This window comes from Halichoerus grypus, chromosome 6 (genome assembly GCF_964656455.1).
Source record: "Halichoerus grypus chromosome 6, mHalGry1.hap1.1, whole genome shotgun sequence".
Taxonomy (NCBI): domain Eukaryota; kingdom Metazoa; phylum Chordata; class Mammalia; order Carnivora; family Phocidae; genus Halichoerus; species Halichoerus grypus.
In genome coordinates this window covers 42,857,705-42,929,793 of record NC_135717.1, presented here as the reverse complement: position 1 = coordinate 42,929,793, position 72,089 = coordinate 42,857,705, and positions in this window count along the sequence as shown.

Here is a 72,089-nt window from a genome sequence, read left to right as displayed (position 1 = left end):
TATTTAAAATACAATCACCTTTAAAAATACGGGGAAGGGGTGGTGCCTGGGTGGCTCAGTCAGTTAAGCGTCTGCCTTTGGATCAAGTCCTGATCCCAGCGTCCTGGGATCTAGTCCCGTGTCGGGCTCCTGCTCAGCGGGAACCCTGCTTCTCCCTCTCCCTGTGCCTCTCCCCCCATTCGTGCTCTCTCTCTCTGTCAAATAAATAAAATTTTTTAAAAAATTAAAAGATAATAAGAATAAAAAGGGGGAAAAGTCACCATGCAAATTATAGGACGCTCGGCTCTGGGCAGAAGTTCGGCACATCCAAGCGTGAGAATATAATCTGTCTTCCCTGCCTCTCCGCAGACAGCAGAACGGCCTCGGACTGCTGAGACCCCTTCTAAAGAGCACTTCCCTAACCTTCCTCGGTAAAGAGTGTTTTGGCAGGTCTGCGTTTCCGGCTGAGTGGTTCTGCTGTTGTGGGTCCCCTTCAGCATTTGTTATCAAGTTCTACTGTCTTGCTCGTCAGAACCAGGATATTTTATGAGACTTGTATTTGTCACTTCATGTTTTAGAAAGGGTAGCAGACGAATAAATCTTTTTCTAAAAGGCAAAGAATATTCGATTTTTTTTTTTTTTTGGTCTCACCACTGATAAGAGAAACTACTTCCATGCTTTTTCTTTTTTTAAAGGAGTTAAAAGTCGATTTCTCCTGCCGTTTACCTAAAATACCATATAGGGTTACATGATAACAAAGTGTCCAAATGCAGCGCATATGTAAATAATACGAGAAAGCGGGGGTTTGAGGTGTACCTGCTTGGAGTTTCCTCAGAATGTCTGGCCCTTGTGCTCGGCATCCAGCTGAACGCCCGCTGCTTGATTCCATTTGAGCCACATCCGCATCACGGCCTCTCCTAGGTCCTCACACTGCTGAGAAATAAAATTGCATCTCACGTTCGCAGCATCCATCACTCCATCAAGTAAAGCAAATACCGTGGCCTTTATAAGAACTTAATGCACAGACTTTTATGGACCTGGGTCACATCGTGTTTCCTACAACCTCCCACCAGTGACCTGGTCTCCGGCGATTAGGCTGTGACATGTATTTAATCTTGCTCCTGGTGCTGGTGACATAGGTATTTCAGCTTCCTCAAGGAGAGCACGAGCATTTAGAACAACAAGGGAAACCATTCACATTATTTAGAAAAAAGCTACTTCAGGGCTAGTCACAGAATTACATGACTGTTAAAAAGTAATAAACATTCGAGACTTCATACAAAGGCACGGTAATGGAGACAGTGAGGTATTAGTGGTGAAAGAACAGACATTATACTATACATTGACTAATCTTTTTTTTTAAGATTTTTTAATTTATTTATTTCAGAGAGGGAGAGAGAGAGAGAGAGAGAGTCAGCAAGCATGATTGGGGGAAGGAGGAGAGGGAGAAGCAGACTCTCTGCTGAGCAGGGAGCTGGACTCGGGGCTCGATCCGAGGACCCTGGGATCATGACCTGAGCCGAAGGCAGACGCTAACCGACTGAGCCACCCAGGTGTCCCACATTGACTCATCTTGGATGAGAAGGTAGTCTTTTTAACCAATGGTGTTGGAACAACTGGACACCCACATGCAAAAAAATGAGTCTAGACCAGAGACTGTCCAGCCGTCACGAAAATGAACTCAAAATGGATCACAGACCCAAGTGGAAAATGCAAAATTATAAAGCTCCTAGAATATAGGAGGAAATCTAGGTGATGTCAGGTAGGACGATGACTTTTTAAATACAACCACCAAAGGCACTATTCATGAAAGAAAGGATAGGCTGGACTGCATTAAAATTAGAGTCTTCTGCTCTGCAAAGGACCCTGTCAAGAGAATGAGACAACAAGCCACAGACTGGGAGAAAATATTTGCAAAAGACACATCTGATAAAGAACTATTAGCCAAAACACACACACACACACACACACACGCACACACACATACATTCTTACAACTCAACCGTAAGAACACAAACAGATTAACAGATGTGTCAAAGACCCTAACGGGTACCTCACCAAAGAAGATATTCATATGGCAAATAAGCATATGAGAAGATGCTCTCCATCATATGTCATCAGGGAAATGCAAATAAAACAACACTATGATACCACCATACTTAGGATGGCGGCCAAAATCTGGGATGCTAACATCCCCACGTGCTGGCGAGGACGTGAAGCAACAGGGACGCTCTGTCATTGCTGGTGGGAATGCAAAAGGGTGCAGCCACTCACGTTGGAACCATTTGGTGGTTTCTCACAGAACTAAACATTCTCTCACCACACAATCAGGCAATCATGCCCCTCAGTATTCACAAAAGGAGCTACAAACTTATCTTCACGCAAAAATCTGCACAGGGGTGTTTCCAGCAGCTTTACTCATAACCGCCAAAACTTGGAAGCAACCGAGATGTCCTTCAGTAGGTGATGGATGAGTAAAATGTGGTCCATCCAGACAATGGAATATTATTCAGTGTTGAAACGAAACGAGCTATGGAGCCATGAAAAGACATGGAAGAACTTTAAATGCATATTACTAAGTGAAAGAGGACAATCTGAAAAGGCCCCATACTGTATGATTCCAAGTCTAGGATATTCTGGAAAACGCACGACTCTGGAGATGGTAAAAAGTCAAAAGATCAGTGGTTGTCAGAGGCCAGGGTGAGGAGGGGTGACTAGGTGGAGCACAGGGGATTTGGGGGGCAGTGGAACTACGATGTATAACACCACAATGGGGGACACGTGTCATTATGTCCAAACCCAGGGAATGTACACCAAGAGTGAACTCCAGTGATGGACGTTGGGTGATAAGGACGTGACCATGTAGGTTCATGGACTGTAACAAATGCACCGTCAGGTGGGAGACGTTGATCAGGGGTAGGCTGTGTGCATGGGGGCAGGGGTTACGTGGAAAAGTCTTTGGATCTTTGCCTCAATTTTCCTGTGAACCTAAAACTGCTCCAAAAAAATTTTTTTAGAGTAATAGACACAGGTTAATTATTTTTCAATTGCCAATTATTTAAGGTCCTGGTCTAGACTTCCACAGCACAGGGCATCTCCATCCCATGTAGCCGGTGTTTCCCTTGAACAGGTGTTTACAATCTGGAGACCTTGGTTTTCCCTCCCAGGTGAGGCTCATGTGAGGAGTCAGACTTTGGAACTGCACTGCACATAATAGCGGGGAAAAAACTGGAGATAAACAATGGACTGGCAGAACTTATCTTTGAAGAATCATGTCTTTCAGGTTGTCCTCAATGGTCAAACTACATCAGGGCTGCTAGCAGGGGAAAGGTGCCGCAGAGACCTTGCTGAGTTTCTCCGAGGCACTTTAGCTGGAGCTCAGGTGTAGTGTAGATGTGTTTGGGGGGTGGGGAGGTGGGCTGGGGTGTGGTCTCAAACCCTGCTTCCATCAGCTCAACCACTGATGTGATGAGACACGAGGCTTATCACCCTGGACATTTGCATGTTGATGCATTACCCCAAAGAGCAGATGGTTGTATTTCCTGACTTTACACCCACTGTCCCGTGATGGCACTGAGATGGCACGGCAGGCAAAGACTTAGCAGGTATGTGAGTGCGTGGTTCCCCACAATTTAGAAAAACAAGAATTTTTATAGAAGTTGTTACTATAATAAAAGTTTGTAAATTTATTTGAGAAGAAAAATCAGATTGAAATATAGGTATGTGGAGATTGTAGGTGATTTTAGATTTACATTTCTACTTTTATATTTGGTATGTATATATATTTTTAATATTTTACTTCCTAAAATGACTACGTTTTATTATCAAGAAAAAATCATTCATATATATATAAATGATCTTGATATACAGTGTTGTTACATATAATATTCTTTAAATATAAAATTTTTATTTTGGTAAAATGTACAAATACATGTTATAAACAGCACATAGGTACAAAGACACAGGAAGGAGCAAATATGCTGATAGAAAGTACTTATAATACAGAAATTGTTGGTATAAGTTGATCAAAAGCTGCTAGTGTACTTCATTTCTCTGAATATAATTATCCTAACATGTACATGAATCCAGTATAATTAAGATTAGAATTTTAATAAATTATATTAATAAACTGTCAAAATATTACTTATAATAGGTTCATTTCTTATACACATCTTCCTTTGGCTTTATATTAATTTTTTACTGGAAATATTTTCTAAAGTATTTAGAAAGTCAGGTTGGTTTTATAATTTTGGGACTCTGGGTATAAAATGATAAGTTGGGATTATAAGCGTGGATATAGTTCTTCTTACCTGCCTGCACTTATTACTAGAATCTGACATCAGATCAGCACGGAAGCAGCCTCTCTATGCCAGAGATCTAGGTTGGAAAAGTCATGATTGAGGAAAATCAAAATGACCTCCAGGTCACATGTAGTCTTCAGCAGAATGAGATCTTAGGGTACACAGGACGTGACCTCTAGGACTGACACAGAAGACAGTAGGGGCACAAGACCAGGGGAGTCAGGAAGGAGGCTTGAAACCCAAGTAACAGCCCGGCTCGCTCTGAAGAATCTCCCTCCTAGGGAAAGCTCAGGAAAGATGGGGTGACATCAGTCTGATCATCAGGAAATAACAGACCCCATGTAAATATTATCACCCATGCATCTTTTCTTTTTTTAAAAGATTTTATTTATTCATGAGAGACAGAGAGCGAGGCAGAGGCAGTGGGAGAAGCAGACTGCCCGCTGAGCCAGGAGTGGGATGTGGGGCTCGATCCCAGGACTCTGGGATCGAGACCTGAGCCGAAGGCAGACGCTTAACGACTGAGCCCCCCCAGGCGCCCCATCAGCAGCCAGAATTATTTGAACTCCTATACAAATTGTCACGGGCGGTAGAGCGCTGCCGTGGGAGAAGCCCGAGGCACAGGGCGTGGTGGAAGCCGGGGTGTAAGGCACCCGTTTACGGTCCGGGTTGCACAGTGGCAAAAGCGTCCGGCGGGTCTGCACAACCGGAGGCTTGGCGAGGCCCAAAACTCTCAGGAACAGGCTGGAAAACAGAACCTTATTAGTGCATGCTCGTTGGTGCCGGCTGCATTTAGCCTGGATCAGAAAGCTGAAATGAATTTAGACATGAATCAGCAGCTTTCAATCAAGAGTGGACACAGGGAGACCAAACATTGAGGGCCTCGCAGGGTTAGAAACGGTGGTTGCTTTGAGGCCCCAAGTTAACGTGAGAAAGGTTTTCAGCGACCCCTCGAGGGCTAGGCCAGGCAGCGGATCTCAGAAGGCGTAGGCTGCCTTCACCTCCCAGTCTCCTTTGCAGGAGGGGCGGCCGGGTGATGTAGTTTCTTCAGGGGCAGGTAGGCAGGTGGATGCCGACACCCCAGCCTGGGGCCACCAGGCTTTCACCCCACACCCAGTGGTCTGAGAAAGTGGACCTGGGTCCCTGAGTGTCTGTGTGGAGCGCGGACCCACCCCCTTCAAACCGACGTCCATCTAGTTGACGTTTTGACTCTGGGTTCAGCCAGGAGATCATCAACTGATAGTAACATTAATACACAGAAATTCATAAGACTAATGGCATGGATTTCTTTTACAAAGTATCTTATGTTATAAAAATGGATGACACAGGACATGCAGTTCACCCATGTGCTGTTTAAATATGCGTCTGTCCAGGAGATTGCTGAAAGCAACATGCTAGCGTGGTTATGCCATTTATTTACAATTGTTGGGACTAATTTGTTTTCTTTGTGCTCTTCTCTACTTTCTAGATGTTTTTAATAAAGATGTTTCAGAGTAATTTCAACAAAGACAACTTGCATTCAGTAAAGAAAACACTACTTGTTATTTAGAATAAAAATCTCCCTGGAAAAAACACAATGTTGCACACACAGGCTTCTTCCTTTGGTCTTTATTCATTCAGCCACGAAGGAACCACTGTCTCCTGCAAGTCAGGTTAAGCCAATCAGCAAAGCAAAAACTAGGAAACCACAAAGACCCAGGTCATTTTGTTTCTTCTCTTGCTTTTCATGCCTTGGTTTCTTCAGATCCTCGTATTACCACTATTATATATTTTTAAAGACTTATTTTAGAGAGGGAGCACCCACACATGCACACGAGTGGGAGAGAATATCTCAAGCAAACTCCCCGCTGAGTGTGGAGCCCGACGTGGGGCTCAAGCTCACAACCCTGAGATCATGACCAGAGCCAAAACCAAGAGTTGGATGCTCAACTGACTGTGCCACCCAGGTGCCCCTTTAATATTTTATTTTTCCATCATGATAAGTGCACTCCTTAACCCCCATCTCTATTTCCCCAAAACCCCCTCCCCTCTGGTGACCAGCAGTTTGTTCTCTACAGTTAAGAGTCTGTGCCTCGGTTTGCCTTTTTTTTTTTCCCTTTGCTCATTTGTTTCTTAAATTCCACACTTAAGAAGGGATCATATGGTATTTTTCTTTGACTTAGTTCACTTAGCATTATACCCTCTAGTTCCATGTCATTGCAAATGGCAAGATTTCGTTCTTTTGTGGCTGAGTAATAGTCCATTGTATATAAATACCATATCTTCTTTATCTGTTCATCCATCCATGGACACTTGGGCTGCTTCCAAAGCTTGGCTATTGTAAATAATGCTGTATTGTAATACACTCTATTGTAAATAATGCTGCTATAAACATAGGTGTGCATGTATCTCTTTGAATTAGTTTTATTCTTTGGGTAAATTCCTAGTAGTGCAATTGCTGGATAGTAGGGTAGTTCTATTTTTAACTTCTTGAGGAACCTCCATACTGTTCTCCAGAGTGGCTGCACCAGTTTGCATCCCCACCAACACTGTAAGAGGGTTCCCCTTTCTCCGCATCCTCACCAACACCTGTTGTTTCTTGTGTTGTTGATTTTAGCCATTCTGACAGGGGTGAGGTGATCTCTCATTGTTGTTTTGATTTGCGTTTCCCTGATGATAAATGACATTAAGCAACTTTTCATGTGGCTGTTGGCCACCTATAGGTCTTCTTTGGAGAAATGTCTGCTCATGGATTCTGCCCATTTTTTAATTGGGTTGGTTTTTGGGTATTGAGGTGTATCAGTTCTTTATATATTTTGGACACTAGCCCTTTATCACATATGTGATTTGCAGATATCTTCTCCCATTCAGTAGGTTGCCTTTTAGTTCATAATATTTCAATAGATATTTTGGGGTCCGTACTCCATGCAAGGTGAAGAACAGAAAGATGGACATGACCAAGGCATGCTGTGAAGACACCTAGGTGAAGAGAAGAGATCCTCTGGGATTTGCATGGCTGGGCTCCCACGCTTCCCATAGGAGGTGCTTCCCGCATCACATTAGAGATGCTGAGGTAGCCGCCTCCCCTCCCACCTTCTGATGTGGGCTGAGCTGGGCTTTATTTAAACCTCCTGATGCTCTGACTCCTTCCCTGATGTATTACATTCAGATCAGCCCATTCGTTGGCTGTTCACCCCCAATGAATGACATGCCTACAGGGGCGGACACGTTTCCTTTGCCTTTCTAACCACCGCATTTTCAGCACCTAAAACAACGTCTGGCAAATGGTATGTTGTTTGTCCAAAACTCAGAAGACATGGCTATTCTTGAGAACTTCCAAGGATTTAGAAAGGATAGTGAATTTTTTTTTTTTTTTATATAAAGTACTTAATACAGTTGCTGGCCAAGGGAACGGCAAGTGCCACACGTGAATTATATCAACAGGTGGAAACAAAGTCCCTTCAACAGGACTCATCTTCAAAACATCCAGGAAGGGCAGACGTGTCTCAGGATTATTCCGGGACTCAGAGCAGCCCGCAAGATTAGGCTCCGCTCAACACCACGGACTCTGGCCTCGCTAAGGCAGATCGGCGCTGTGAAGTAATTAAAAGGCAGCGTGTTAATGCCGAAATACAGCGATGTTCTGGATGCTTTCAGAGTGGCAGACAAAATGACTAATTCGGTATTTCAAAGGTTAGCGAAGGCTAATCCTGCTCACAGGCATCAGAGACTCGCTGGAAAAGGTGTGGCTGATAACCGGCCTCAGGGACGGCTCCCGGCCGCGGGGGAAGGGGCGCGGGGCTCGGGCAGGGAGAGGCTAAGGCTCTGCTCCCCTGGACCGAAGCGGCCTGTGGCTCCACGGCGCGCCCAGAGCAAGGGAAGGGAGGCTCACACGGGAAAGGAGTGAGGAGTGGCTTCAGAGGGCGTCTTAGTCGGCTGGGACAGCCCCAACAGGATGCCACAGGCCCCAGGCCTAAACCACAGGTGGATTCTGGTGGCTCTGGAGGCTGGGAGCCCGAGGCCAGGTGGCGCCTTCTCGCACATGCTCTTCGGAGGAGAGGCTCTGGTCGCTCTCCCTCTTCTTCACGGGACACTAATTATGGGATCCGTTTCCCCCATGACCTCTGACCTGTATCCGGCACATGGGGACACACACTCCGTCTGTAACAGGCGTGTGGCCCCCACACGATGCTGAGAAGGGTCTCCGGAGAGGGAGAGACACGCAGGGGAATGGAAAGCCCCAGCCAGAACCCGTAGGAAAGGTTACGGACTCCAGTCGCTCATGCAGACAGCAGGAAGGCCTGCACCCCACCCCGAGCTGGGGTCGCTCGTCAGCAACCACAACTCCAGTTGTGGTGTGTGTGCATGAAAGAGAGGACTGAGCGCTTACCTATCCTCCCACTGTGACCAGGAGGCTAGAAAAAGTCTCTACACACCCCCTTCCTTCTCTTGCTTTTCCGTTTTATTGTCTCCCGATGTCCTTCTAGGCCTTTCCTTCTACCACGTCTGTCTCCAGTCCCCACTCGCACCCTCTCTCCTCCAGACAAACCTCCCCCGCCTCTGCTCCTTATCTCGGGCCCTTTGTCCCAAACCAGAGACGCACAAATCTGATCTTGTAGAAATGGACTAATGGTCCTGGAGGGCAGACACATCCCTTCTGAGAACTGCAGAACGTGGAGGTAAACTTTTGGCTATTTGCCATGTGAAAACGAACCAAAAAAAAAACCTCCACATATTCATTACAATTGCTGATTTTCACTCTGCCACTTTACTTCCATTAGTTCTTCTGACTTACTCAAGAATTCACATAAATTCTGAATTTACTAAGAGCATTTTATACATGAGCATACAGCCAATCCTATCAGAACAGCAATCACTGGGTTATCTGCATGTTTTGGTAAGCCAAGGACACTGACAAGAAAAGGAGTTATAGGTTTCTCCTGATACATAAAAATTTTGTCTCTCATTTAAAAGCTTAGCCAATTATATTTTGGCAAAAATAATGCTGATATTAAATTCACACTGTGCTCCCAACCTGCCATTATAAAATGAAGCCTCAAAATTCAAAGTAAACAGAAATTACTTACAATTTGAAAAAAAAAAAAAAAAAACTCAAATGTAAACATTTATATTGGTATTTTTTTTTAATGTGCAAGATAATAAAGCATTAAATATTTTTTAAACCCTAGAGAAAAATAGTAGTATATATATAACAAGATTTGCCAAATCTCAGGTCTTGAACAGGAAAAAAGTTGTGTGATATGGTAAAAATCAGCACAATGTGTCTTCTGGTGGAGGGACTCACTGGGAGTGCTACGGGGAGGTAGGAGCCCAGAAGGCGTTACACATGCGTGTCCATTAGTCAAAACTGTATAGTTAAGGGGCGCCTGGGTGGCTCAGTCGTTAAGCGTCTGCCTTCAGCTCAGGTCATGGTCCCAGGGTCCTGGGATTGAGCCCCGCATCGGGCTCCCTGCTCTGCGGGAAGCCTGCTTCTCCCTCTCCCACTCCCCCTGCTTGTGTTCCCTGTCTTTTTCTGTCAAATAAATAAATAAAATCTTAAAATGTATAGTTAAGACCTGGGCATTCTGATGTATGTACATTTTATGTCAAACATTGCAAAATAGAATCATCATCATCTTCCTCAAGAGAGGGGTGGGCAGTGGACGGAGCCACAGAGGAGACAAGCTGGTGGAACGCGAGGGGCTGTGGAGATTGAGAGACACGTATTTTTTGCTGGCATTTAAAATTTCCCATAACAGAAATTTTTTTCCAACTGTCAGAGCTCTGGAAGGAGAAGGATTTTCAAGGTCTTGAAATAACTGAAGAGGTCATAAAAACGTGCATTACAAGAATGTAATAGGTAAATGTAATGAATTAGTGAAACAGGGAGACAAAAACTGGGATATAGGTTTAAAAACAACACAAAGTATGTATTTTCACAGTGTGACAGGTCTGTGTGGATTAATGAAATACACAGCATACCTTCACTTAGAAAAAGGAGCAAATGAATGAACAGACTTTGCACGATAGAAATGCACCAGTAAACAGACATTGATAAACCCCGACAAACAGGCAAATGCCTACAAATTTAAAAACATTTTCCATCTATTGTGTTTTGTGAAATTTGTTACAAAGACTAATAGTGCTGGTAATGATGGAATAAAATGAACATAATTTTGAGAGGAGGATTCATGGACAGATTTTTTGGGAAGGAAAATGGGGATTTTGTTTTGTAAATATCAAGTCTTAAATATATGAAACTCTTCACCCAATAACTCTATTGCTGGGAACCTAGTCTTAGAAAATAATAAAGCTTTTAGCATGATTATGGTTATATCAACATTTTTATATTACTTAAAATATTTAAACTGACTACAATATGGTGTTAAACTCTGGTGCAGACACATTGACAGAACATAATGTAACCATCAGGAAGACTTGAATAAAAACTAGTCACAACATGAAGCACGCTTAATCTTCAATAACTTCAAAACTTGAAGAAGTGTGATGATACTCACAAGAAATTAATGGAGCAAGAAATGGAGGGAGTGGCCAGGAGTGAGCAAATGACCAGATGGGCTCAGTGGCCAGGCAACCCCGAGCAGACGGACTCAGAGGAGAGAAACAAGCCACTGGAAATACACCACGGAGTCTCGAAAATCCCTGTAATACTAGGGGCATCTCTGATCATTCATTCTCTAGAAGAGGTACTGATCCAGCACACTCTTGACTACATGATGGAAGCCTGAAAAGCAATAACGTTCTAGTAAAGGGTTTTCCACTGAGACGCACTGCTTCTAATTTCTGTTCACTTAGGGCACCAGCTTACCAACTCTGTTTACTAATACTCAAAACACTCTCTAACTGGGAACTTCACAAAAACCCTAAGACGTGCTGAAAATCATTGGCCCCAAACTTCAAAATAACACCTACCTCGCAGGTGTTGCAGTGAAGATTACTGTGCTAACAATTAAAAACCTTACAACTTATAACAGTGATAACAATATTCAGTGTCTTTTAAGATTTTTAAGTAACCTCTACACCCAACGTGGGCTCGAACCCACAACCCTGAGATCAAGAGTCACATGCTTCACCAAATGAGCTGGCCAGGCGCCCCTGTCAATATTCCGTGCTTTCTGATGGGGGTCTCAGTTACTAAGATGATAGATGATATCGAGAGGTAACAGACGATAGATAGAATGATAAAGTGGATGCTACAACGGATGGACGAGTAATAGATGATAGAATGATAAACGACCCTTGATCTGGAATATTTCCTTAGCCTTTCTGTGTTTTTCACAACACTGACATTGTCAGGTGTAACAAACAATGGAACAGATTTGTGGAAGACACAAATCTTAAACGTACAATTCAAATGCGCGTTGAAACACCACACGACCTCACCATGGCCACTCTCATGAAGATGCGGTGAGATTCCCATCACACCTGGCCTCATCCTCCTCAAGCAACGTTGCTGCATTCTATCCCCAGATCCCTCCTGGCCATTCCGCAGCTTCCAGGAAGTGAGACTTGACACACATTCTCCTACCTGACATCTTTCACTTAGTAAAATGTTCTGAAATCCATCTAGGTGGTTGTGTCTGTCCCAGCTCCTTCCTTCATTCTGCTCGGAAGTGTTTCTTCGTATGAATAAACTAGTTTATCCACGCTACTGCTCAGCGGACATTTGGGTTGTTTCCTACTTTTTTATTTTGAAGTTATTATACACAATAAATGTTCCTATTTGTGTTTGTGTTTATTTCGTACTTGTGTTTCCACTTCTCTGAGATAAATATCCCAGGATTAAAGTGTGATCTCATGTGGCAGATGTTAAACTTTACAAGAAACCAACTGGGTACCCACGTGGCATCCTCTCCTCCCTTCTGGTGGAGGGCTTGGTGGTAATTCTTCAAGGATACTGAGAAGGTGGTCCCGCATGTTCTTCCCTGCTCTCCCATTCAGTGTGGACACGTCCCCCCAACAGTCACGCCCTGTCTGGGATGCAGCATCCTCAAACATGGTGGCAAAGCTATGTCGCCTCTTGTTGTAGGACTCTTCATGGTTAAATCCTGTAACATAGCCTCATTTTACTCTGTTCTGGCATTTTCTGCGAGACGGCAAAAGTTCTCTCCCATGTGTCTGGTTAATTAGGTCAACAACAGAGGAAAGAAATGTACATTAGAAATCAATGGGTTAACTGTGGCTGTGATTGATTACAAGAACTCATTTCTTGTTTCTTAAAAATTGCCTGCATTAGATTTTTAGTGACCATACACTAATTTATATAGAAACACTTTTTCTAGACAATGATAGCAGGTGTGCTCTGCTTTGGGTGGTGCACATTCTCTTAACTGGAGACAGATTTTCCTTGGCAACTCTCTGCCCTCTGACAGCGAGGGGATGGGTATTTGTGTATTTTTAAAATTACAAATATAAAAAATTCATCACGTGTATACCTCAATCCATTAGGCTTCCCACATGGGCCTTCAGCAGACCAGAGTAATTTCACCTGGCTACTCGCTCATGCATAAGGACTGTATTTGGAGATACAGAATCCAGGGTTTGCCCAAATTGTGGTAATCCACGGACATGTCTCCTCTCTGCTGACTGATATAAGTTCCCAGAAGGCAGAGATTCTGATTTAATCTCCCTGGTAGGTGTCTAGCTGCCTTATTTGTTAAGTAAATCATCTCCATAGGTCCAATCTTTTAAACTTGGATGCAATTTCCAAGAGCCTTTCAGGTTTCTTATAGGATGTCCAATTAGGGGTTCATAAGGGTTCTTTACACTACAGGTTACTTTCTCCCTGGCAAAACTGCACACGTTTTATTCTGGGTTTTTTTTAGTAGATAGTAACTACTATGGAGATAACAGATCCTGTCAGATAATTAGAGCATCTGTTTATCCTATTGTTAGTGTCTGTTCTTTAATCTCATTAGCGTTGAAATATTCTGTTTCTTGGTGTGCAACTCATCTTCACTTGCATCTTGGACATTTTGGGAAACATGTTCTGAGACCTTGGATCTTACTTAAATCTTCTCTCTTCTCAGGCCATCATCCTATTTTGGTCTAGCACACATGCCCTGGCTGCTTTGTGGACTGTGGTTTAAATGTTGCCTTGCAAAGCCTTCGCAATGCTTTCTGGTTGCCCTGTTAGTACACTCCACCAAGGCTGTTCCACCATCTCGGTGCTTATCCCTGTACTTAGGTGTCAAAACGTTGGCAGTGTTGGTTCAACTCAAGGGTTGCCCCAGACTTCACACACTCCCTTAAAGGACTGCTTTCTCGTCCCCTCCCAATCTCCCCCTATTCTATCTGGTGGGGGAAGGGAAAAGCTGCTCCTTTTCCCACCACCAGACAGGCATGGACACAGGGCTCCATTCCATTCCCTGCCAGACGTGAGCCCAGCAGGGAAGGGCACGAGTGGGATCATTTCCTGGAGTTCAGCTGGGGTAGGCTGGGTATCACTGAAGACTCCATCCTGGGGGCCACCCCTGGCAGACTCCTTTGGCTAGACAATGTGGCCATTGCTTGGGCCTTTTCTCTCCTCTACCCATTGGATTTCAGGGTCAAAGACTTCTCTAGATACAGAAGAGGCAATGCTTCAAGTCAGGGGATTTAAAACAAAACAAAAAACTCCCCATTGTGTCCTTTCTCACGTCTCAATGTCCTTAGTCTTTTTCTCCATCTTTAAGAGTTTTGCAATATTTGGGTTTTATATATTGTTCAAAGTTCTTAAGTATTTAGAAAACAGTGGAATGCATTTACTCCATCTTGTCTGGAGCTGGAAGTCAAGTTCCCATCATTTTTAAGTTTTCTGTATGTACAAACAAATCAACAAATGGTACCGTGAATCCCAAAAGGAAAAGATGAGATGAGAGACACTTACACAGAGTTTTTGGGTTTAAGGCTTTTATCCCAGCCTCTCCGTCTGTCTGCTGAGAGGGGGCATCAGGAAAGCAAGACACAGGGAAAAAGGAGTTCTTGATTGAGGTCTGTTTGGAGCTGAGGCAGCTCAGTGACCAGAAATAAAATCACCCAAGGTAGAGATCAGAGCAGAGCTTTTGGCTCAAAAGGGACACCGAATCTTTGAGGCTAGAAAAGGCAGGGAGTCCAGAATGCAGACCAGAACTAAGCCTGTGGTTTAGGGGTTTCACCATGGCTCCCAAGTCCTTTGCATTTTCTCCAACTCTTCAGCCAAGTTTGGTGCATTAAAAGATAAAAGGTAGTGAGAATTCTGAGGAAGACTCATCCCAAACATACTGAGGCATGAATGCGGAGAGGACCAGAGAAGGTTTAGTATCAGAAGGACTCCAGCTGTGAGGTCCAAGCCTCACTCCCCTTCAACAAGTGGGGAAAACTCAGATTCTGAGCACCTTATACTAACGTGACTATGGTTTTAGAAAATTCGCATTTGGTAGTAACTGCACATCACACTTCCTGGCTTCTCCCTTCTCCCTGCATTACCAAGATTCCGGAATCACTTCATTTCTGCCAAGGAGCTTAGTGTGATGTGTCCGTTAGATTTTGTTTGCCACAAAATGTATTTGGTCTTAATTTTTCAAAGACTATTTTCATTGAATATAAACTGTAGTCTCATAGTTATTATCTCCAGTTTAAAATGTACATTCCATAGTCTTCAGGCTGCCATCATTCCTGCGTTAGGCCCTTTAAAGGAAGCGTGGGTGATTTTGTTTTTCCCTCTCCATCTTTGTTTTATGGAATTTAACCATTGTGTCTCAAGGTGCAATAATATTTGGCTTGGGGCTCAATCTATGGTTTCTTGAACGTGTGAGTTTTTGTCAGATTTGGAAAAAATCTGAACAGCCTTCAATTTTTTTTTTTCTCTCCCCCTTCCTTCCTTACTCTGGGAATCAGGTTACACACATGTACACCAAGGTTTGTACTCCTCTTCTGATCTCTGTTCTGTAGTCCTATTCTTTGTACTCTGTTCTGTAGATTTCTCTTGACTTGTAATTCAATTTATGAATGCCCCTCTCTACAGTTTCTAATATGCTATTAAACACCTCAACTGGATTATTGATAGATCTAGGGTCTCCTTCTGGTTCCATTTTCTAGATTCTAATTCTCTGGTAAAATTTTCCACCTTGCTATCTCATCTCCTAAACCTATTAAAGTATTTGAGGCCTATAATATCTGCTTTGCCTATAGGCCTGACTCCTAGGATGTCATTGTTCCTTTAAGATTATTTTAGAGCAAGAGAGTGAGTGCACAGAGAGAGGGAGAGAGAGACTCTTAAGCAGGGAGCCTGACATGGGGCTCGATCTCACAACCCTGGGATGACTAGAGCTGAAATCAAGAGTCAGACATTCAATCAACTGAGCCATCCAGGCATGCCATAGGATGTTATTGTTCTTGATGGCAGGACAAGAAAAGTGAGGGACCCGATCTGATCATCCTGCAGTCCAAAGTCACAACTACAGCTCGCTCAGACGCACTCTGAGATGGAATGGTTTTGTGACTGTCTGCCCATTTTTGGGGTCACAGGCTACTCATGAAGCAGAGCCCTGAGAAGTTTCTGCGGGAGCTCGTGGCTCCAACCGGAGTACCTAACTTTGCTGTGCTTGGGGCCGAGCTTCTTAGCTGCCATTTTCCTTTCTGTTTCTTGGTCATTCGCCCCTCAGCAGCTTAGAATTTGGCAATTTTAGAAAGGAAATTCCACACAGAATGCCAGGTTTTGTATTTGGTAATCTCCTTTTCTCCAGGGTCTTGTCCCCTTAAGTCCTAACTGTGTTGACCAGTTTCCCATGCCCTCAAGTATTTGGGGGTTTTGTGCATTTAATCCAGTTATTTTGCTTGTTCTTGATGAGAAAATAGGTCTGGTACAAACTACTATGATACAGGTGAATGCAGAAATACTTGCCTTGTCTTAAATATTGATTTCAGTGAGGTCAGGAGCCAACGGTCTTGTTTATAATTAGGTCACCAGCTATTGTCTTTGAGTCCACATGTGACCTCCGTCCCATGTGCCTGAACTTGCTCATTTTACACCTTTTATACAGAGAAGACTTCATTCCTTTCTTATGGTTACTTTATTGCATTTCAGTTTATATTTTATGTATTTATATATTCTCTATATTCATAATTTACATTTTATTATATGTAGATAGATTTTTGATAGAGAGAGAAAGCACAAGCAGGGGGAGGGTCAGAGGCAGAGGGAGAAGTAGACTCCGTGCTCAGCAGGGAGACCAATGTGGGACTCGATCCCAGGTCCCTGAGATCATGACCTGAGCTGAAGGCAGACACTTCACCCACTGAGTCACCCATGTGCCCCTATATGCAGATAGATTTAAAAGCAATGTTTAGTCTTATGAAAAAAGCAGTTAACTTTCTACTCACCATATACTCCACCCCTCCCCCACCCCAATTATTTTCCTTTTACAGGAAAGTCCCTTCATTTTTGAGTCATATCTAACATATCCCCATGTTCCTAAGTAAAATACTCATGCTATTTGGACAAAGATAGCAACGAGTTGACTAGAGATGTGCTTATAAATGCAGATATAAGTCAATATATGTTTGTATTTTAAATTTCCAGCTGTCACATCCATTGGGAAAGTTTAATCCTTCCCTGAATCAGAGAGATGAATATAAAGAAACCCAGTGTGACTGCAACATTACAGTTATTATGCCAGAACAAGGCTGATCGCAGCACGATAAACCTTGCAGCATCTGCAGACTGATCTTTTCAAAGCGGCTGCAGTCCGTGGGGACACGACATACACAGCCCTCCGACCTTCCGTCCTCCACTGCTGTAATCCGCATCAAACCCCAAGCATCTTTTGTAAATCCTGCCTATTGGCCCAGTTTGTTCTTTCACACCTCCTGTGACCCAGGACTGAAAGTAGATGTGGGATTGACCGTGTGTCACCACCTCACCACTGAGTCATTATGCCTCCACTCCTTCGCAAAACTTTCGAAACTAAGCCAGCAAAACATCTGCTGTTTTATGCTTCTTCATTCTTTTGGACACTGACACAGACTCAGGAAAGTTTTCACCTGGAAGACCCAAGTGAGCCCCTCTCTATCCCAATTAGTCTGAAAAGTGTTTTATTTTTATAAATACAATGTTAACTCTAGAAAAACAGGTACCTTGTCATTTTTACCACCATATCCCCAACGCTTGGTGTAGTGTCTTTCACAGAATAGGACTAAGTAAATGTTTCTCAGTGAGTGGGTACAAATTGGTATAAACCATCCATTCAGTAGGACCAGAAGGCCTGCCAGTGTCCTTACATAACTGTCCTCCTGCTCCTTCTTTTCCCCTCCCTCTTAGATTTCTGTGTATTTTCTCTGGGTCCCTTCCATTCTCCCCCTCTTTAAGTACCCCTTCCTTCTGCATCCATGCACACTGAAGTTTTTGGTCTTAAAAATCAAAACCAAATAAAACCAACCCTTGAGAGCCCAAACTTCACGTCAGTTGCTCTGTCTCATACCTGCACACCTTCAAGAGGTATCTGCACATCCTAAAACCCTCTGTACCCTTCCACCTACCCTGCCCCCTTGAAATTGATATACACAAAAGTGCAAAATATTCTGAATTCTTGTCAGTGAAGTCCTGAAGGAGGTGTATAGGAGTGGATCCTGCGAGTGTGAAATCTTAGGAGGAAAGAGTTTAGATTAGGCCGAAATCACTTACAGAAATGGTGTTCAGAAGATCCCAGTTACAGCCAATGACTGAACTGCTTGAGTTTCTGGATTCTGGCTCCACTGACCCAGCGGAAGCTGTAGTCACTGGTACCCAGAGCTAAGTTAACCTGAGATGCTTGAATTTGCTCTCAAGGGCAGAAAGTGACCCAAGGACTTAGATAGAATTACTTTATTATTTGTGATCAGTAAATTCATCTCTGGTTCCCCAAAGGGTCCAGGATTTACTTCTTTTATGAAAACCTTGATAAGTATTTTTTGAAGGGAGGTGCATTATCCTTGAAAAATACTTTAGTTGCTCTTCAGTGAAGGTAGAAGATACAGGTGAGGCATGCTCCAGCTGAAATGGGTTTTCTGACTGAAAAGAGGATACCAAAATCATGGGTTCTATTTAATTAGTAGCGAGCAGGCAGCATGTTTATACCAATGGAACAGGAGGGGCATGCAGAGTCTGACACAGCAATGCACTAGAAGAGGTAGGCATTGTGAAATTCCTACTTGATTTTTACACCTCAAAACATTGGGGTGTTATGCGTTTGGCTGGAGAAATGGTCATTCATCCGATTTCCAGCTCTAAGTCTCATCAGAGGTCAAACCCCATTAACATAGACAGAGACAGTGCTTATTTGGACAGGGATGTTGGGGATACTGCACTAACACCAGGAATGTTCAGGTCTTTACATCTGTGTCCCCTTACCTGGGCTACTGCACACTGGACACATAATAGCTATATGGTCACCTAGCACACAACATATCAAAAATACCAAATATGTGATCCTTACAGAGAAACCATCAGCATCTCAAGTATGGTGCACCCAGACTTTAAAATACCCCGAGTGCTAGCTATACAAGATACCTTAGTTCTGTCCAGTCAGGTGGTTCATGGTCTTTCTCACTGCAGATCCACTCATTTCCTTGACCAACCCATGGCTGTTGTGCAGTCGGGGAGTTTCTGAATGGTGTCAGTGAACGGAAGGGCTGCCATCTTCATGTCACTGATCTGTAAAAGATTAACTTGATATCAAATTAAAAGTGAACGTCCCTTCCCCTCTAAAGCAAAAATAAACAAGTCAAAGCTATAATACAGTCCTGGAGAAACCGTAAATAAAGATCAGGATCATCAAAAAAGTCTTAAAAACAGCAGATCTAGTGACACGTTTAACTAAACACCTTGGCATGTTTTATAAAATCGATTAATCAATTGGCTACTTTGATTGCATCCAATGTTCCAATTTTACATTATTTATTGGAAGCCCTGGAATGTGGTAAGCAGCTGTTTATGAGGCCAATACTTTTGGTGTTTTTCCATTCCAATAAGCGTGAAACCCTCGGATGTTACATCAGATCTCTGGCTCTGTGTCGTAATTAATTCCAAGGGGATGTGAATGGTTCTACCAGTCCACAGGGCATACTGGCAGTCTCCTGTGTTGACAATAGCATGCTGACATCACCTGGAAAAAAGTGGCAGTTTTCCTAGATGCCTTGATGATAAATGTGTGTTCCAGAGAAGTAGTAGTAAATTCCATTAAAACAAAAGCTCTTACAACCTCTAATTTCTAAAGTCTACTTGTATGGGACAAGTTGTCAAATCTTTTGTTTCTAACCACTAAGGAAATGAGTCACTGTGCCACCTGTGAGGAAGGCTCAGAGCAAAACAGTCCCTTGTTTTTGTCAATTCAGGCTACTAAAACAATCTCACAGACAGGCCACCTTAAGCAAGATACTTAGTTCTCATAGTTCTGGAGGCTCAAAGTCCAAAAGCGAGGTGCCGGCATGCTTTTGATTACGGTTAGGAATCACCTCAAAGACCTTTCTTGGTTCACATAAGGGCACACATACATACAGTTCAGGTCTCTTCCGTTTTTATAGCAGCATTAACTCCATCATGGGGACCGATCCTCACGACCTAACTGAACCCTACTCACCTCCCAAAGGCCCCCGTCTCCCATTACCTTCACACTGGGAGATAGGTTCTAACATATGAATTTGAGGAGGACACAAATACTCCGTTCATAGCAGCCCTACTGCTGGTGTTGTCTACACACCAACAAGTTTGCAAACTGGACATCGTAGTTCAGTGCATCCAATCATGCTACAGATTTGTGATAATTTATGGGGCTTCTGGAAAGACCTATGTGGATCACTTGGAGACCCTAGGCATTATACAGTCTTGTTTACTGATGACCAAGCTCGTGTTGAAAACCAAGCCTCAGCTTGCTACCGGACACCAGGAGAGAGGGTACCAGGTAATCGCGTAATCAGACGGCACATCATAAATCAAGTGCTTGCTGGTCATAAACGAATATAAGCAGTATACATAGGAATGTTTCTAAATAGATCCCAAGAGCACAAGCGAACTGCCTGAGTAGATTCTTTGCATTACCAACACGCCTGGTTTTGCCATGTTACTGTTTGTCACTCAGTACACATCTGCAGCTTCCATCTTCTTCCCAGTGAGCATGTTTTTGCCCACTCAGGGGGCAAAAATACTTCATTTATAGGTGATTTTGTTCAGACTGCAAGTGACACTCCGTCATTGCTGTCGCAGACAAGGTGGCTTAAATAGAGCCATCTGTATATAGTTGTTAATTTTGACTGAAGGAGAGATCAGTGATTTATGAAAAGGTATTAATGTCTTGGCTAGACATCCAGAGCCTTGGAAGGAATGATATTTAAGGATTGGGAAAATGGCAGCGAGAGAGCTTGGTAAAGTCACAGGAGATGGAGAATGGACCGAGATTCTTTGACTATCTGTGCCCACACTCACACACACAAAAGGCATCACCCCCTATTTTTGCTGCTGGTTTGTCTCTCCCCTCAGCCAGCTCAGTGCTGTCCAGTGGGTTCATGACCAGAGACCGCACTTGGCCTGGGCAAAGGCCATGCATTCAGGCAGCAGCATGGGTCTCTACTCATCACACATCAAAGGAGTCCTGCATTGGTGTGGAAGGTGGACACTGGGCAGCTTCCCAGCTATCAGTAAAGGGTTATCTCAACTCTTATTTGGCTTTATTCCTTACATGCAATCTGCTTTAATTGGATAAAAAAGAAGAAAAAAAGTGGTAGTAGCATCAGAATATTCCCTCAAATCCAAGCACTTTTGGTGCCTAATGTGAGATAAAAGATAAAAGATGGGGGGCACCTGGGTGGCTCAGTCGTTAAGCGTCTGCCTTCGGCTCAGGTTATGATCCCAGGGCCCTGGGATCGAGCCCCGCATCGGGCTCCCTGCTCAGTGGGGAGCCTGCTTCTCCCTCTCCCACTCCCTCTGCTTGTGTTCCCTCTCTTGCTTTCTCTGTCAAATACATAAATGGAATCTTTAAGAAAAAAAAAAAAAAAAAAGATGGGATCTGGCATGTAAGATAAAACTACCATTTTGTGACATGGAGACCCCCAAGTCGGCTACAGTTGCAGTTTTTACAGCTAATTTTAGAAAACTATCTACAGTTGCTACTGGCTTTACTAGGAAATCAGTGCTTTAGACTGTGGCAGCACACCACCGCCAGGCTCCAACCCTTGACATCCAAGCTTCAGATCCATGAAAGAACTAGTCTTTGCCAAGTCTTCCCTTGGATGTTGCATGATCACATCAACCTAAATATGTATTTATGACTCAACTTGACAACTCCCACTTGAAATTTTCAACTTCTAAATCTAATGAGTCACCAGATTCCCCTTACATCTGTTTATCTCAACCTTCATTTTGCTGCCTCCTCCTAAGCCACTAGGACATAACCCTCCAGCTGCCTGCACTAACACACAGATTCCTAATGCACAGCGCAAAGTAGTCTCACAAAGGAAATACTGTGACTACAGTCCTCTGCCTGGAGCTCCTGGTTTCCTGTTGCCCCTACAGGTGAGACCAAAGTCCTCAGGACTTTTACAAAGAGCTTTTCCTGTCTTTCAGCAGCCCACATGAGATCAAGACTGTCGATCACATATTCTGATAACCCACTGTATCACTCCTTATAACTCAATTAGTTTGCTTTTGTGATTATCATTGCATAACTAAATGATGTAATGCCTGAACCAAATCAGACTTAGTAATTGCTGCATTCCTTGTACCTAAGCAGGTTGCAGAATAGAACACATGAATAAATAAATAAATATAGGTAAAGACGATTAAGCAAAGGATAGTCTAAGAAGAAATTCAAAGGTAAAGCACTTTAACTTTTATAGTTTTGTTCAATTTAGTTGTCTAAATACTTAATTCAATGAAAGTTATAATGGAAATAGAGAAGATATATTAGAAAAAGCAAATAAATGGTTTTATCTGAATAGCAATATTTATCTAAGATTAAGGAACAGAAAAAATTAGCCCAATTAAAATACAATGATTGTTCTAATGAACATTTTTAACTCTTTGAATGATTTTTGATACTTGCTATGCTCTCAATTATCTTCTAGAGTTTGTAGACCTGATTAAATATCCCCATCTGGCATATGTTGAAACAGATATTTGTTCTTCTACAGAAGGATTTTTTTTTTCAAAACCAATGGTATTTTTCCAAATCCAAGAGGGCTTATAAATTCAGTTGAATTATTAGAAGGGATGAGATGAAGCTCATATTTCTGGAACAATTAAGTGCGACAGATGTACCAGGTATTTGGGTTATGTTACATTTAGTCTTCACACTGGCTCTGAGGACGTTTATCCCTAAACAAGGATATGAAGACTCAGCATGCATGAATCTTATCCAAGTATGCAGAGTTAATGTGGCACGTGGCAAAATCTCCACTTGAGTCCATGTCTGAGGACCCCTGAAACCATGATTTTCTCAAAAGTGTAACACCTCTGCCATTATACCCTGCCTGCAAGAAATTGCTAACACTGCAATGTAACTTCAAGGCACACTGCCTTATGACCTATCAAGTATATCCTTGATTTTTGTGTGTGCATGCGTGCAATGCAAGTAATTGCTCTTGTGTTAAAAAATATCATCCTTAATGGGGAAAAACAGAGCTTTCCCCCCTAAGTTCAGGAACAAGATGAGGATGTCCACATTCACCATTTTTATTCAACATAGTACTAGAAATCCTAGCCACAGCAATCACACAACAAAAAAGAAAAGGTCCAAATCAGTAAGGAAGAAGAAAAACTTTCACTATTTGCAGATGACATGATACTACATGGAGAAAGCCCAAAGATGCCACCAAAAAACTGCTAGAACTGGTAAATGAATTCGGTAAAGTTGCAGGATACAAAAATCAATGTACAGAAATCTTTTGCATTTCTCTACACCAGTAATGAAGCGGCAGAAAGAGAAATTAATAATCCCATTTACAATTGCATCTTAAATAAGATACCTAGGAATAAACCTAACCAAAGAGGGGAAAGACCTGTACTCTGAGGAAACTATAAAACACTGATGAAAGGAATTGTAGATGACCAAAAGAAATGGAAAAAACATTCCATGCTCATGGATTGGAATATTGTTAAATTGTCTATACTACCCCCAAAAATCTACACATTTAATGCAATCCCTATCAAAACACCAATAGCATTTCTCACAGAAAACAATCCTGAAATTTGTATGGAACCACAAAAGACCCTGAACAGCCAAAGCAATCTTGAAAAAGAAAAAGCAAAGCTGGAAGCACCAGAATTCCAGACCTCAAATTATATTACAAAGTTGTAGTGATAGAAACAGTATGGTATGGGCACAAAAATACATACATCAGTGGAACAGCATAGAAAATCCAGATATGGACCCACAACTACATGGTCAATCTTCAACAAAGCAGGAAAGAATATGCAATGGGAAAATGATGGTCTTTTTAACAGATGGTGTTGGGCAAACTGGACAGCAACATGCAAGAGAATGAAACTAGACCACTTTCCTACACCATACACAAAAATTCAAAATGAACGAAAGACCTAAATGTTTGTGAGACCGGAAACCATAAAAATCCCAGGAGAGTGCGGACAGTAATCTCTCTGACATTGACCATAGCAACTTCTTACTAGATAGGTCTCCTGAGGCGAGGAAAACAAAAGCAAAAATAAACTATTGCAACTACATCAAAATAAAAAGCTTCTGCCCTTCAAAGGAAACCATAACAAAACTAAAAGGCAACCTATGGAATAGGAGAAAATATTTGCAAATGACATACCTAGTAAAGAATTAGTATCTAAAATATATAAAGAACTTATAAAGCTCAATACCCCAAAAAACAAATAATCCAATTAAAAATGGGCAGAAGACATAAACAGACATTTCTCCAAAGACGACATCCAGATGGACGACGCATGAAAACGTGTTCTTAATCACTTATCAGGGAAATGCAAATCAAAACTATGAGGTACCACCTCACACCTATCAGAATGGCTAGAATCAACACAAGAAACAACAGGTGTTGGGGAGGATGTGGAGAAAGAGGAATCCTTGTGCACTGTTGGTGGGAATGCAAACTGGTGCAGCCACTGTGGAAAACAGCATGGAGGTTCCTCAAAAACTTAAAAATAGAAATACCTTATGATCCAGCCATCACACTACTGGGTATTTACTCAAAGAATACAAAATACTAATTTGAAAGGATATGTGCACCCCTATGTTTATAGCAGCATTATCTACAATGGCCAGGAAATGGAAGTAGCCCAAGTGCCCAGTGACTGATGAATGGATAAAGACGAGGTGGTTTATACGTACAATGGAATATTATTCAGCCATAAATAAGAATGAAATCTTGCCATTTGCAACAACATGGACCTAGAGGGTATAATGCTAAGTGAAATAAGTCAGAGAAAGACAAATACCATATGATTTCACTCATATGAGGAATTTCAGAAATAAAGGAAAAAAATGGGAGATAAACCAAGAAACAGACTTAACGATAGAGAACAGATGGTCACCAGAGGGGCGGTGGCTGGGGGGATGGGTGTAACAGGTGATGGGGATGAAGGAGGCACTTATAGTCCTGAGCACCAGGTGATGGATGGAAGTGTTGAATCACTATATTGTACACCTGATACTAATCTGACACTGTTAACTATACTGGAATTGAAATAAAACTTAAAAACCAAAGTTATTCAGCACACACAATAGAAAGGGAAACAGGTACAAATGCTTTTGGAGTAGATGGTTTTTGCCTCAAGCAAAATGCAGGCCAGGATAAAGGAAATCCTGTGAATGACACAAAAGCAGAAAAAAAAAAAGCAAAGATGCTGCACAAAACTTTACACACATATCCTACACGCCGTTCTTCTACTTTGGGTTTAATTGCTCCACTCCTGTGTGGTCTCACCTACTTGCACACACCAAAAATGATCTGGTACTGTCCATGGAGAAGGCCTTTCCATGGCTCCAGTGACAGGTTCTCAATCACGGCCAGGTTTTGGGGTTCTGTGGAGTTGCCCCGACCATGAATCCTGCCATAAAGATGGCTGCATGAGCTCCCCAGAATGTCTGCATATGGGGTATGTGCATGCAACATTCAGCATCCTGAACAATTACATGTTTTCCCATCATTTCTGTTCACCTCCCCTCCCCAGTACAGATTTTCAAATGCAAAACACTTCTACTACATAGGAGGAAATGAACTGATTTTTCTCACCAGGGTCTGGGGAAGGCTTCCTGACAGCTTCAGCAGACTCAGCATGGTTGCCTGGATACTCATTCTCCTTCACTATTATTCTGATTAAAGGGCAATTTAGAGATTTTTTTAAAAACTGATCTGTAATCTAGAAACATTATCAGCCCTCCCTTACACTGATTTGTCAAGTGGTAAGTTGAGCATTGCTATTTAGAGATGGTTTTTCAATAGGGTAAAATAAGAAATGGATTCCCCCTTTCCTCTCTCTCCATGGAATGTGTACATACTAACTGTAGTGAAGCTTCTAAGGGTAAATGGGTTCAGTGGATTTTGGATTTCCTCGGGAGTAAAAACGATGCAAGTCTGAACTAAGACATCGTATTTCACAACTTAAAAATAACCATCATTGTGAATAAATGGCCATCAGAATGGTTCTATGGGGGGGAAAAGGACAAAATCACTCAAAATCAACAATTTTAGAGGACTTTCAAAGCACTGGTCTCCGATATTTAACAGATAAGGAAGTCAAAGCCCCATTGTCTGGATTCAGACAAAATTCAGGATATAAAAATTCATATCTGCAGTCAACATATTTGCATAATCCAGTTTGAGGTAAAATTTGCATGCAATGAACTGCATGTAAGGTGTACACATTGATAAACTGTGATATAATATGCACCTTGAAACCATTACCATGATCCAGAGCACATGTGCATATAAACGCTCAAAGTTCCCTCTGAAATCCATCCCTCCCACTCCTGCTCATGACCTCATCCTCAGGCATGAGGTCTTTCTCTACAGATTACTTTGCTTTTTCAATAGGTTTTCATAATGGAAACAGTATGCATTTTTTTTTTTTTTTTGGACTTCTTTCACTCAGGATTATTTTGACGTTGATTCATGTTTGTGGGTGCATCCTAACTTCATTCCTGTTAAATACTAAGTATCCGTCCATTGCAGGAATATACCAGATTTTGTTCATTTCCTTCACCTGTCAATAGACCTTCGCATTATTTTGTTTTCTGCTCTTACAAATAAAGCTTTTACAGACATCTGTGCTCCTTGTAAGGACATATGGCTACATCTATAGTCAGTATGTGTTTAAAGAACTTGCCAAATCATTTCTCAAAGTGGTTGTATGATAACATATTCCCACCAATAATGCAAGAATATCAGTTGCTCCATACCCTCACAATTTGCTTTGGTCAGTCTTTTTAAAAATTTTAGCCATTCCAATAGGCATGTGCATGGTGGTTCTCGTCTGCATTTCCTGAATACATCCGAGTTTTTTAAATGTATATTGGCTATCTTTGATGAAATTTGCTAAAATCTTTTGCATATTAATTGCATTATTTTCTGAGGTTTGAGAGTTCTGTATGTATTTATACATCCGGAAACAAATCCTCTATCAGATAAACAGGGTTTGTTCTTTGCAAAAATATTTTCAGGTCTTGTATTTTCATTCCCTTAACAATTTTTCAGAGAATAGCTCTTTGTTCTGATGCCTAATTTACAGATTTTTAATGTTGTGGATCCTGCCATTGGTATATTAAACACTTTAAACCAAGATGTAAAGGATTTTTTCCCTGTTATCTTCTAGAATTGTATAGCTTTTGATTTTAAAATGAGTTTTTTCCAGTTTTAAATATATGAAAATAATTGTTCCAGTGTCTATTAATTTTAAGTGGTGCTTGTTCTAATTATTTTTTCTAATTATGACCATTTTTTTTTTTCTGTATGTCATCTCCATCGGGGGCCAGACATTACGGGTGTTTCTCTTCTTGGGTGAATACCTGTTTTCTTAAAAATGTTTTATTCTAGAACATGGTTACATTGCTTGGAAGCCATTGGATTCCTCCGGCTCTTGCTTTAAAGACTTTCAGACAAGACCAGAGCATGTGATTTTGGTCTGGTCGGATCATCGCCACGATGGAAGACCCTCCCACCTCCCTCCCCTCAGTGCCCCATGAATTACAAGGGTATCTAGTCTTCATGGTGGCTGCAGCTATCCCTTCCAGCCTGGAGTGAGCCCTGAGCACTCTTCTCTGATCTTCCCAGATGGTCCTTCTCAGTCTTAGTACTTCCCTCAAACATGTGTGGTCATTTACACTTTCCAGAACACTCTAAGACACTTTCAGCACCTGTCTGGAGTTCTCTGTCCCACAGATTTAAGCTGATCTGTGATTTCTCCTGAATCTCAGCTTCATCTCCTCCAGCACAGGGAATCCATGGTTCTTGGCTTGGGTTTCCAATCCCTGGACTCCAGCCAGAAAATTCTCTGAAGGCAGTTATCTCAGAAAATCATGGGGCCCCTTTGTTTACTGTCCCTTAGGCATGAATATTTATTGCCCAAATATCCACTGTCTTGAAAAATCGTTTCTTTTCTTCTGGTTTTACGTATTCATCATTGCAGGCAGAATCGTCAACCCAGTCCCTGTTACTCTCTTGGCCAAAAGTGTAAGTCCTCCACATTTGTAATTTTTTTGCTAAAAGGAAATTGCTATAATCAAAGAGTAATTATTAAATAACTCTCCACATTATAATCAGCGAAAACCACTATAAATGTTGCTCTCTGCAAATCACTATGCTTTTTATGCCAAATCACTTTATGGGTTACCTCACGTTGCATGTCATGAGCTCCAAAGTAGGTTGGTTCTGACATTCTGATAATTTGCCTTGGGAACAAATACACTAAATCAGAGGGAATACTTAGCAGAAGGCAGCATGTGCTGAAGCAAGGTGTTGGGGACAGGCCAAAGGAGGGACAGAGCCAGAGGATGAGTGAGGAAAAGAACAGAAACATTTAAGTGAAAGGGGAGGAGAAAGAGACAAAAGTCCTCTTTTCACTATGCTGCTCTTAACACACAATGCAAACCACAAAAGGACTGCATGACTAGTGCGCATTCCTGAAGCTCAGCTTGTATATCACTTGCCCATTTCAATTATTAAAAACATGGTGGGAGGAAATAAAACAAGCACAATTAGGGGGAAATGTCTGGATTTTAGACAATCTCCAATGAAAAGCTTTAGAAAAAAAATCCTACATTTTGATAATAGTTTCCTAACCCATATGCCGAGAAAAGTGGATGGGCACTTTTCATTTAACTGGTTTAAATATAATTTATACTCTGTCCTACCCCTTATTTTATCAATTCACTGCTTATCAGATGGCATTCAAGAACTAGCCCAATACTTAAGTTTATAAAACAAAAATAATATTCTCATAGAAGTTCTAGGCAGCTTTGGAACCCAATAAATCATAGATACAGGTTTATGATTTTTTTTTCCAGGATTCCACCTCCTATAAAATTGAATAGTGTTCCCAGATTCAGAGTTCCCATGTGAATTTCATGCAACAATTCTCAATTATAAGGGCTTTAAAACATTATTCACTTGACCCCAACATTCTATTAACTTGAAGTATCATCATCAATAAATAATTATGAAGTGAGCAGGATTTAGCTAAGCAACCACGGAACTGGACAGTTCCATTTTATAATCGACAGTGGGAAGACCAGAACAGTGAAGATAATTGGAGATGATTAGTTTAAAGGTAGGCTCTTCTCTTGGCCCCTATGTACTTGAATTAAATAGGAATTCTTGCTCCTAAAGTAGTTTAGGGATCAAAATTAAGAGCAGTATCTGCAATTCTGCAAAATCCCTATCAAGGTCCCTCAATTCTGCTTCTGGAGAAGTTCAATTTCCATTCCGAGAGATGTAATTCATCATCAAAATTATATCATTAAATAAAGACATGATAGCTCAATCAAGCACTGGTTGACTTTAACTTGGTGATAGACGAATTTAGAACTTTCAAGATATTAGGGACATCATAGGGCAGAAGAGTCCATGCAAAACTGGGACTGACTCTGAGGCGCAGGGATCTGGGTTGATGATTTGTAAGACCATATTGTGTTTGGAAATACTTTCATTTGTTGGTAGGGAGGGATTGCATTCAGCACAAACTCCATTTAGGGCAAAAGAAAAGGCTCTTTTGAGGTCAAATCTTGGGGTACAGACAGAAGCAGCTGTCCAAAAGGCTCGGAACATTTTGTTTTGAAGACAGAACGTTTCAGAGCATTGAAGTGACCCCTGGGTTTAACCACAAATATTCTGCTCTTAGAAGAAAATAACTTTAATCATGAGTGCTACTGATAAAAACAAGACTGCAGCCATTATATAACCAAAAACAGCACCTTGAGCAGCAGCTCGCTGGGGGCAATCTGAGCTAGACGAGGCATCTTGTGGCATGCACACAAAAAGCATTAACGGAACAGCCAAAAACAGAGGAAAAAAGACAAAAGTAAATGATCACCTATGTCAGGTCTTCACCATACCCTGTACAGCAGTAACTAAAAACCAAATATAATGCTAACCGATCTGATGGCATCCAATATTGGCCCCACTCCAACCCATTGTCCTCAGGGACCTGTCCATTTCGATAGACAGATATATAAACCACACCCTGATCTGGAAACCAGGACAGTATGGTCCGGGAAGGCAACCTGCAAATGCCACAGAATATTGGTTTGCCCAAATTAACGTCATCCAAGTGTGTTATGAACACCTAAGGAATGGGACTCTGGAATTAGCCTTGTTTTGACTCTACCCCATTTTGCACTTTAACTGTTTAATACTTGAGTCTCTTCAGACACAAAGTGAAAAGATCAAATATTAAAAACCTGTAAGAATATTGATAATTCATCACTTTTCTGCTCCCTTTGCTCTAACCTAATGCATGGAAGGCCTAGACTGAGGCCTACATAGTGACCACAGAGGTGCTTGGGAATGCGTGCAGGGACAGGGTCTGGTGTGAACGTCCCACCCAGATACCTCCAGCCTTTCACAGGCTCAGGGGCGCAGAGTCCACACTGACATTCTGGACCAGGTAACTGGATAGTTCTTTGTTGTGGGGGCAGGTCCTGTGCCCTGTAGGTTTACCAGCATCTCAGGGCTCTGCCCACTAGAGGCCAGGAGCACCCCCAGTCATGACAACAAAAATGTCTCCAGATATAGGCCAAACGTCCCCTGGGGGCAGCTGAGAACCCCTGGTTTCTGTGTAGCTCAGTAAGACCACCTGAATTACAGAGGTCCCCATACCTGCTCTTGAGCCCCAAGGAGAACATGCTTTCCACCTAAAAGGACAGATGGGAGAATTCTCATGGGGTGATCCCAGCTTTCCTCATAAAAAGCATTTGTCATCTGTGTTGGGTGATGAGTCATCACATTCCCAGGCTTCCTTGATGCTTAAAATACCTTTCACTGGGACACTGTACCCACACGTCTTCCCTGTGACCACTGCAGCAGGGCATACAAGACGCTGCCAACAGCCACCCTCACCCTGACTCAAGGGGAGGGGAGAAATGGAGGGAGGAGAACATCAATCTCATGGATTCTAAAAGGGGTTCTGCAGCTACTCTAGGGGAAACTTATATACACGTTCCCCAGCTGGACAGTGAGCACCTTGAAGAGAACCCATAGATCAACCTTTGTAATTCCAATATACACACATCTGAGGCCCACACGATGCTCAGTGAAGTTTACGCTTGTTGGAGTTATAAGCTGAGAAAAAGACCACTGCCCAGAAAATGCCCCTAAAACTACACCTTAAACCCAGGACTTGCTAGGGTTGGGTCACAAATCAAAATCTCAATAAGGTCTTCCTGCTAGCCAGACATAAAATTATAGACATGTGTAGGTCTCATCATTTTAACTGTAGAGCAATGCACAGAGCATGGTGCCATTTCTTCCCATTTAGAAACTAATGAGGATACATGCATGTAGAGTAAATTTATAACATTACAAATAAACACAACTCTGTGAAGGGATAATCTTACCTTCTTTCTCAATGAGGAGAATGACAGCAGCTGCAAATAGGCTCGCTAGTGCTTCATTTAAGATACAGAGGAATAAAAAGATGTTAAGAGTATGAGTTCTACCAGTTGGAGTTTACAAAATGAAACTTGTTTAAAATATACTAGGCACTTACAGTTCATTAAATTTTCCAAGCAACCCTAAGAGGTAGTTTGGTTTTTTGTTTTTTTTTTTTGTTTTTTTTTTTTTTTACAGCTTATGAGCTGAGCAAATTCAGTTGCTGATGAGCATGGAGTAGATCAGCAACAAGCTCAAAGATCTGAATCTTGACATAATACCTCCAAATCCTTCACTCCTTCCTTCCTATTGTATTCTAACTAGAAAGGTACATTTCCTTGTTGCTGCCATGGGATAAGATAGTGATGTGCAGATAGAGATGAAAGTTTACTATTGGACCAGGATTCCAGAACATGAGATCAGTTCACCAGCCACCTGCAGCAGACAAGTCCCTTGAGAAGACTGTGAGGTTGTGCATTCATGAGGCACCCAGAGACATGTCCTTCATCTATTCCTAGTGTTAAATGTGAATTCCACGGAATCTAAAACTGAATAAAAAGGTGTCATTGCCTGATTGTCCCCAATTTCCGAAAAACTTGTATTCACTAATATACTCTGACAACACTCTAGGGCAGGCTTTTTTTTTTTTTTTTTAGAAATTCAACTGAAGATTTACCCTCTCAACCAAAACAGGAAAAAAAAAAAAGAACATTTTCCCAATTTTGTATTAGTATACTTGATATAGATGATATATACAGCAAGTCTAAGGCAATCTGATATAGCTGGAAAATCCAGCTTTTCTTTAGAGACAGTTTTGTAATTCCATAATCTTGAATAAAAAACAAATGCTTTGCATTGGAAGTTAGGGTCCTGAAGGTCTCCTCTTAAGATACTGAGTCAATGACAACCAGTTTATAAATATTGTTAGAGGAAAACTGTTAAAGATGTCTAATGAGATCTTGAAAAAAGTTTAATCATTTCAGGTGAAAAATATCTTAATACCTAACCATCTACTTAAGAAGATTCAAATTTGACACATAAGCACACATTTTAAACAACCAAATTACATAGAAAAATTATCTTCCACTGTATTTAGACTGTCCTCTCATTTGAAATAACAATTTTATGTGCAAAACTTAAAGCTTTCACAGAGAGTCATGAATCATTTTCATGCTACTCAATAAAGATCATTGAAATAGGAGCTTTGGCTCTTCAACTTGGAAATGGGATGTCTGGCTACTCTACGACCTGTACTAAGGCCCAGAAGGGTTGAATAGTCATCCAGAGCCATGTAAATATTGGGAGAAAAAGGCTAGAATGTGACCCATTTCCTTGCCTGCAAAGCCCATGTTTACATATATTTACAACTTCCGTATCTAGCTTCATACAGAGAAAAATATAGACATATTCTCATGGATTTCCATTTCTATAAGGCAATGGAGAATTTTCCAGAAGGTTTGTAATTTCTAGAAGTGAGAAACACTCCCCCCAGTGGGAAGGAATTAAGAAGCAGACCAATGGAAGTCATTACTCTGAATATGAAAACAGACACACCCCATATATTACAGAGATCTCCCTGGTCCATAATTTCCTAGTCTGTTTTAGGTCCTAATAGGATAAGTCCTGTGCCTCCTGATAGGAATGTTGATTACCATGAAGATCACCAAGATTTGGCCACTTAATAGTTTTTAAACAGACATGAACATGCTCTCACAATGTAAGGTTCACACAAAATCCTTCCATCACAGATTCACATGTAGTTTATTATGCCCTGCTGTTAGTATGAAGCCCCCCTTTAGTATTAACTGAACCATTAGCACTCACGGTTTTAGGATCAGTTTTGTCCACTGGGTCTCACAACTGAGGTTTTTACATCTTCAGTATTAACGTCCTCACAGTTGGACAAGTTCTTGTGTTTGTTCTTACCCATATTAAAAAAACCTATGCATTTGGGTCAAATCAAAGCCAAATATTTAATTGCCCTGGCTTTACATTTAGAATTTCTCTATTCCTATACCAATAACATCAACATGTGGACTCTTCCAAATCCTGCACCCACCATCAGAAAAGACTAATATCTCAACTTTCTCTTGTTTAGTCATCGCAAGTCATACAAATGAAGCCTGATGTTTTGCTGGACTCTTCATTTCACCTCACAGCCTCCTCACAGTATTTACCTTTATTTTGAACTTTATTTTGATCAAGATATTTCAGAGTTAAAGTAAAAAAGGTGACATCTGACAAATGTTTGTACAGAGAGTATAAGTGAATATGTTTAAGTAAATTTGGAATAAAAGGGGAATGTGTAAAAGTTTTATGCATGATGTAAAATATGTAAATCATAAACCCCAATTGTCTAGTGTACACTCAAAGAGAATGGATGGAATTATCAACTGTAGTCAGTATTAGTATACGCAAACTCAGTTTGCTAGTTCTTTTGCTATTCTCCCAGTCTAGGCAAACATTTAAGAGTCATTTGGAAAATGTATGCTTGTTTAAGAATGATACTATGGCATTTTTAAGGCAAAAATGTTAATATTAGAATGTCTGGCTCTGATGTTGAATCAAAAATGAACAAGCATGGCAACTGACAAATGTGCCAAGGTCTTTAATGACCAGGGAAATAGCAAAGAATATATAGACAGCCCTGTGAACAGAGTTAGGCTTTCTCAGATGGGGAAGAAGAGGTGGTCCACAATTGAGGGGCATCAAGATGGTCCACCCAACACTCAGCATCTTTTGTCCCTGACCAGGAGCCTTCTCCATAGCCTATACTGTTCCTTATGAAGCACTTGAGATATGACCAACATACAAAAAGGTGTACATATTTAACTCCTACATCCTGGTGAGTTTGGGGAGAAGTGTACACCTGTGGAAGATCACCACAATCGACACTGCGAACATGGATTATCATTTCCAAATGTTGCCTCCCAACCTCTTTATTATTGTGACAAGAACACTTTATACAAGATCTACCCTTTTAGTGTATTTTTCAGTATATAATACAGTATTGATCATCACCATGCTTGTACAGCTCTAGGACTTAGTCTTCTAGAACTTAATTTTGTACCCTACAACCAACCCTTCATTTCCTTCTCCAAGTACCCAGCAACTATTCCACATTCTTTTTATTATGTTAATCACCATACATTAATTTTTGATGTAGTGTTCCATGATTCATTGTGTATAACACCGAGTGCTCCATTCAGTATGTGCGCTCTTTAATACCCATCACCAGGCTAACCCATCCCCCTACCCCTCTCCCCTCTAGAACCCTCTGTTTCTCAGAGTCCATAGTCTCTCTTGGTTCGTCTCCCCCTCTGATTAACACTATAAACTTCCCTCATAAAACTGCTTTTGTCTCACCTAAAGTCTTCGGACCTTTCTGTTTAAATTTTTTTGTATCTATGTATATTTATACATGTATTTATTTTTTTGTTATGTTAATCACCATACATCATTAGTTTTTGATGTAGTGTTCCATGATTCATTGTTTGTATATAACACCCAGTGCTCCATTCAGTACGTGCCCTCTTTAATACCCATCACCAGGCTAACCCATCCCCCATCCCCCCTCCCCCTCTAAAACCCTGTTTGTTTCTCAGAGTCCATAGTCTCTCATGGTTCATCTCCCCCTCTGATTTCCCTGCCTTCATTTTTCCCTTCCTGCTATTTTTTTTTTTTTTTTAACATATAATGTATTATTTGTTTCAGAGGTACAGGTCTGCGATTCAACAGTCTTACACAATTCACAGCACTCACCATAGCACATACCCTCCCCAATGTCTATCACCCAGCCACCTCATCCCTCCCACCCCCTACCACTCCAGCAACACTCAGTTTGTTTCCTGAGATTAAGAATTCATATCAGTGAGATCATATGATACATGTCTTTCTCTGACTTATTTTGCTCAGCATAATACCCTCCAGTTCCATCCACGTCATTGCAAATGGCAAGATTTCATTCCTTTTGATGGCTGCATAATATTCCATTGTACATATATACCACTTCTTTATCCATTCATCTGTCAATGGACATCTTGGCTCTTTCCATAGTTTGGTTATTGGGGACATGGCTGCTATAAACATCGGGGTGCACGTACCCCTTTGGATCCCTACATTTGTATCTTTGGGGTAAATACCCAGTAGTGCAATTGCTGGGTCATATGGTAGCTCTATTTTCAACTTTTTGAGGAACCTCCATACTGTTTTCCTGAGTGGCTGCACCAGCTTGCATTCCCACCAACAGTGTAGGAGGGTTCCCCTTTCTTCACATCCCCGCCAACATCTGTCATTTCCTGACTTGTTACTTTTAGCCATTCTGACTGCTGTAAGGTGGTATCTCATTGAGGTTTTGATTTGGATTTCCCTGATGCCAAGCAATATCGAGCACTTTTTCATGTGTCTGTTGGCCATTTGGATGTCTTCTTTGGAAAAATGTCTCTTCATGTCTTCTGCCCATTTTTTATTAGATCATTTGTTCTTTGGGTGTGGAGTTTAAGAAGTTCTTTATAGATTTTGGATACTAGCCCTTTATCTGATATGTCATTTGCAAATATCTTCTCCCATTCTGTTGGTTGTCTTTTGGTTTTGTTGACTGTTTCTTTTGCTGTGCAGAAGCTTTTTATCTTGATGAAGTCCCAATAGTTCATCTTTGCCCTTGCTTCCCTTGCCTTTGGCGATATTTCTAGGAAGTTGCTGTGGCTGAAGTCAAAGAGGTTGCTGCCTGTCTTCTCCTTTAGGATTTTGATGGACTCCTGTCTCACATTGAGGTCTTTCAACCATTTGGAGTCTATTTTTGTGTGTGGTGTAAGGCAATGGTCCAGTTTCATTCTTCTGCATGTGGCTGTCCAATTTTCTCAACACCATTTGTTGAAGAGACCGTCTTTTTTCCATTGGACATTCTTTCCTGCTTTGTCAAAGATTAGTTGGCCATAGAGTTGAGGGTCCATTTCTGGGCTCTCTATTGATCTGTGTGTCTGTTTTTGTGCCAGTACCATACTGTCTTGATGATGACAGCTTTGTAATAGAGCTGGAAGTCCAGAATTGTGATGCCACCAGCTTTGCTTTTCTTTTTCAATTTTCCTCTGGCTATTTGGGGTCTTTTCTGGTTCCATACAAACTTTAGGATTATTTGTTCCATTTCTTTGAAAAAAGTTGATAGTATTTTGATAAGGATTGCCTTAAATGTGTAGATTGCTCTAGGCAGCATTAACATCTTCACAATTTGTTCTTCCAATCCATGATCATGGAACGTTTTTCCATTTCTTTGGGTCTTCCTCAATTTCTTTCATGAGTATTTTATAGTTATCTGAGTACAGATTCGTCACCTCTTTGGTTAGATATATTCCTAGGTATCTTATGGTTTTGGGTGCAATTGTAAATGGGATCGACTCCTTCATTTCTCTTTCTTCTGTCTTGTTGTTGGTGTATAGGAATGCCACTTATTTCTGTGCTTTGATTTTATATCCTGCCACTTTACTGAATTCCTGTATGAGTTCTAGCAGTTTTGGGGTGGAGTCTTTTGGGTTTTCCACATAAAGTATCATATCATCCACAAAGAGTGAGAGTTTGACTACTACTTTGCTGATTCGGATGCCTTTTATTTCTTTTTGTCGTCTGATTGCTGTGGCTAGGACTTCTAATACTATGTTGAATAGCAGTGGTGATAGTGGACACCCCTGCCGTGTTCCTGACCTTAGGGGGAAAGCTCTCAGTTTTTCCCCATTGAGAATGATATTCACTGTGGGTTTTTCATAGATGGCTTTTATGATATTGAGGTATGTGCCTTCTATCCCTATACTCTGAAGAGTTTTGATCAAGAAAGGATGCTGTACTTTGTCAAATGTCTGACTTATTTCACCTAGTATAATGTCCTCCAGGTCTATCCATTCTGTCCCAAATGGTAATATTCCCTTTTGTATGGCTGAAGTTCCAATGTGTGTATACACCACATTTCTATCCGTTCATCCATCAACGGACACTTAGGTTGTCTCCGTGTCGTGGCTACTGTGAATAACGTTGCAATGAACATGGGAGTATAGATCTCTAAGATCCAGATTTCATTTCCTTTAGATACTCAGAAGTAGAATTACGGGATATGGTATTTCCACTTTTAATCTTCTGAGGAACCTCCATACCGTTTTCCACAGCGGCTGCACCAGTTTGCATTCCCACCAACAGTGTACAAGTGCTCCCCTTTCTCCACATCTTCACTGACTTGTTTTCATAACAGCCATTCTAACAAGTTTAAGGTGATATCTTGTTGTGGTTTTGATTTGCATTTCCCTCCTTAGTGATGTTCAACATCCTTTCATGTACCTGTTCGTCACTGTATGTCTTCTTTGGAAAAAAAAATGTTTAAGACCTTAAATTCTTTACCCACTTAATCATTTTCTATTGTGTTGTGGGAGTTCCCTATGCATTTCTGATTTTAATATGGTTTTATCAGGTAGTTTGCAAATATTTTCTCCCACTACTGCTCTTCAGTGAAGTAGATGGAGGCACTTGGGAGCATCACCACTTGAAGGGGTGCTTTCACTCATGTACCAAAATCTTAACCTTGTCTACACTGCCAGAGGTTCTCAACATGGTCCTTTCATTTTTGAAACATAGGGCAGTGAACAAAACACAAAGGGAAATTTTTTTCTCACATCGTCCTCCTCAAAAGTGCGCCTACAATAATGAGACAAATGGCAAGACCATAAAACCGATGTCTGTAAAACCACAACAGGTTGTAACAGACATTGCCAGAAGGTTCTCTATGAATCACTTAAAACGAGCCTCAGAGTCAAGAGCTATGTTTTAGGTACCACCAGCTCTTATTTAGAATATGATCCCCTTGTTTCATCCTTACTGTCTGGTGGAAAAAAAAGGGTTTTTTTTTGTTTTGTTTTGTTTTTGGTAAATGTTCTTTTAAACTGTTGGATTGTGTTCTCATTTTAAGTATCATTGTATTATGTTTATTGCTGAGTTATGGGAATAGTTCTCAGAAGCTGATTTTAGAAGTGCAGCTCTGATTTCTATTGTGGGCAAAATAGAACAGCAGGTAAAGTACCTTCTCTATTCCTGTTAGCCTTATTCCAAGTAAACTTTACTATCTTATTACCTGTGAGCTCTTCTGAATTATGAGAGAACATATTTTTAATATTTTATATAGACAAGTAGCTGCTGGGAAACAGTAAAAAAATGTGTTTTTACACACAAATATATACTCACGCATATGAAACTTTAATTGTACACATGTATAGTTTTAATGAGGATTGGAAAATGTGTGGAGTATCTAAAATGCAGAGAGTCTATTTCCACAAAAAAAAAAAATCCCTGAAGAAATTTGCATAATGGCTTTTAACATATATTTTCTTCAGTAAGATTTTGAGCATCTGTATGTGAAGACAAAAATTAAATCTCAAGTTTTAGGAACAATTGAATTAAATGGCTTAAAAATTATTTTGCTTTTAGATTAGTAACTCATACATATTTGAAATTATATAATTTTTTCAAGTGCTTTTTATAAATCTATTGAGATAATTATGTTTTTCTATTTAACTTATTTTTTTTTTTAAGATTTTATTTATTTATTTGACAGACACACAGCGAGAGAGGGAACACAAGCAGGGGGAGTGGGAGAGGGAGAAGCAGGCTTCCCGCTGAGCAGGGAGCCCGATGTGGGGCTCGATCCCAGGACCCTAGGATCACGACCTGAGCCTAAGGCAGATGCTTAACGACTGAGCCACCCAGGCACCCCTCTATTTAACTTACTTCTAAGATTCAGAAGTATCAAGGCATGCTCCTATCTTTCTATTTCATAGGTATCATTTTAAAATATACAAGATTGAGTTTCTAAGCACTGAACTAAGAATTTTACATTCATGTTAATAGGGAGATGTCTGTGGTCTTCTTCAAATCTGAATTATCAGTTATATAGTCTAACACCAACATATATATGAAACTACACATTACATACATATACATCACATGCATGCATATATCCTATGTAAATCTATCCCAAATGGACACACATATAATCACCTATGTAGTCATGATGTTTTTATGCTCTAGGAAAAACAAATGTCCTGCTCAAAAAACTAGTTCATAAATATCAAAATTTTCTGTAAACCCAATTGGACATTATGCTCAGGACAGGGTTTTTTGTTGTTGTTGTTCCAATATTCTACTTTTTAATACTCCTCAGTTGGAGTATGTTTTTAAATCTAATTTCTGTAAACATCAGGGACTTCTTTTCAAAATATTAAAGCCTCACTTCATCTCTTTCGTTATAGATGTGTATATGCTGTGCATACACATGTGTCACCTATTTGTTATTATAAATTTGAATACAGTCCAGTTATCCCAACACCACTGGTGGAAGAGTCCTTCCTTTCTTTTGGTTCCATGTCTGGAGCTTCCTCTTTTCCATTCTTCCCTCATTTTTAATTCCTGTGCCAATAATACACTACTTAACGACAGTGTTTTAATAGATCAGACCATTCTTAGGGTTCTTTTTCAGCATTTTCTGGATGAATATTGTTCCTATTTTCTTCCACCTAATATTCAGAGTTGGTCATTAAGTTCCACTGCTGAAATCATCATTGGATTTGTACGTCTTAGGTTTTGGAGAGGGTTAATATGAATAACGTTAAATATTCTCCACTGGGAAAACCACGTCCATTCACCAAGGTCTTGTTTGGTCTCTTCCCCCCCGCCCCCCCCCACCCTCAGATTTTAAGTTCCATGAAGCTATGGCAACACCTCACCTTGCTGAGCAGTTTCCTTATTTCCTAAACACAGAATGGGTGTGAATATCTACGAGTTGAATGAAGAGAAGTGTGATAGACAAGGGTAACCAAAAGTTCACGTAACAGACAAGCAAACATGCTGCTTAAGGCTTTGCCAGGGTCACAGACTGGAGCCCGGCAGAATTCAAACAATCCACTGTCTCCTAAATATCAGAGTTCAGACCACATAGTGTCTTACAGGTCTGTGCTCCCTCCCCCTGTAAATGCACACTGAGTAGTGGCTTGTGAACAAAATACTCAAAGGCAAGAAGACCTCACAAACTGACTTTTCCAACATTGAAGTTTCCCATCACATGGACAGTCTTCCTTCAACTGAGTTGATAAAAACTGCCTTGCCAACGGTTAATAAGCAGCAAGCAATTAAGCCTTAGCCCAACATGAATGCAATATTTGTCTTGAACAGGTATAGAAGCTCTAGGATACCTACAAAGGAAGAGCCCTCGAAAGGTTGGTGAGGTCCTGGAAGAGGAGGGAGTTCTGACAGATATGCTTCTGAGTACCGCTCAATCCTGGTGGTTAATTTACACGGCACGCAGTTGATGGTGGGGTGCAGGGGTGATGCAGGAGTGCATGCCCCGAGCGGCAATGCCATCAGCAGGGCAAGACGGTAGCTTCCTCCAACATCACACAGAGGACTGAACCACAGCAAGGCGCTGAGAATTATAGGTCTGTGTTCACTCCTTAACATATGCAGTTACCTTAAAACCCAACACATGGACACACTAGGTACTGACGCCTGAGTTTTGTACATAGGAAATGAAATAAAATGGGCCATTGAGCTATTCATCATATGAAAAACAGTGAAGAGTTTAAAAAAAAAAAAAAGACAATAGTAACTTTTTTTTTTTTTTTTTTTTTTAACCTTGTCTTTCACAGAAGATAAAACTGAGTCAATTGACAGTGATTGGAAGCTTAAACATATGACCCCATATGTATATTTAAGATAACATATATAAGAGGGGTTCCCAGGTGGCTCAGTTGGTTAAGTGTCTGCCTTGGGCTCAGGTCATGATCTCAGGGTCTTGGGGTTGAGTCCCACTTTGGGCTCCCAGCTCAGCAGGGAGTCTGCTTCTCCCTCACCTTCTGCTTCTCCCTCTGCTTGTGCTGTCTCTCCCTCTCAAATTAATAAAATCTTTAAAATAAATAAATAAATATATATATATGAAATGAAAACGGTCTCTCCAAAGGATCCTTATTTCCTCTTTTGTATTCCCAGTGATAAATACTCAAATTATTTATTTCTGGCTTTAACTCCTGTCCCTAAATACAAGTTGTATGTTGTTTAACATCCAACATTGTAAACAGCATCCTTATGTTTTCAGGATTCAGCCAACTTCTCCTTTCCCCCAGTTCCTCCCCCAAAATAGAGGAATATTACTCTTTTGGGTATTTTCAACTTTTTATATTAATCCTATATTTAATTTCTTGTTTCATTATTTATTGGTACTCTATTGACTATTTTGCAGGATGAGGACTTGAATGCCCTATTACTAGGAGAACTTATGAAAACTGCATCCCTGCTAGTTATCACTTCTCTGCTATGTGATATTATCACATCTCCACACATAGAAGCCCCCTAGATAACCCTACAAGGAAATAACTGTTGGTAATGAAAAGAACATTTTTAATTAGGGTGAGTTTTCACATTTTGCCATATCCGAATCAAACAAAAATTTGGTAATTTTTGAAACTTAATTGCAAAACAAGCATCTTCAGTTACCACACTCCACCAGAACAATAAATGGGATTTAAATTGAGAGCTGTTCCCAGAGATTCCTATTTTCTGTCTCCGTTTCCCTGTTGCTGAACGGTTCCGCTTAACGGTTCTTTGTATATTAAAAACTAGGCTATCGAAATATAATGCCAATTTAAGGTACAACAATTATTTATATTAGCGTTACTGGGAGAAAAAAATATGATGTGGTAAATTAATCTTTGTGCAGCAAAGTACTTCTTAAAATAGGTTTTCAGCATGCATGGTAATGAACTATTGCTATCTCGGCTGAACAGACATCTTGAAATAACTATGTCCAAAGTTGTTTAAAATCCATTCCTGAAAATTTCAGTTTCAGCAATGCAAGGAAGACGGATTTCTCACTTAGAACACCCAACACCACAAGCCCTTCCCCACCCCCGCCCCCTGAATCCCTTGCTCAATGTGGGGATGCACGAATCAGCTGTGACTTTTACATGCCTTCCTCTGACCTTCCCATGATAATCATAATAATGCCTGGCTGCTGAGGATCAATCAGCCTTCATAAAGGCAGCAGCCTTCAGATTAATCTCCTATTATTAGTTTCACAAGTTAAAAAGACAAGCCAGACAGACAGGATTGCTTTCACTGCTGTGTGCTCCCCTAAAATTATTTCCTGTGGACCATAAACAAACAAATTTCCAATTTGGTGAGGCTATAAATGTGCAGGCTTCATAAAAATTAATTTAAATGGATGCGAGAGAGTTTGGGACTGTAGAGATTAAGGGGACGCCTGTCGTAATTGCCTGCTCAGCCCCCCTGTCACTCAGGAACCCCACAGCTGCATTTGCAGGGCTCACCACTGTCTGATTCTCTGATCAGATTCCCATCTCCCACATATCCTCTCATAAGGCTTCCATTCTCCGCCCTTTAGCCTTAATTACCACTCCCGGTCTCCCTTGACAACCAAATTAGAAGGTACATGCTACAACATCATCATCATCATCGTCATCATTAATACTTTAAAAATCACAAACTACTCGACTGTAAACCCGGGCTAACCTTGTCAAGGTTGGATGTCTTCTGGTAACTAGATTTTCTAGGATAGCTTCAGCACTAGAAGATAAGAAATGCAATTATATAATCTCCTATTGATTTTTTTTTTTCTTTTCTTTCCCCCTTACTTTTACGTACAATTACCTGAGCAGTTTTTAGATGAAGATGGAAGTGGAAAATTTACAGAGATTCACCTGGAGCAGAATGTTTTAACTCCTGGTTGAGTACAGGTAACTTCTGTTGGGCTTGGCTAGGGGGAGGGAGTCAAACCCATGGCCGTTTGTGTGGTGTGATGAACAGTTTTGATTTCATCATGGAGCCTTCTGAATCTACGTATGGACTTGGCTTGCTGTGGGACTTTGCAAAGGTCAGAAGATCCATCGAGCTCCGCTGTATCTGTAAATATGAATAGTTCAACCCCGGTACCTTTACATATCCACCAGACTCTAGTTTTGGGGCTGCATCCTAACCAGAACAGATAACTTCTGGGGCACCTGGGTGGCTCAGTCAGTTAACGTCTGCCTTTGGCTCAGGTCATGATCTCAGGGATTGAGCCCCACATAGGGCTTCCTGCTCAGCGGGGAGCCTGCTTCTCCCTCTCCCTCTGCCCCTCTCTCTGCTCATTCTGTCAAAATCTTAAAAACAAAAAACCAGTAACTTCTCCTTTGCATGTGTTTTCCACCACAGCTGTAAATTTTCTATTACAGTTTCTATTTTGGTTTTGAGACCTATAACTAGAAACTTCATATCTTCCCTCATGAACCCCTTGCATAAACATCCATTTTTTGGTTTTTATTCTTTGTTGGCATTGGGGCATCCTTTAACCACCTGTGAATCCTACTACCCAGGGCAACTCCTGACCAGCACCATTTTCCATTAATTCCTACATTTGATGGTTGTTAGTGCTGGCAGTGGGGGTGCTGGTGGTGGGCAGTGAGTGGGGGTGCTGGTGGGCAATAGTGTTCATTGGCAGAGATGGTTATCAGTGCTGGTAGTGGGTGGTGGTTGGTAGTGGTCAGTGGTTGATGGGGAAGGTGGCAGGGCCATTGCTGGCCATGTTACTGAGCCACATTTCAGACCTTTGTTGAGTCACAGGATCGTCTTGACTAAAACCATGTTTCCTTTCCATTGTTTTTTGGGGCTTTCTCTCCATTTTTCTCCTTAATTTCCTCTCCCTCATTCATCCTGCCTGTGGATTCTTAGGTAGGTAGAAACAGAATCTGGACTTTTAGAAGATTAACTCAGATCTTACTGACATCTTGCATAATTTATAAGCAAACCTTCCAGCCTCCATGAGTGGAGATGTCTGAGGAAATGTGTCTAAAGTATTTTTTAGCTTCTCACGGGGCTTCACAAATCAAAGATCTCCTCAATACCTAAATATAACTACAGAGTTGGTTTTCTCCACCAGATGTAAAGTAAGGCAGTTTATTTTTATAATGCTTGGGGATATATGTAATATCACATATTCACATATTTGCAGTCATGCCCATGCTTGGCTGAAGTTTTCATTTTTAGTGCAGAAATTGATCATCAGAAAGGTAGAGCTAGAACAGAAGCTTCTGAGACTGAAGGGTATTTTCCAGAGTCACTTTGTCAGAAAGCTAACAGGTAGGTAAACATAATTCAATGGGAATGTATCTATTCCTCCAGAAGAGATTCACTAGGAGTTGAAGGGAATTCAGTTCAGTACTAAGATAAGAAATACAAACCAAACAGTACTGTCAAGTATTATTAGGGTGGGGTGCAGTAATGATCGTGTGAGCAAAGATCATTCCAATAGTTCACCTGACACAGCAGTCGATTTGGAATAAAAGATAGCAATGGGATTGTTGGTTGTGGCTGAGGAAGTCAAGGACACGCTGAGCAGATGTGTAAGGCAGTGTTTTTGCAGATAAGGGGAGCCTGCAAAACAGCCAGAACTCCAAACCTCCGAGCCTGTAATTACTGCAATGCCCGTTATTGATCGGGATAACAACCACGCAGATGAAGGCCGGGGAGCTGATCGGGTGCGTGGGGCAGGCTTGTTTTTTTAAGCAGTTTATTGAACTATCTACATGGTCTCAGGCGATTCTAGCTCTAATCCTTGGAAATTGGAGGAACCCTGGGGGAGTAAAAATGCAATGAGACCTTGACGGAAGAGAAGCTTCCCCTGGATCGAGATGATTTATGGTGAGAAAACACACACACAGTTCGGGTCAAAAAGCATCAAAAGAGATTAAAAGTTAAAGCAGCACTCACGAGTGACTGACTGGTACACGATCTGAAAGTGATGGGGCATTTAAAAATAGCCCCGTAATGACTTGAGCATCAGAAACACGACTCTGGGATCATTGAAGGGAATGTATTGGACGAATACTAAGAATTTCCACCAGATACTGGCCTGACCATTAGACAGGTCCCTTTTTAGTAACATTTATACATCAACGTAAATCTCCCTAACAGCTTATGAACTATATTCTACTGCCCACCTACTTTAGCGATGAAGTTAATGGCCGTTCAGTGAAAATAAGAGATTTCCCCGTACACACAGTTAATAGCCAAGATGGGTTTTTAAAGGACACACTGCCGCCCTATTGAAAAAGCTCAGCTGGTAGGAAAAGCGATGAGGCTTTTTACATTTTAGATTTTCAGATACTATGGTTATTGGATAGTTTAAGCAGCCAAGGGTCAAAGATTCTCTCATGTACCTGCAGGATAGACAGCTTCCTCATGCTCAGGTCCATGTGCATGAGGAGGAGGAGGACAGAATTCAGTGAAGGTAACCCTCCCCTGGATGAAAGCGTGAGCTTCACCATGCTCTAGCCGGAGGCCTTCGGGAGGCTTTCACCTTGCTGTACTGGTTTCCTCCTCTACAAAATAGATAATCATGGTTACCTTACAGCATTCCAGTGAGGAGTCAATAAGTGAGAGCTTGTAGACTGTTCGGGAGACTCCTCGCACCACGTGGAGTGGAACATGGGAACTCCTTGAGAACCAAGTAAGAACAGCTGCATCGACACTGATTCTTGGACATCGGAAATGATTCAGTACCAGAAATACTTAATTTGCACTCATTTCTTTGAAACAAGACGTGGGATCTCTCTTTTCAGCTGGCCGAGGAGAGGACGGGGGACCTGTCCAAATGTGGCGGTTTATTTCTTGCATCAAAATTGGAAATTTACCTTGCATTTGAGCCTTGTTTACTCACAAACGTGGGTGATCATAGTTACTGCACAGATTGATGCTCAAATAAAACAGCTCCTCACTTAACAATACTGTAAAGCACCACATACCAAGCACACCTCCGGGAGTTGACGTGGCTGCTTTTCCCCCACCCCCAGGGGAAAAACATCCATGCAGGGGCGCCTGGGTGGCTCAGTTGGTTGAACATCTTGCCTTCGGCTCCAATCACGGTCTCGGGGCTCTGGGTTCAAGCCCCGTGTGGGGCTCTCTGCTCGGTGGCAGGTCTGCTTCTCCCTCTCCCTCTGTGCTCTCTTCTCTAATAAAATCTTTAAAAAAAAAAAAAAAAAAATCCATGCAGTTTTGCAATTATTCAAAGGAATTAAATTTTTGAAATTTCAAACTATGATCTGAAATGAGTTTACTAAAACCCCAGTGTAAACTTATAGGTATTACAAATAACCTCCTAGGGTTTGTGGTGAAGCCCATGAAAATACTAGCTTGCGGAGGCAAATTCTCTATAATCACAACTCCTGAATTACCATCTGGAGTTAGAGACTTCTCTGATCGCGGATACTTTGATCCTGGATAATAGAAAGCAGAGGCCAGGACCCTCTGACAGAGCTAGGAGAACTCTAACAATCACATGGTGTTTCCTAGCCATCTTGGGGCAAGAGCACAGAGCCTCAAACCACCGCCTAGAAATTCGCATTCAGTATGTCTGGGCTGAGAGCACAAGTCTCTCTTAAGGAAATCTGAAAAGGAAGATACCATGAAGCTAATGAATTTTAAACTACAGGGAACTCTTTTTTAAGCAATGGCCACCTCCAAGGCCTTGGCAGAGGCCTGGTCGAAGTACACACATCAGGTATTTTGTGGTATTTGCTGAAGTAAAAGGTTTTAGTTCTGGTGACTGCCGTATGGCAGACAGCTGTGTAACACTCCCCTGCACCTTATGTGGGGGCTTCAGGGACCCAGCTGGGGGACCTAAGTAATGAATTGAGCTCGGGGCCGGGGGGGTGGGGGGGGTGGGTCTTGGCTCTGACTGAAAAGTCCTCACATCTGCAGTCTGGTTAGGGGCTAGGCTAGGTGATGTAGGGAAGATCACTCACTGCCCGTTTCTCCCTGGGATTCTACAGGGCAGGACCCAGGGAGGCTCTGCAACAGGTATCAATCCTGTGGCCCAGGCCAGGAAGTGTGTGCTTGCAGAGAAACAAGGTTCGCAACGAGGAAAGGCAGGAGACAGCCCACGGAAATCATGCTCAAGTCCGATAGCTCATAAAATGGATACTTGACAGATTGTTTTTTTCCCAAAGTAGTAGTCCAGAAATAGTTGCAGCACATTACCAACATTTAAATGACCTGACAGTTCTTTCAATATTAAGAAAAACTTCTATCAACAGTTTTAAGAGCGAGCTTACTCCCGGTGTAGAACACACTGCAAATGTAGAGCTAGTATGTGAACAGGGGTCCACAGTGGAGGAAGTAGACTCAAGGTATCCGTGAACACGATGACTTCACAGCTTCATGGTGTTAGGGTGTTCGGGGTGACTTCCCATGCCTAATCCCAAATATACTCACTCTCCTAAATAATTTTAAATTTTTACTTTTTCTTAAAGGAACCCCCTCCCAGTTACAACGTTCTCTCTCCATAAGAATCAGACCCACCCTTTAGAAAATCCGGATGATTTTAAAACACAAGACATATATAGTTACTTGGAAACCATGGCTATAGAACTAGGGTTGGCAAACGATGGCCTACAAAGCAAATCTGACCTCCCACCCGCATTAGTAAATGAAGGGTTATTGGAATACAGCTCTGCCATTTGTTTACGTGCCTAAGGCTGCGTCCTTCCCACAAAGACAGAGTTGAGCTCTTGGGGCAGAGACTGACCCCTGCAAAGCCTAGACCATTTCCCATTTGGCCAGTTTTCTGAGAAAGTTTTCTCACCTCTGGGATAATATAGGATGCAGTCAACATCTACGTACCGGCCCTCACTTTTTTTTTTTTTTTTTTTAAAGATTTTATTTATTTATTTGACAGCGAGAGACACAGCGAGAGAGGGAACACAAGCAGGGGGAGTGGGAGAGGGAGAAGCAGGCTTCCCGCAGAGCAAGGAGCCCGATGCGGGGCTCGATCCCAAGACCCTGGGACCATGACCTGAGCCGAAGGCAGATGCTTAACAACTGAGCCACCCAGGTGCCCCCCGGCCCTCACTTCTGGGAAGGTTGCATTTTGAGAGTCCACCAAGGTTTTTAAAATAAAACACTGTACTTTAAATAACCATGCCTCATTATACACTTTAGATTTCTTTAAAGAGAAAAATACAGGAGCATGTACTTAAAGTTGATTTTCATAGTAAAAGAATGTTTTCCCTTAATATACATTAGGATCCTTAGATTGCTGCCAGCCGTAGACCAATTAATCTCATGCTGCCTTATATTGAAAGGTCTTTGACTTCCAATCCATATGGATTTTTTTCATCCAATAAAATAATTTTATGGATTAAAATTCACTTTGTATTTTTTAAATCCAGCATGAAGTCAAACAGATATTTATACAATAGTAAGTCTATTTCTTAGGTCTATCTCATGATATACCTCAGGGTTCTACAATATTACTACACATTGTTAACTTCAATCTTAAAATATTTAAGTGTTTCTAACTCTTAAAATTCCCAACCAAGGCTCCCTGATGGTTTGTTTAGGAGAAAACTAGAATTTTCAGTGAAAACACGTGTAAACATCTAACAAACGTGGCCCAGTGTCCACACACACTCCTACATACGGTTGTCCTAAGGTTTTTCTTTATTGCTCTTGGAAATAGAAAGATCCCTCCAAAGTGTGTCCCTAATTACTCTATGGCTGGGCTTTCTTTGCATTCCAAGTGTTTTGTTAATAAAGGGTTGCTCCTTTCCAACACAGGCAGCTTTTGCACTTAATTGATACTGAAGCCATAATTAAAATGGAAAAAATAGCCCTGCCATAAAGAGTAAAAAAGCAGCATACAGGAGAAAAAAATATATATTTTTATCACTTTGAGGTTTGGTGAAATGGAAAGCAGTGTTTTTACAGAGCCATTCTTGACTAGTCACAGGACAGAGGACTTTTTTTTTTGGCCAACAGGCCTGCCCCCATGTACCATCCAGTTTTCACTCCCAGGAGGATGTGAGGATGGCAATTTGCTGAAGCTCCAATCACAATCATCTTAGTGCGACATGAATCCTTTTACATAACATCTCATACACCCTGGGCGTTCACTGAAGGATGGTATGGCCTCAAAAGAAATGGTCTCACTCAAGGAAAGCCATTTATGCTTTTGTGAATCTACCAGGAGAGATCTCCTATTCTCACCTGCAGTCAGAGTCCTTCTAGAAGCTCTTCATAGGTAATTCATGCTCCCACACTGCAGGTCATTTCAGGATCCTTTCTCTGGGAGTGAGCCCAGACTGGGTCATGCGGTAGGACAATATGGAAACTCAGGATCACCGATGTGCTTTTTCTCCACTGAAAGTATTTGTGGGGACTTTTGATACAGTCCTGATCCACAGTGGGCCAGTATACAAATGAGATTATATAGGATTGTGTTCAATCTCAAGTGAGCAGCTAGGAGAGAATTTACTAAGAAACAAGATGTTTGGTATTTTTGAAAAATATTTTGGACTTCTGGGGAAAAGAGTATTAGGACCCTAAGCTCACCTCATCCTATGGATACACCTAAATAACAAATCAATGTAAATAACCCAGAAAACAACCTGAAGACTGGCAGAACAGACCGCCCACAGCTACATGTAAAGAGGCCACATGGAAGAGGATAGGAAGGGCAGAGACACAGTAGGGAGCTACATGGACTCATGGGATGGTCTGTGGGAGGGACTCGCAGGCACACGGAGGGGAGAGGAGGAGAACCCACCCCAGGCATGAGGAATCTGCACTGGGAAGATGAATCCTCATCACATTTGGCTTTGAAAACCAGAGGGCCTTCACCTTCAGGAGTTCTTACAATCTGTGGAATTTTAAACACCTGGAATTTTAAAAATCAGTAGGCTCAGCTCTGGGAGAGCAAGAGAGTGATAGGACATTGAGTCCTTGTCCTTAAATATACAGCATAACAAACAGCCCTAAGATACAGCATAGAAAGAGCAGTTTGAAAACCACCTGGGGTAATACAGGAGGGAGATTTATTTACTAATCTCAGAGTGTATGCTGGAGCGACAGGGATCTTTGGGTGACTTCTCCAAGAACAAAAGAGCTGGCTGGCACCATTTCCCACTTCCAGCCTAGATATACCAACACCTGCACGAACCAGCTCAGTATGAGTACTCTCCACCTTGCTAACAGCACACCCCTCTTCTCACAGCAGACCCTCCTAAACCTTGCTAACACTGCCTACCCAGCCCCTGTGCTCTTCTGTGGATCCACCCCCTCCAAAGCAGACTGCCTCAGTCCCCAGCAGCTGCATGGACCTTGCAGGCACTCTCCCATGGACTCACTCCCTCCAGCACTGCAGAAGGAGTCTCCTAAACAGCTCCCAGTCCCTTCCTACAACAGACATGCAGAAATCTTGCTAATACCATGCACTCTGCCTTCATAATATCCTGTGGACCTGCCCTTCCTCCAACATGCCCTTGGCAGGAGTCCACCCAAAGCTGTGCCACAAGCCTGGCTATGTACAAGCAAGGGCCAGGACCACTCTGAACTGACTCAAGCCTTGAGCAGAGAGGAAGATAACCACACACACCAGTCCAACTGCGACTCTAGCAGTGGGCTGGGGGCAGACATCTGGTCCGACAGGCCGCACCCACCAATGAAAACCTCTTGGGACAACACAAGGAAAGCACACTGTTCAGTGGGAATGTAGCTCTGGCAAACATCTGGTCTGACTCAGCTCAAGCCCAGTGCATCCCTAGATAGGCCCCTTAACAACATAGGGACCAAACCCTGCCTATACCAGACAAAGAGAGCCATATTAGATGACTGGACTCAAGGAAAAATCAGCTTAGCCAAAGCTCAGCCAAAAGAGTAGGATACACACAACACACCTAGGAGACACTCCTGAAGCACCAGGTTCTGGTGAACAGGGGACAGTGCACTGTAGAGCACTATAGGACCTCAGCTTCATAAGGCTACTACTCTTCAGAGCAGAACATGTAGCTGACTTTCCTAGCACACAGAAACAGAAATGTACAGAAATCCATTGCGTTTCTATACACTAATAGTGAAGTAGCAGAAAGAAATTAAACTGTCCCACTTATAATTGCCTCTAAAAAACAGAATAAAATACCTATGGATAAACTTAGCCAAGGAGGCGAAAAACCTGCACTCTGAAAACTATAGCACACTGATGAAAGAAATTGAAGATGACACAAATAGAAAGGTCCTCTATGCTCATGGACTGGAATTTTAAGATGTCCATACTACCCAAAACAATCTACAGATTTAATGCAATCCCTATCAAAGTAGCAACAGCATTTTTTAGAGAACTAGAAGAATCCTAAAATTTTTATTTGAACCAGAAAGGACCTCAAATTACCAAAGCAATCTTGAAAAAGAAACTGAAAGTATCAATTCCAGATTTCAAGGTGTCCTAAAAGCTATAGTAATCAAAACAGTATGGCGCTGGCACAAAAATAGACACTTAACAGAATGGAGAGCCCAGAAACAAATCCACAATTTATACAATGAGAAAAAAATCTCAGTAAATGGTGCTGGAAAACTGGACGGCCACATGCAAAAGAATGAAACAGGACCGTTTTCTTACACCATACACAAAAATAAACTCCTAATGGATTAAAGACTTAAATGTAAGACGTGAAACCATAACAATCCTAGAAGAGAGTGTAGTCAGTAATTTCTCTGATATTGTTCATAGTGAATTCTTTCTAGCATGTCTCCTGAGGCAAGGAAAACAAAAGCAAAAGCAAACTATCAGTAGTACAGCAAAATAAGTTTCTGCACAATGAAGGAAACCAACAGAACTAGAAGACAACCTATGGAATAAGAGAAGATATTTGTAGAAGATGTATCTTATTAAAGGCTTAGTATCCAATATATATAAAGAATTTATGGGCAGAAGACTTGAACAGACATTTCTCCAAAGATGACAGCCAGATGGCCAAGAGACATATGAATAGATGCTCAATGTCACTCATCAGGGAAATGCAAATCAAAACTACAATGAGATATCACCTCATACCTGTCAGAATGACTAAAATAAACAAAAAACAAGTGTTAGTGAAGATGCAGAGAAAGGGGAACCATCTTGCACTGTTGGTAGGAATACAAACTGGTGTAGCCACACTGGAAAACAGTGTGGAGGTTCCTCAAGAAGTTAAAAATAGAGCTACCCTACGCCCCAGCAACTGCACTACTGGGTATTTGCCCCCCAATATAAAAACACTAAATTCAAAGGGATACCTGCACCTATATATTCATTGCAGCATTATTTGCAATAACCAAATTATGGAAGCAACCCAGTTGTCCACCAACAGATGAATAGATACATATATATACATATATGTATGTATGTATATATTATGGAATACTATTCAGCCATAAAAAAGAATGAAATCTTGCCATGTGCAATGACATGGATGGATCTAGAGGGTATAAAGCTAAGTGAAATAAGTTAGAGAAAGACAAATGCCATGATTTCAGTTACGTGGAATTAAGAAAACAAATGAAAAAACGGCTGAAACGGAAAGAAAAGATCTTCAGAAGCTTGTCTCTTTCCATGCAGCTCTACGTAGTGATATGGTATTGGAATAACCGTGCATATTCCAATGCAGGAATGGCTTCCTCCACTATGGATGCTGACTCGGAGATCCTGGAGGACACACAGATGGGCCCTGGGCTGAAGCACAGTCTCTGATGTTGGTTTGCAAACCAGACCCCATACAGGGAGGTAGGGGACAGACCGAAGAAAGAGGCAGGCCCTTCCAGGCAGGTTTAATAAGCCAGGACACTTACATAGGATGCTGTCCCAGCAGCAGCAAGGGGAGTACATCCCCGCATCTACATACCAGAATCTCAGATGATCACATGGAGACCTAGATGGGGTTTGGGCCCATGCACTACCATCCATGTGGCCTTAACAGCACAAGGCTTCACCCTTGAAACAGCTCTGGTCATGGGAACAGTGGGCAGTCATGTCCTGTCACTGAACTCCAAAACTCCATCCCTAGTGACCGGCTCCTACAATCTTACACACCCGCCTCCTCCTCTTCTTCAGTGATGGCCCTGTGCTATGGCAAGGGGTCTTACTAGCTTGGAGGTGGTTTTTTTGGCAGCTCTGTGGCTGCATTAGAGGCAGATGGCACAGCAAAAATAGAGGTACATGCAAGAGAAAATACAGATCAAGATAGTGATTCCCAAAAATAAGGAATTCCTTTCCCACCAACAGCCCCAGGATCCAAATCTTGGATTTATTGAGTCCCTTGAGCTAGAGGTCAGATAGTTCACAGTATTCATTTGTGCCTTCGTGTGATTGACTAAGGATACATCAGACCCATCAGGTATGAACACACAATATTTTACCTGAATAGCACAGGTGCCTCTTTATGAGGCAGTGATCATGTCCAAGCCCATCCTATTTCGGAAGACAGCTTTTCTCTTAGAGACACTTCAGTGTTCAGAAATGACAGGCTTTGTCAGCTATCCTCTCTGGCTTGCTGAGTGAATTTAGTAAGCATTTCCATGTGTGCTATGATGTCCTCCAGGCCAATGGGGGAACAAATATGGTGGCCAAGCGACTGTAGGAGTGAAGAAGCAAAATGTCCTCACCTGGCCTTGTGGAGAGAGAGGTTGGCAGCTTTAGGGATTGGAGCAGGTTGTGCACATCATACATGCTGGCTGGGGGAGGCAGCACTGTGAGGTGTGAGGAGACTGGGGACAGGATGTTCCAGACCAGGACCCCTACCCTTGTCCTTCTTTTGATGGTGCATGTTCCATTCCAGACATAGTACATTTCCACAGGTCCAGCTTGCAGCAGGACAGTGAGATCCCAGTGGAGATGGAGTAGTTCTCCCTCACTTAGGGGTGCAAAGTAACTCACCCATTCCAGGGGACCTCCCACTGCAAATTCCAGTAGCTGATGCCTTTTCCAGGTGGGATGGGGCTTGCTGTTCTCAGGAGCACAGCAGGTCAATCCATGGTTTCTTGCAACTTCCGTACCTTTACAGTACTGGGTGCCTAGCAGGGTTCCCAGTCTGGCCTGGGAACAGCCCTTGTACTTGATCATTCAAATATATTGACGTCTGAGATGGTTGGTTAGTTCACTCAACTAACATGGTTTTGCATACTAGTAATTTGATCTGCTGCCCTAGTATTCATTTTTCCTTTCCATTACCCCCATGAGTTATAGGGAAGATGGAACTCTCATCCAATGTCCTGTTCTCAAGGCATATTTAGAATCCTCACTTGGAGGGAGTGGGGCAATACAGTCAATTTGTCAATCTCTCACTGGCTAGGAAGTCCAGAGGATGGTCCTAGACTCCTCCGGCAGTAGCCGGGGCGGGGGGGGGGGAGGGGGGGGCACGGGGGGAGGACATTGTGGAGAACACACAGGACATGGTGATACTGCATTAACCCAGTCACTGTACTTCAAGGGCAATCTGGCATCCTTGGCAATGTGCCATCCCACCTTGGTGTTATGGTGGTTGCTCTTTCTATGTACCCGATCCGCTGTATCTACCAAAGGATCAGTAGCTAGGGCTTCAGCTCCCCAATGGTGAAGCTGTGGTCAGTGCCTTATGAGCCAGAAGGTAGAAGGCAGGGAGGATGCCTCAGACTCTTGCAGATAGACCCAAAGGTCTTTCCACGCATTCTGGTCCTGCAAGGGCTTATTCATGATCATCCACCCCTCAGCTTCCCATTGTCCAAGACATAGGGTTCATCCATTTAGAGCAGGCCTGCTGTCCATGCAAGGGGCCAGCAGCCTGGGCTCATGGGTGATCACCAGCCAGTCCACTCTGAACTCAGCCCCCAGCTGCTGCATGACTGCCATATGAGAGGGTCCACCTGGGGGAGTGCTGTGGACACTGCTAGGAGCTAGTGTTCTGTAGGGGGGTGGATCAGCTTTCTGTCCCCTTCCAGAGCTGGGACCAAAGTCCAGGGGTACTCTTTCCTTCTTTTGTCTCTGCCCCAGTGCCTGACTCCTAGCTTCCAGAGTCATGGACGCCTCTGACGCAAATGGCAGCCCTGCTTAGGAGATGCCCAGAGCTTTCATCATTTTACTAGTACTTTTGCTGTCTGAAGGTGGCCTGCTACTCTGACCCCCAGCCCCACACGAGCCCTCTCTCTGCCAGGCAGCATAAGGACAGGAACAATGTGCCAGGTAGGGAATTAAAGTCCCCCAGAGCCCCCAAGCCCCAACAAAGGCTTGCACTTCTCTCGTGTTCTTAGGAGTTGGATAAACCCACACCTTATCAATCACAGGTTTTGGAACAACAGGTGTCTTACCTGGCCAGACGACACCCAAAAGCTTACTGTAGTATTTGGGTCTTGAATTTTCTGTAGGTTCACTGCCCATCCTCTCCCTCACAGATGCTCCAGCAAAGCCCGTGGGGTGTCCTGCAGCAGGGGCAAATCTTCACGTTAACATATCATGTAATGGGCCCATTTCACCGACGTGCAGAAGGAGAAGAGAGACAGGTCTGGAGCTACCATCCCATGACATACGGTGGGACTTGCAGGTAGCCCGGGGGTGGGGGGAACACTGGAAGGTACACTGCTGTCCCTCCCACACGAAGGCACCATGCATCTCCTTGAAGACAAAGCTATTCTGCAGGAACACTTTAGCAACAGCATCAGAGTAAAACAGTAACTGTAAAGGACAAAACTCAAAAATGTCCGTAATTAAAGATCTGGTAAGTTCATGATAATGCCATTGACACGGACACTTGGCTACTTCTGCGACACACAACACAGTAAGAGAATGAGAAGGAGGACTGGTAACATACCAGGACATAGATTTTTAGGAATTTCGTGCAAGTAGAACCTAAAGAAAGTTTAGCATTTCTTATTTGACAGTGCTTCTCATATGATTTAATAAAGAAACCTAATTAGTTTTTCTCTCTCCTATAATGAGACAATATATCTTTTGGGATGTTCCAGGGATCTTGTGGAAAAATCCCAAAGTTAGTTCAAGGTCAACAAGACCTCATATAGAATTTGATTTTTTTTAAATGTGTAAAAAATATGAAAATGTTTTAAAGCACTTGATTAAACAGAATCTGTTTAACCAAAATGACAAAACTTTCCAGGCAAATACAGTTACCTAGGGTAAAAAGAAACAGACCTCTTTTAACAAACACCGTTTTCTTAAGTAATTAGGGCTTTCAGTCAAGGCAACATGTCACACAGGGGGGTACAGAGGACGTGATCTGTTCTCTAGGCAGATTACTTGAAAGGTAAAGAAAAACCGTTCACCTTCTTCTCCAGAATACACCAATAGTCCAAGAAAACTTTGTCTTTTCAGCAGATACACTTTTTTAGTTTTAAATACAGCATTGATAGTGAAGTTTATTTTTCTTTAAGCCAATTAAATAGAGCCCCTTTAACAACGGATTTTGGTCCTACCCCCTGGAGGTGGAAACCCTCATGTATGCGACATACCCATGGACGTACTTCACAGACTTCACAGCTTTCATCCCAAATTTTAGCCATGAATCGGCTACAATACAAAAAAACTCACTCGTTTATGAACAACAGTTGACTCCTAATTGCATCTCTGGCAGATGGAACAAGTTACCCACTCAAATGGCTGAAACTTCATAATCGTGGAGAGGACCGCTTGGATTTTTATCTGCCCCTTACCATGGATGTTGTGGGGGCTGGTGGACCATGCCAGAGGCGGCAGGGGAGCTTCGGCAGCAGTCCATGTGTTGGGAAGCCGCTGTGTCTCTTTGTCCTTCAGTCTCCGGCAATCCTGGGCAAGGTCTTCATTACCTCCTGGCCGTTTACACTTCAGACAGAAGACGGAAAACTTAGAAAGCACAGAAGTTCCCTCCTCGGGGCTTGGAGGCACATTTCTCTATTTGTCAGGAGACAAACCACAAGAGAGGCTGAACTCTAGGAAACAAACCGAGGGTTGCTGGAGGGGAGGGGGTGGGAGGTGCTGTAACTGGGGGATGGACATGAAGGAGGGCACATGATGCAGTAAGCACTGGGTGTTGTATCTGATGAGTCACTAAATTCTACCTCTGACACTAATACATGTTAACTTGAATTTAAACAAGGATGTTAGTTGGAAAAAAAAAAAAGTTCAGGGTAGTTACCATTAAAACGTTCCCTCATATCGGGGTGGGACAGCATGGGGCACGGTTTCCATTTCCTCCTCAGCCTGCGCAAATCCTCCCCCCTCCACTCCCTCTCCCAGGGATTCCACCTTCCAGTGTCCCTTGTCAGGCTTTGCCACAAGCACCCAGACCTCAACGCCAGGCAGCTTGCCCCACCCAGCTCTGCACACTGTCAAGCCTGCCCGCCTCGTCTGCCAGCCCTGAAGCCAGCAGACTAGCGGGCACCTGCATGTCCTACAAAACTCAGCTCTTCACCTTTTTCAGCCTCCAGGTGGGCATCAGCAGCCGGGCACATGCCCACTGCAGACGCCAGGCCACTGGGCAGCCGTGTGCTCTGCAGTTTCTCAAGGAAGCACGTGAGACTACCTGGCCTCCTCAGGGAGATCCACAAGCATCTACCAGACAAGCCACCCGTCCCCACAGAGCTGGGTGGCCAACTCAGGAGGCACCCCCCCGCCCCCATCCAGATGTCTCCTTCCTGAAACCATGCCTTGAGTCTCATGGCTTGCTCGCCAATTGTTAGTTCATATGCTAGCCCCCACATGTGGAAGGCAGGGAGATGCTGAAGTGGCAGGCCACTCCAGATTGGTAGGTGGCTGGTTTAACAGGCAAGGAAACTTACATACAAGGTGGTCTTGGGTGGCCACGAGAGGAGTGTAGCTCCACCCTACCCCACCCAAACCTTAAGTTTAGAGAGACCTTCCCCGGGTTCAGCCCCATATACTGTGCAGATGATCTCGGCACCTTACTCTCTCAAGAATGGTTTCCACTCTGGGAATGGTGGACAGAGCTACATTCCAAGGATGGAGAAGGTGGGGGTGGGGGGGACGTCTAGTTGCCTGGGGCCAGCTTGTGGGTAAGGGTTCACATCCTCTCTGTAACCTTCAACAGACCAAACTATACCCTGTTGACTTGCTATTCTACAAGGAATACACAGATCAACCATTCAAGAGAACGGAGTGTGAACACACTGTCCCAAGCGAAGCTCTTCCCTGAGGCCCCCGACTTCTAGGCCAGCTCTCCTGTCACCACCACCATCTCCCACAGGACCAATCTGATGCTCATCTGTTTTCCTGGATGCCGCAGGGTAAGGAGCACCCACCTCTCCCTCCATGTTCATGTCCCCAAATCAGTTCCTGTGGGATACCCATCGTCGTCCTTACTCCTTTGCTGTAATACAGAATTTAAAATCCATACAAGATCCAAACACTGACCTGCATTTATCTTCTAAAAATACTGACATTAGATAAAGAATACAATGGGAATGCATTAATACAGCAATGACAGGTATTGAAAGAGTTTTAAAACTTTACATTGGGATATAAATGGAGTTTTTAATAAATGTCATACGATGTTTGACAGTGATCATATAAGCAATAAGAGACATTTAAAGACTAACCTTCAGATATGGTTTTATGTAATTCTAAAACTGAAGAACCAAAGAAACTGAAGCAAATCCAACCACTGCATTAGTAGTGGTTGCGATGTTGTCCGTTTCCCTTTACTCCAACAAGTTTTGTAGCTTTTTGCTTTACTTCTGATTGACCTGAAATGCTCGACTTCTCTTATCTCTAAGAGCAGCTTTGGACCCTGAGGCAATTAAAATATTGATTAGCCATTGCCTAAGTGTTAGCATTACTGTGAAAAACTGAGGCATGTTAAAAATTTTTTGAGTTTGAGCAAAAATCGATTGGCATCAGGCAGCACGGAGCTAGAGGTGGGTAGGGGCCCCCACCAATAGAAGACTCTGGTGGAGAGAAGGCAAGAGCGAAGCAAGGGAATCATCAGCTGGCTTCAGCTGGAAGCCTGGCCCGCTGTCTGTGCCTGGTCATCCTTGGGTTCCCTCTGGATGCCTTGAGGCATTACGGGCTGAGGTTTGGGTTTGCCCAGGTCATCTGCCATGGCATTTAGCCCAGTGCTTGGCCGAACCCAGGAGCCCCCAGCTTGGATCACCAGGCTCTTGAACTTAACAGAACTTAACTGTATTTCCTCATAAAGCCTCCACATACTCCCATATTTTAAGTCACTGGATGGGATCCAGAGAACATTTGCTTTGGGAAAAAAAGGATGAGAAGTTGGCTAGAAACAAAATCTGATGCCTCTTTTGTCTTCAGTGGGGCTACTGTCAATTACTTTCCCAATGATCAATTATGAAGTGTCAGCTTGCTTTAATGTATGCTTCAAAGGACACACGTATCCACATGTACCAGGGATCACACTGGAACTCAGGCTCATAGTAGTAACAAGAGCTAAATCACTGAGCCTCCTGTGTCTGGAACAATTTTTCTTACAGCAGTCCGATTCAACAAACTTTGTGAAGGTATTTGTCCCAATTTATAAAATGAAACAGAGGGGATCTTGCAAAGTCATGTCTAAGCAGGAATAGGAAATATCCAGTAACTTTTAAGGATTTATTTACCATTTAAATCTGAATCCTCAAAATCACATGCCCAGACTCTATGGGGTGAGGTTTGATGACATTCTTGTAGCACACATGTCAATTCCCACTTGGTCAACTCCGATTGCATCTTTCCCCCCCTCTAACTAGTTCATTCAACACCTAAAAAAGTTCCATGCTAGTATTAAATGTGGTTCCCCAAAGGGTCTCCAATTTTCATCCTCAAAGCTTTGCATTTCAGGTCCCAGATTCTAAATGTCTTAAGGAGGGCACATTACTTCTGGTCTAATGAATAGATTAAGATTTTGGACCAAGCACATGAACAGGTCCCCTGAGATCCCTTGCAAAAAGAGAACTTGAAAACCACTGAGGTTTTCTGGGGTAATTTTGCTACAGAGGCCTCTTGAGAGTTTTGCAGACTAGGAAAGATGTGCTATTTAATTGATTTCTTGGTTTTTCTCTTTGACTTTGCTCAATCCTGTCCTTGCCATATTCCCAGGCATTACACCATCGCTACTGGGGGACTACGGTGAGCACCCTGGAGGAAAGACTTATTCCTGGAGCGTGTTTCCTGATGCTCTGCTTCATCTCCATATTTACGGATTCCAGCATGCAACCCCTGCCACTTGAAGGGGGGTACATTCTCGGCCCTAATAAGCCTCTACTGTGGGACTTTCTCATATTGAATTTAAAATTTCAGTATAGTTGACACATTATCTTCAGGTGTACAGCCTAGTGATAAGTCTATGCATTATGCTATGCTCCCAAATATAGCTACCATCCATCCCCATACAACACTAACATAATACCATCGTCTAGTTGCACCTTTCATCCCCATGACTTATTCACTCAACAACTGGAAGCCTACACTCCTTCCCCCATTTTCCCCATGCCTCCAATCTCCCTTCCCTCTGGCAACCTGTTCTTCTCTATAGGTCTGATTCTGCTTTTTTGTTGTTTTGTTTGGACTCCACAGGTAAGTGACATCACATGGTATTTGTCTTTCAGACATCTCACTTAGGATTATGTCATCTAGGTCCATCCATTTTGTTCCAGGTGGCAAGATCTCCTTTGTTTGTATAATATTCCATTATGATGTGTGTGTGTATCCATTCCTTATCCGTTCTTCCAAATAGGTTTTTAATCTTTATTGCCCTTGTTTCTCTCTACTGTCATCTAAGATGGTTGTACCTTTCCAATACCTTTCCTTAGAAAATCACTGCCTGAGGGGCACCTGGGTGGCTTGGTTGGTTAAATCACTGCCTTCAGCTCAGGTCATGACCTTGGGGTCCCGGGATCGAGCCCCACGATCCTGTCATGCACATAAGTCTTCCTGATGTAACAAGTCGTCACTGGTAATAGCGCTCTTTCTGGTACAGGGTCCCCTGAGTTCTCTTAGGCAATTGAGAGAGAGGTAAATGCTTTTCCTGTGTCTGCTGGGTGTTCCTTGCCTTCAGCTCAAAACTATCCACATGCCAATGTGGAACCTCTTGGGGTGACGTGTTCTGCTCCCCTCAGTCCCATCATCAAAGATTCTCTAAGAAGAGTCCTAGTCCAGAAGCTGAGGTGGCAGACTGCTTCATCTCATTGAATTAGTCCTGCCAAGAGGTCAGTCCAGTTCAACTCCTCTCAAGAAGTGCTGACGTAGGTGGGCTCCTCTATTGTACAAGCAAAACAAAAACAAAACCAAAAGCCAATGATTAATGCTCAGAACCATAAATCCCACACTGGACTAGAATCCCAGTTTGAGTTCTAAAGGCTGCCAGTCCAAAGCATGTTTAGAGGCCAGGCTCAAACCATCCTCAGATGGCGTTGGGGCCAGCCTGGCAAGGACAGCTTGCTTGCTTTCTAGTTTGAAGATCTCTGATGGCCTGGTGGTCACACAGCAATGGGCACAGGGATTATCCCCACAGGAGCCACAGTGTTGGGTTCTCTACAGTTTGTGCCAGCTTTATCTAGCCTTGCCGGGCTTTGGCTAAAGGGGTTGGAGAAAATGGAAATGTTCGTTTGGGGATGGATAGCCAAATCCTGGAGAAGCCAGAGGAATTCAGGATCCAGTTACAGTTAGAAAACCACCTCACAAACATAACAGTACTAGAATCTAAGACCCATAAGGAGTTTAACTGAAACAACATCTCCCTACAGTCACTCCAATTTCTATCAAAGGTAATCAAAGTAAGACTGATTTCTTTGCAAAGTCAGTCCAGTCTCATTAAATTTGGCCTGATTATTCACACAAGCACAGCATGAATAGTGAATGGCCAAACAGGTTCTTTTAAGTCTGTTCTGCTGGAACTTTTCATAAACGTCAGATTAGGGGGCACCTGGGTGGCTCAGTCGGTTAAGTGTCTGACTCTTGATCTCAGCTCAGGTCTTGATCTCAGGGTTGGGAGTTCAAGCCCTGTCTTGGGCATGGAACCTACTTTAAAAAAAAAAAAAAAGTCAGATTCAACTTTTAAAATGTTCTCAAGTCTGGGAAGGCCATCCAGGGACTTACCATCAGATTTTACCTGCAGTACATATGGATTTGGGTGAATTCCTGTCTTCTCAAGGTCTCCAAAATATCCAGAGGTCCCTGAGCCTGTCAGGTGGAGCCTTCATCAGTTGTGAAATATGCACCCAAGGTTTGATACTTTGTAATTTTGCAGACGGGTCAGTGGTCAAGTCTCTTTGGTGGGGTCCTTTCACAAAAGCATCTAAGTAAAACAAACTGTAAGGCTTTAAAAATGCCCATGGTTGGGGCGCCTGGGTGGCTCAGTCGTTAAGCGTCTGCCTTCGGCTCAGGTCATGATCCCAGGGTCCTGGGATCGAGCCCCGCATCGGGCTCCCTGCTCAGCGGGAAGCCTGCTTCTCCCTCTCCGTCTCCCACTGCTTGTGTTCCCTCTCTTGCTGTGTCTCTCTCTGTCAAATAAATAAATAAAATCTTTAAAAAAAAAAAAATGCCCATGGTTCAAGTTCTGATGAGCATTCGTTTTATAAGAAAATGTACTTCTACGGCATACAACCATTTAAGGAACTGGACAATAAATATCGACAGTTTTCTATAAACTCCCAACAATTTCTAGACTGCCTGTGTTAGTAACATACCCACATATATAACCCTAAGGAGGTTTATCACTTATTTGACAATACTTCCTACATAATTTAACATACTAAATCAACAAAAGTAATCTAAAATCTCAATGTTAGTTTGAGGTTGAAAACTCCACTTAGAATTCGATTTTGGGAAAATGTCAAAATGTCTGAACGTGTGATTAAATAGGGTCACAGGTCATTAGGAAATAGTGTTATTGAACCCAAGTGACAACATGGTAAGGCAAACACACAAGGTTATGTAGGTGTGAAACTACTTATCTCCCCTATTTTTGAGGAGACTGGGTTTTCTCAGGAAATCAAAGCACTGAAAAAGACAACGTGAAACATGGCAAGTTATTTTGAGAAGACAAAAATCTTTGCTGTCCTGGGAAAGAACTTAAAAAAACAAAAAACCTTGGTTATAATTTCTTAAGATCGATAATCTAAAAAAAACTGTCCTTTTAAAAGGAAATCTAATTTTGCACCAGGGTTCTTTTGATTTTAAAACCCATTCTTTGAAAACTTAAATCCATTCCAATGTTAGAGTTCGACCACACATAAAATTCCTGCCTTGAGACGCCTTTCTACAGACCTTTCCCACAGATGCCTATCCATCCAGATTTTGTTTTTCTTTTCATTCTTTTTCCTCTTTTGGTTTTTATGTACCTAAAAACACTATCGATATTAAAGCTTTAACAAAAAACTTGAATTTTAGTTGGCCTGAGCACACAAGAAAAATATTGTCTCGCCTACCCATCTTTCTACACACATTGAGACGGTTTTCCTTTCTCATCTGAAATAGTCCTTGTACTACTCTTTAACCAAACCTCTTCCTACCTCATAACCGTTGTTCTCTAAAACACATTCCACTTTCCTCAGGAAAAAATTTCCCTTATTTCTAGTAGTTTTACTTTTTTTTGGTGCTTTTAGTAGTTTTACTTTTATTAGAATTATTAGCTCTTAGAAACCTTCACTTCGTGAAAACGAAGTCAGCAATTTTGAACTGTACAATCCAGCATTCTTTAAATTGCCAAATTAATATATTTCGCAATTTCTAGAGGCATATGCTTTCTCAGGACATTCTTAAAATATGGCCCAGGACCTATTTACTCAGATCCATAGATCTGTAATAAGCATCCTGAAGTGGATAAGCCTATGTCCAGTATTAATGCTCTAGTATTTTATGTTATTTAGATATCACCTAGATGTTCCATGAATTTCCATCACTTACCTTCAACAAGCAGTCCTCTAAGGGTGAAACAAAAAAAAGTGGGGGTAACTAAGACCTACCATAAAATACATTTAGTGTTAAAAAGTTCATTTATAAGCTTTTATTCCACTTACATCTAAATAATTCACTTGTTATATTTCGCTTACTCATGAAAAGTTCATGCAATCTTCAAGAGCAAATGATCATGTGATTTTTTTTTTTTTTTTTTAAAGATTTTATTTATTTGACAGAGAGAGACACAGCGAGAGAGGGAACACAAGCAGGGGGAGTGGGAGAGGGAGAAGCAGGCTTCCCGTGGAGCAGGGAGCCCGATGCGGGACTCGATCCCAGGACCCTGGGACCATGACCTGAGCCGAAGGCAGACGCCCAACAACTGAGCCACCCAGGTGCCCCGATCATGTGATTTTTCTTGCAGACACATATGGCATCAGAGGTTACATGAGCTTATGTGACTAATAACCCGGGTAGAATAGGAGTTGTAGGTCTGCATTGTATCTCCTCTCGGTAACACTGAAGACCTGTTTTAATTAAGCCAACAAACTAGATTTACTGAGGATTATCCCAAATAATGTTCTTAAAAATCATTCGGATTAGTTTCTATTATATTTCTGAGAGTCTAAAAGTATTTAAATTGGCGAGCACTTATTTTTCTTTAAGCCACCTAAGACAAATTTTTGGCATTACTGTCTAGAGGGAGAAAACACACACAGGCTCACCTTGGAGATGTTGGGGGTTCAGTTCCAGATCACAAAGCCTACGCAATAAAGTGAGTCCAATGATTTTTTGTTTCCTCATGCATATAAAAGTTGTGTTTACGTTCCACTGTAGTTTATTGTAGTCTATTAACGGCTATAACAGATCTTAAATACCTTAAGTGTTTTCATTACTAGAAACTGCTAATCATGATCTGATCTTTCCGTGAATTGTCACTTCTGCTGGTGGAGGGTCTTCCCTGGGTGTTGAAGGCTGCTGATGGATCATCACTTGATCACCACCAGAGGATACAGTGGCTGAAGGCCGGGGTGGCTGTGGCAAGTTCTTAAAAACAAAGCTTGCCACACTGATGGACTCTTCCTCTCATGAAGGATTTCTCTGTAGCCTGCAATGCTCTTTGACAGAATCTGACCCACAGTAAAATTTCAAAATTGGAGTCAAGCCTTTCAAAACCTGCTGCTGCTTTATCAACTAAGTTCACGTAATATTCTAAATCTTTTGTTGTCATTTCAAATCTTCACAGCATCTTCACCAGGAGGAGATTCCATCTCAAGAAACCACTTTCTTGGCTTATCCCTAAGAAGCAACTCCTCATTCGTTCAAGTCTGATCATGAGATTGCCGCAATTCCATCTTCCGGCTCTACTTCTGGGTCATTGAAAGGACTTCCTCCACACAAGTCTTGAGCCCCTCAAAGTTGTCTGTGAGGCTTGGAATTATCTCCCCAACTCCGGTTTCATGTCAGTATTTGATCTCCTACCATGAATTATGAATGTTCTCAATGGCATCTGGAAGGATCAGTCCTTTCCTAAAGGTTTTCAATTTAGTTTGCTCAGATCCATCAGAGGAATCACGGTCTCTGGCAGCCACAGCCTTACAAAATATTTTTCTCAAAACTTGATAGTCGAAATGACTACTTGATCCATGGGCTGCAGAATGGATGTTGAGCTAGCAGGCATGAAAATATGAATCTCTTTGTACATCTCCATCAGACCTCTTGGCTGACTGGGTACACTGTCAATGAGGAGTCCTATTTTGAATCTTTTTCTGAACAGGTCTCAGCAGTGGACTCAAAATAAACCATGTTATAAACAGAGGAGCTGTCATCCAGGTTTTGTTTTGATGAGCACTGGCTTCAACTTAAAAGTCATTAACTTCTAACAAGAGAGTCAGCCTGTCCACTGAAGTTTGAAGCCAGACATTGACTTTGCCTCTCTAGCTGTGAAAGTCCTAGATGGCCTTCTCTTTCACTGGAAGGCTGTTTCATCTACACTGCAAATCTGTTTCATATAGCTACCTTAATTAGCTTAGCTAGATCTTCTGGATAACTAGCCGCTTCACCTTGCACTTCTGTTCTAGAGCGAGCTTCTCTTCTTGAACATCATGAACCAACCTCTGCTGACTTCAAGCATTTCTTCTAGAGCTTCCTCACCTCTTTCAGCCTTCACAGAATTGAAGAAAGTCAGGTCCTCACTCTGGAAGAGGCTTTGGCTTATGGCAATGTTGTGGCCGGTTGGATCTTCTATCTGGACCCCTAAAACTTTCTCCATGTCAGCAATAACGCTGTTCTGTTTTCTTGTCGTTGGTGTGTTCACTGCAGAACTTTTAAATTCCTTCAAGAACTTTTCCTTTGCATCCACAACTTGGCTTACTGTTTGGTGCGACAGGCTTAGCTTTTGGCCTATCCCAGGTTTTGACATGCCTTCCTTGCCAAGCTCAATCATTTCTAGCTTTTGATTTAAAGAGAGACAGGTGACTCTTCCTCTCACTTGAAGACTCAGAGACCATTGTAGGGTTATTACTGGCCCAATTTCAGTATTGTTATGTCTCAGGAAAGAGGGAGACCTGAGGGGGAGGGGAGTGATAGGGGAATGGCTAGTGAGTGGAGCACTCAGAACACACACGTTTATCAATTAAGTGGGTGTAGTTCGTGGTGCCCCAGAATAATTATAATAGTAACATCAAAGATCATCGATCATAGGTGACCATAACAAGAGGGAGGAAGTTTGAAATACTGTGACAATCACCAAAATAGGACACAGACATAATGAGCAGATGCTGTTGGAACAATGATGCTGACATATCTGCTCAATGCTGGTTGGCCATATATCTCAAAAAAAAAAAATGCTAAATGTGTAAAGCACAATAAAGCAAAACCCAACAGAGGGGCATACCTCTACTTATCATACACAGACAAAGCTAAAAATTCAAGGACCCTCTAGCTTCTGTCCCAAACTTCAGCCATGAAGCAGGTACAACACATAAAGCACACCAGTTTATGAATATCAACTGAATCCAAATTTACCACTGGCAGATGTAACCATAAACTTAACATGGCTCACGTTTTGGTTTTTATATTTACAGAGAAGACTTTCAAGATAGGTATTTGCCTTTTGTCAGTAATCTTATGGAGGCTGTGGATTAGATCTTGGTAGGTTTTATTTTAAGGCAGCTCTTTTCTGGGGCACCTGGGTGACTCAGTCGGTTGAGTGTCCAACTCTTGGTTTCGGCTCACGTCATGATCTCAGGGTCCTGGGATTGAGCCCTGCGTTGAGCTCCCCACTTGGCTGGGGAGTCTGCTTGGTCTCCCTCTTTCTACCCTTCCCTTGGCTCACACTCTAAAATTTAAAAAAAATCTCTTGCAGATGATGTGCTTCGTGTTTTAGTTACCTCCTGGGCTGCTTCTATTTCAAAGACATGGTGAGATTTAGAAATCTTCAAGGAAAAGAGAAAGAATGCAAGTGCACTCCTAGGAATTTTGAGGTGTAGTTCTCTATTATGAGAAGTCTTGGGGGATTCATATTTAAGGTTTTCCTTCATTTTCTTTTTTTTTTTTTTTTTTTTTTAAGATTTTATTTATTTATTTGACAGAGAGAGACACAGCAAGAGAGGGAACACAAGCAGGGGGAGTGGGAGAGGGAGAAGCAGGCTTCCCGCCGAGCAGGGAGCCCGACGCGGGGCTCGATCCCAGGACCCTGGGATCATGACCGGAGCCGAAGGCAGACGCTTAACGACTGCGCCACCCAGGTGCCCCAAGGTTTTCCTTCATTTTCTTAAGAGCAATACTGGTCTGTCCCTGAAATCCTCCTCTCTCACAAGGTCTACAAGCATGGAAATGAAGAGGGGAGGTTTTGAGGATGGCAACAACAGCTTTGAACTGTTTCTAGAGCTGTATTTCAGGTTTTGTAAGACTTTCTGAGAAGGACAGTTGCTTTTAATGCCTCAAAATCATTGGGTTGTCACCAGACTAATACCAAGGGTTGATCTGCCCCTCCGTTACCTCCACTTTGCTTCTTTAGATCAGGGAGTAGACCCCCATGTTTGATGGAAGTGAAATGATTTCCGAGTTTGGGAGAGGCAGGGTTTGAGGCAGGTGGCCTTTAGAAGTCTGTATAAAGCATTCAATAATGGCCTCTCATTGTTTTCCTTTTTCTGAGTGTATGATTCAACCTTTGAGCAACTCAGCTGAGGGGGAAAAGCCTCTGTTATTGCTTCTATCAGCCCTGAACACTGGACTCCAAGATGATCCATTTGCTGACATTTGTAGGAGGGCCTGGGAGAGATTCTGGTCATCTGCCTCCTCAGTGAGGTGGAGGGGTGGGGGCACCTCTGGCTTGTGTCTTAACTTAAGGTGGGAAAGATCACCCTTAAGCAGCTGGAAATACCGAGAAGACCTTTCCCTGCCATTTTAATTCTTCTCTGAATTGGGAAGTATCTTCTGAGAATGAGTAATTTAAAAGATCTGCTGCTGTCCAAGGGCTGTGAATTCTTTGCACTGGGCAGGGTGGGGGGATCCAGGATATGCCAGCAAAGAACAACACTGCATGGGAAGGCTTGAGTTATTCATGCCCTGGAGCTTCTGCTCAATGCACTTCCTGGCTTTCAGCATTTACACAAACACCTGCTTCCCTGGGCCTGGAGATCAGGAGGGAGTGCTCTCTGGAAGTCCTGTAGGGAAAGGGGAAGGTAAAATGGGCAGTTTGTGTGTAGGGTGGAGGACTTTAGGGGCTAAGGGAATTTGCTAAGGACATGGGGCAGGATCTGGAGAAGGGAAATTGACATTGTATGTTGACTTTAATTTTTGCTCTACATCTATTATCTGTCCTGTCATCTCATTATGGGACTCCCTACGGCTAGTGATTACACTCTTATGTCTTTTATTTTGGTCTTTCCATAGGTAGCAATAAGAGGTTTTTTTTGAATATGAGTGCTCTGTATACAGTTTTCAAATATACAGGTTTCTCCTAATCAAGGATTCTGTCATCTGGCCATTAAAAAGTAGACTATTTTCTTAATCTCAAAGCAACCTCAACCACTAGGCCTTTTCATGGCAGAACAATGGACTTAAGAAGCATCCCAAAAAAGGGTGCAGAAGCTGCAGCCTTCACAAGATGCAAAAGCTCACTCCCCAAATCAGCTCTAGGAGCTAAGACCCCTGCTGCACAGGCGGTGAGGATGGTGCGGCAAAGTGGCATCTCCCATTTTCCACAAATGTAAGACCCTTCCAGTCACAGACCTGCTAACCTGTGACACGGGGCAGGCATTACTGCAATGGGACTTTCCTGGACTGACCAGACAGTTAGGGTCAAGATGACAAAGGCCCTTAGGGACCGGAACCCCTTAGGACAAACCCCCGAGAAGTCAGCTGGTCTAGACAGAGTGCCAATGGTGACTTCCTGTTTGGGATCCCAGTCTATGCAACTGGCCACCAGGGTCCCCCTGCTAAGTGCACCCTCCAGATGGGAGGGACCCAAGGGAACATTCTCCCTGGTCATGGAACCAAGCTCTCAGACATAGAACATAAGGAAAACGCCATCTGGTTTTTATAGAAAGTTTGTCTAAACAGACACCCATTTGGTGAGAACCATGAACTCACCAGTCTGGGGGCCCAGGTTCAATGGCAGACAATTGGGGCTGGGCCTGCTTTCTGCCCTGTTTTCCCTCCTTGTGACAGATGACACAAGGCAAAGGAGCACAGTGGCCTCCCTTTCTGGGAGGAAACCATAGCACCCATTTTAAGTCTTTACCAGGGTCAATCTACACCAGGGTCAATCTACGGCTGCACTAGGTTCCCCAAGTATTTCCTCTGGCTAATCCTAATTTGGAAAACAAAAAGGGACTCTCAGCACCCCATGCCTTCCACCAGACCCTGCAACAGAGATCCAAGAGACCCACATGGTGAGAATTCTTCCTTTCTGCCAGTTTCTGTCTAAAGTCCCAACATCTCCCCCTGCAACACTCCCAGAAAGAGGGGTCCCTGGTGGGGAGACTTAGAGTGGTTACCAATCTGTACAGGTGGGCAATTTTCCCCTCTTCCCTTCTAGGTTCTTTGGTCTAATCAGTAAGACAGACTGACAGGAGTGACAGGAGAAAAACAAGTTTTATGTGTAAGGGAGGCCTATAAAAATAGACTCACCGACACTCAGGCAGTTGAGCCCTGCACACCACCACCTTTAGGTAAGCAGCAGTAGGGATCCAGGTTTCTAAGGGGAGGAGACAATCCTCAGGAAGGGGAGGAAAAGCTGATGTTTAGTGTTCAGACATTTGCCCTGCCACGTAGTGAACTAGAGCAGAAAGGCTTATCCCTGGTACAGGTGCTCTGTAAATTCCTTCAGAAAGTTAAGGGACAGGTAAACACCTTTCCTTGAGTCCTCTGGGTCTTCAGTGTGTTCGGCTCAAAACCAATCCACATGCCAACACAGAACCCCTGGGGGTGGTGTGTTCTGCTCCCCCTCAGTCCCACCTGTGAAATTTCTCTAAGCAGAGTCCTAGTCCGGAAGCCCAGTTGGCAAATGGCTCCATCACAAGCAGCCTTACGGTCCTGATCAAAAGTCGTCTGAGATAGTTCGGTCTCACTTCTGGAGGTGAAGATGCAGGTGGGCTCCCAAGTTTGGTCTATATTGTGCAAGCAATCTGGTATCTAATAAATCACATTACATGGAAACAAAAGAAAAACAATGAATAATGATTACAACATACCATAATCCCAGGTTCTGAGTCCCGAATGCAGCCAGTCATGGAGTGTCCTAGATGTTGGTCAGAAGCACCTGCATGTGGAGTTAGGGTGGGCAGTGGTAACCTGACATTCTCCAGGTTTCAAGTTTGAATTGCTCTGGTGATCTGAGTGGGTACATACAATAGGCATGAAGATGGTCCATATGCAAGCTGTTGAATAAGGTGGTTTCCCTTAAGTTCATATGTGCATATCACGTTTTCCCCTTTAGCTTGCATGCCTTTGGAAAAGGGGCATTTTTTATTCTCAGTGATTCCAAGACAGAATAGTGGAAAATTAAAAATTTTTGGAGTTATATCCAAGTATCAGAGAAACTTGAATTCAGGATTCAGTTTACAGGTGGAAAAAAAATACCTCTGAGACTATTAAAAGCCCTAGAATCTTTACAAAGGTTATTAGTAAGTAATTTCTCTAGAATTACCCTTATTTCTACTCAAAAATAATCAAAGACTATTGTTTGCCAAACAGTCTGAACATGGCCTGATCATGTGTGTAAGCGCAGCAAAAATAGTGGTTGACCAGATAGCTTCTCGTAAATCTGCTTTGCTGGATTTTTAAGGAATGTCAGATTGGACTTTTAGAAGTCTTAAGGGTAAGAGAAGCCAATCCAAGAAGACTCACCATCAGAATTCACCTGCAGTAGCTGTAAGATTTGGGTTCTTTTCTTCAAGGTACCCCAAATATCCAGAGGCTCCTGAGCCTGCCTAGAAGTAACCTTCCTCACTCAACTTGTCAGGCTGCTGAGAACCCTGTAAGCAATGCACCAGGCTGGTTTCTCTAAGGGGTATTACTGGCTCCATAATTCAACTTAGTTCTTTAAAGCTGTCGGGTCAGCTCTGAGTCTCTACATATCATTCTCAAATATGAAGTCCTGGTCAAAGTCTTGCTAATATAACCAAAATTTCCATTTGGATCCTGTTACAGAGAGGACAGATTCTTACTGAACTTTTGCAAATAGTATTGTTTTCATGGCGATAGAGCTAAGAGCATCGGCATCCTGGAGAGATCAGGTAGGAAGAAAAAGATAAATCTTCCATCTTTGCTCACATAGGTCTATTTTACCCAATTGTTGATAGTTTATAAGAAAAAAAATGGCTTCTTTAATCTGGAAAAACAAAAGAACAATGCTTTTTAAAAAGCATGCAAATTTTAAGATTCATCAGTTCATTCAGGCTCATGTAATTCTTGTTGATCCTCATCTTTTGCTGGCAGTTGTACCAAGCCCTCTGTTTCTCCATTGGAGTTCGGCAAGTCCTTGCCCTGTTCAGTGATATGATCCGGAAGTTGTCGGAAACCTATCCTCGCCAGAATCCTTTCCAGGA